The sequence below is a fragment of the Elephantulus edwardii genome, unplaced genomic scaffold (genome assembly GCF_000299155.1).
Source record: "Elephantulus edwardii isolate Elephantulus edwardi_28Jun2011 unplaced genomic scaffold, EleEdw1.0 scaffold00075, whole genome shotgun sequence".
Lineage (NCBI taxonomy): Eukaryota > Metazoa > Chordata > Mammalia > Macroscelidea > Macroscelididae > Elephantulus > Elephantulus edwardii.
The window spans coordinates 15148055-15220143 of NW_006399825.1; the positions used below are offsets into that span (position 1 = coordinate 15148055).

A 72089-nucleotide genomic window follows, 5' to 3' on the forward strand; every position below is an offset into this window, starting at 1 on the left:
CCCTTCAGCAAGCTTGCTTTCTCTCTTACAACTATTGGTGGGTTTGAACTGACAGAGAGGCAGTGTCTCTGAGCTAGCAAAGCAATTCTTTATGGAATTACACCACTTTAAATTATCTAAACCCTCCCCAGACCCCAGGTCAAGGGAGATGGGGGCAGATGGTCTATTTGTATGCCAAGGAATGCATAATATTCAGATTTTGTTACAGTAAGTTTAGCATAATCCATTGTGAGGTAATGACCCAGATGAAGATCATAATAGTGGAGAAACTGGTTTTGATGTTTTTCATTGAAAGATTAAATCGTTGCTCATTGCCACTGTCCACACCCCCCTCATGTTTTAGATGAATGTATTATTGAACAAGTGAAATCCACTGGACTTTTTGTCTTGTAGGAAGTTGGACTATTCTGAGACCACCAAGCTGTGGGGGATATCAGGCTAGTCACTGGCCAGGTGCCTCCTGACATGAGACATTCTGCACTCAGGAATTGTGCTGTGAATAAGAATCATAGAACTCAATTGGCAGCCAGGACAGAGACTTTGGATATATGGCCCCAGATGAGCTGTGTCAGCCACATCCACTTGTTAGAACCTCGCCAGCTGAGGCCCTGTTACCATGAAGTAGAGATGAGCAGCCCCCACTGACTTGGCCAATTGCATGACCTACAAAATCGTGAGCACTGCAGATAAGGTTGTTCTTTGTAAAAATGCTATCGGGAAACAAAAAGTCAAAAACAAACTAGATGATAATGAAAATGAATCAATAGTTATAACAGTTCTCAAATTATGATTGTTGGTACTCTTAATTCAACTTTTTCATTTACTTATCCATGTATTCAGAAAAAATGCATTGAGATTACAGTATACCAAATTACTGAAGAGCAATGACATCAGTTTGAGGGCTAAGCTACATCTGCTTCAGGCCATGGTCTTTCCAATAACTTGCTATGCATCTGAGAGCTGGACAATGAATAAGGATGACGGGGATAGGAAATCGATGCCTTTGAACTGTGGTGTTGTAGAAGAGTACTGAACATTCATTCCATGGAAGGCCAAGAGAACAAACAGAAATGTCTCAGAGAAAGTGCAGCCAGAGTGCTTCTTGAAAGCAAAGATGATAAAGCTTCGCCTCACATGTTTCAGGCATGTGGCCAGGAGGGCCTATTCCTTGGATAGGGACATGATTCTCAGATGGGTTGGAGGGTCAGCGAAGGAGACGCTCGACCAGAAGGTAAGACTTCAACCACCGTGACTGCTGTGATGGGCTCTAGTGTGTCAGGAAGTGTGAGGATGGAACAGGACAGGACAGGGCTCAGATCTGTTGTTCATAGGTTTGCTGTGGGTCGTTCTTAACTCAGCGGCACCTGAAAACAACACCACACACTATATTTGTTGTTGTTGTTGTTGTTGTTGTTAGGTGCTGTCGAGTCACTAGACTTCATAGTGACCCTGAGAACAATAGATCTGGACCTTGCCTGATCCTGCACTATCCGTACCGTCTCTGATATGCTTAAGCCCCCTACTGTAGTCGCTGAGTCAGTCTGTCTTTATTAGAGACTTTCTTTCTCTGATCTGCCATCATGATCTTCCGAGCATGATGTCTTTTTCTAAGGAGTCTGCCTCTCCTGACCACATGCCCCACATATGTGAGTTTCACCATCCTTTTCCTCTAAGGAACAGCACCCTGGTTGCACTTTTTCCAAGACAGACTAGAAAGAACTGGGTAAATCAGGTTTGAGACTTTGACTTCAACTATTTGTGGTCTCAGAGTTTTTCTTTTCCTTTTCCTCTTCTAGGTGATTCATTCCATCACCAAAAATATTTTCAGAAGAATATTTTATTTCATCTGTGTTTGAGTATGAGTGAGAGAGAAACAGCTTATCTTTGTTATTTAGTGCTGCCAAAGAGACGAATTGCATTGGGAAAGTCAGCTGTGAGGGACCTCTCAAGAGTACTGAAGAGCTGCGATGTCAGGCTGGAGACTAAGGTGCACCTGATCCAGGCTATAGTCTTTACAATTATGTGCTATGCATCGGAGAGTTGGACAGTGAATAGAGATGATAGAAAGAGAATTGATGCCTTGAGCTGTGGTGCTGGAGAAGAGTGTTGAATATACCACGGACTGCTAGGAGAACAAACAGGTTTGTTCTGGAGAGGGTAAATCTGGAATCCTCCTTGGAGTCAAGGATTCTGAAGCTTTGTCTGACATACTTTGGGCATGTTGCGAGGAGGGACTGGTCCCTGGAGAGGGACATCATGTTTGGGAGAGTGGAGGGACGGTTCAGGAGAGGAAGACCCTCTATGAGATGGACAGATTCTGTGATTGGAGTGGTGGGAGTGAGTATGTTTGAGATGGCGAGGTTGCCACAGAACAGAGCTGCGTTTAGGGCTCTTGTACATAGGGTCGATATGAGTCACTATGAGTGACTCGATGGCACATAACAACAACAACATCACAAAAATATCCCAAGTGGGGGACTTTAACCAATAGAAATTCATTTTCTCGTGATTTAGGAGGATAAAAGTCCAAATTCAGGACGCTGAGTCTAGGGAAAGGCGTGTGTGTGTGTGTGTGTGTGTGTGTGTGTGTGTGTGTGTCTCTTCAGTTTCCGTCTCTGGGTTCCTGTCAATCTTCATGCATCTAGCTTCCCTCTTTTCTGCTTGCTATTCTGTGTCGAATCTCCTTTTCTATCTGGAAGCTGATTCGTTTAAGACACAACCTATATGGACATTGCCTCAGTTGGGGCTACACCCACAGGTTTGTTGTGAGGTGCAGTCAGACTGATTCAGATTCACAGTGACTCTATTTACAAGAGATTGAAGAAAGTGTGCTCAGTCCTGAGCCTTCTTCACAATCTCTGCTGTGCTGAAACCCACCACTGCAGCCACTGTACCAACTCACCACTTGATCAGCTTCTCTTTCTCTGATTCCCCACCTTTACAAGCATGATGTCCTTCTACAAGAACTGGCCCCTCCTGAAACATGTCCAAAGTAGGTGAGTTGAAGTCTCATAGTCTTTGCTTCTGAAGGGCGCTCTGGCTGCACTTCTCGCAAGATGAACGGGTTCTGATTTGAGGAGGGGGGCCACAGTTCAAACCATAACCTAGTTCATGGGGAGTGAGGCTCACCAAATAAGAGCCAAGGTCCTAACTCCCATTGATTACCATCTGGATTTGTTTTTGAAGTTTACTTTCTTTACAAGCATGTCTTTTCAGACACGTTACCTGGGCTCTGTCTCCATCCGGTTTTCTGTCTCAATCCCTTATGATAGAAAAATTCTGCTGACAGTTCAGGGCGGACTCTATGCTCTGCAGACAAAAATGGATTTGCCTCAACAATATTGTGATAGAGCCATCACGAGAAAAACACCATGTCCTAAAATCTGTAAAGAGAGCTGTTTCTAGAGAAGAAAATTGGCTTAAAAGGATCCTTCAAACTTTCTCCTGCTGTCAGGTTTAATGAAATTACTCTTCCTCCAGTCTTGCCTTCCAACATCACTTTGATTTGAGGAGGCTGCTGTCACAAAACGCTACTTGAACTGGAGGAACATGTTAAAGAATTGGCATAAAGAAGGACTGTACTCTCAGTAAGGGAGCTTTGGCAGGAATGGGGTTCAAGGAAAGGAGCTGATGCATCTTAAAAAGACAAAGGTGCCACACAAGCGAGCAACACAAGTGGAAATGGTGAAATGCGTCAATACTTGGGGGGATCATTAGTATCACTGTGGAGGAAACTCTGGTAGCCTTGTGCTGTCAATTCAAAGTCACGCAGTTCAAATACACCAGCTGCTCTGTGGAAGACAGACAGTCTCAGCCTGTGTGATTTGCTGCCTATGAAAACCCAGCTGTGAGTCAGTTTTGACTCACTGATAACTCAACAACAATGACAGCAAAGATTGTTGGTTGGTTGGTTGGTTGGTTGGTTGGTTGGTTGATTGGTTGGTTGGTTGGTTGGTTGGTTGGTTTTATTAATACTTTGCCTTGCTCCCCAATGGACTTAGTAATGAGTTTATTTCTAGGGCAGATGTAGAAGGCACTCTTTGATGAACCTGGTTAGGGAGATAACCACATGCTTTTATAATCATTGGAGCAGGAGAAAGAGTTAGCTTTAGAACCAACTCTGTGCAGGAGGTTTAGTTTTGGTTTAGAACAAGGTTCTTCCAGAAGAGCCCACTGGAGGTTCAGCTATGGGTCGGTTCCGACTTGACAGCACGCAGCAACAACAACAAAAGAACAGTCACCATACTCAAGATGGAATCTTTCTTTACAGGTTGGGACATGGAGTGCTAGTTGCCTTTCAAAATGCAATTACCTCTTCTGAATCTGCCACTCAGCTAACTGATTTTCCTTTTTTTCAAGCCACTCCTGAAGGTAGGTATGACCATGTGACTGACTATTAGCTAATGTTATGTAAGCACTGTTTTTCTCGAATCTTCTAAAAAATCCTCCTTCTTCCCTGCTATCTGGAATGAAGACATGTTAGCTAAAAACAACAGCCATCCTGGGTTATGAGGGTGAGGGTGATAGAAACACTATTTGTTGATTCTTTGAATAGAAGGTACATTCTAGGAGAGTAGGAATTTTGTTTATCATGCTCAAAGAAACATCCCCAGCATCTTAAAAATGCTTGGTATGTGTTAAGGGCTAAGGTGTGAATGGGTATTGAGTTGTTGAATGAATAAATGAGTTTACTTCAATCAAAATCCAACCTACAACCCTGAACCCTGACTTCAGTTCCACAGTGACAGCAACTCCATGTGGGTGAGTGTGGAGCTGAGCTCCACGGGCCTTTCAGAAACTATAATCTTGTAGAAGTAGGTGGCTGCCAAGCCTTTATTGTATAAAGCCTCTGCCTAGATCTGAATCACCAAATTTCCCATTTGTCGTGTATCGTTACATTGGAACAAACTCAGAGTTAACCTACTGACAGGTTTTCAAAAGCAATGAAACACATAGGAGGGGATTGCCCATCTTTCTTCCTCAGAGCAGCTTGTGGATTAGAACCATGTGATTTGCGGTTGGCATCCCAACTCTTTACCATTAAGCCACCAGAGCCTCCCATTGGCTGTTATTGTTAGGTGCTGTTGACTCAAGTATGACTCACTCATAGTGACCCTCTGAACAACAGATCTGAACCTTGTCCTATCCTGTGCTGTCCTCATCCTTGTTTACACGCTGGAGTCCTTTGCAGAAGTTTCTCTGTCAAGTCATTTAGTTGAGAAACTTCTTCTCTTTTGCCAATTCTCCACCTTCTAAGTATAACATTCCTTTCCAAGGAATTGTTGTTGTGTTAGAACCGATTCATAGTGGACCTTCAGCAGGTTTTCAGAGGCAGTAAATCACATGAGAGCAGACTGCCCATCCTTCTTATGTGGAGCAGCAGGTGGATTCAAACCATGTGCCTTTGGATTGCAGCACAGCTTCTTACCACTTGGCTAACAGAGCTCCCTCTCTAAGGAGTAGCCTCTCCTCACAACATGTTTAAAGTATGTGTGATGAAGTTTCGCCATCATTGCTTGAAAAGAGCACTCTGGCTTCATCTTCTCCTTCTGTTTGTTCTTTCCAGATAGCTCAAAGGCATCAGTTCTTCTATTATCCTTATTCATTGTCTAGCTCTCAGATGCATAGCAAGTTATTGAAAAGATCATGGCCTGAGTTAGGCATACTTCTATCCTTAAAGTGACATCACTTATCCTCAATAATTTGGAGACGTCTTTGATGACAGACTTTCCCAATGCAATACGTCTCCTGATCTTCTGACTGCTGGTGTTGATTGTGGATCCAAGTAAGATGAAATTGTTGACCGTTTCTATCTATCTATCTATCTATCTATCTATCTATCTATCTATCTATCTATCTATCTATCTATCTATCCATCCTGATGTTGCCAACTGGCCCAGTGGTGATAATTTTTGTTTTCTTGGTGCTGAGATTTAACCCATTTTGAATAGCACAATGTTTGATCTTCTGCCGCAAGCATTTCAAGTCCTCCTCACTTCCAGAAAGCAAGTTATGTCATCTGCATAGCACAGGTTGTTGATGAGTTTTCTTCCCATCCTGGTGCCACATTCTTCCTCATGGAGTCCAGTTTCTTGAATGATTTGCTTAATATATAGATTGAATAAGCAGAGAGAGAGGAAACAACACTGATGCCCACCTTTCCTGATTTTAGACCATGTAGTATTCCTTTACTTTTTTCACAGAGAACACCCTCTTAATCTAGCTATAGAGTTTGCACAATTAAATATTCTTGGGTTCCTACTTCTCTTAATGTTAGTAATAATTTGTTATTATCCACACAGTCAAATGCCTTTTCATAGTCAATACAACACAAATAGACATTACTCTGGTATTGTCTGCGTTTAGACATGACCCATCTGACATCAGCAATGATACACCTGGTGCCATGGCCACCTCTAAGCACATCTTGAACTTCGGGCAGTTCTGTATGTACTGTTCTAACCATTTCTGGATTACCTTCAGTAATATTTTGCTTGGATGTTATATTACTGATACTGTTCAGTGATTTCTGCACACTACTGATCACCTTCTTGGGAATGAGAATATGTATCTTTTCCAGTCAGTTGACCAGGTAGCTGTCTTCCAAATTTCCTGGCACAAACTGGTGAGCATGGCCAGAGCTGCATCATGTAGGTGAAACATGTAACTGGTATCTCATAAATTCCTTTATACAGATTCCTGGGACCTTATTTATTGCCAGTGCCTTCAGTTCAGCTTGAACACCTTCCTTCATTACCATAGGCTCATGATCAGATGACATTTCCTGAAATACTTCAGTGTTGGCAAATTCTTTTTTTGTACGGTGACTCTGTGTATTCCTTGCATCTTCTTTTAATGCTTCCTGGATCATTCAATATTTTGCCAATTGCATCCTTCAGTGTTGCAACACAAGACTGGAATTTGTTTTTCAGTTCTTTTAGCAGGTGGCCCTCAGGTATTGTATGGATGTGGTGTTAAGGGTTTATTGTTCAAAATGGCTTATCTTAGTCATTGACTGGCTTTGCCATGTGGGTGGGTGGGAATATGGCATGTTACAAGGGAATTGGCTAGTCTCCCCAGTAAATTGACTGGCTCCAGCAGTGGGATTGAAGTACCATCAGCAAAGAAGAAGTGAGGATGCAGTATGCCCTTGGGGGCCAGGATGCTTATGCCAACAGACCAGGGCTGCAGGAGCAGCAGCCAGGGCAGAGAACCAGAGACCTGACCTGAGAGGACGTGGGCCTCGGAATTGCAGTAGAACCAGAGCTAAGAGCCTTTTGCCTACATTTGTTGGAGAATTGGGGAGCACGGGGGAAAGCCGTAATTGGCAGGATTTTGTGACAATGATCTAAGGCTGTGAGGCTCAATGCGGAGGTGCTTGTGAGCACATTACAGAAGCTGTCCTGCTTGGATGATTGTACTTTCCTATTAAGCTGAAGTATATAGTATTTTGACTTCCCTTATAAGATTCTGTGTGATCCATGAGCTATTGCAATGGATTTTGGACCCTGTAAAGCAAAAAGATTGGTGCTGAGATGAATAGAAAGAGGTATGGGAGTGTGGGAGACATGTCTGATGTCATGGGAGTTAGTTTTGTGTTGTTGATGTGGACAATTCCCCTTTGTGGAGTTGGAATAGGTCAGATATGGCTGTCCCTCCATGGCCCTTACTCTGTTTACAGTGGAGCCCATGCCCTTACTCAGGATGTTATACTGCTGTGCCAGCTGTAGGTCTCAGTTGGAAGGCTTCAGCACCCACCCAGGGTCCTATCTTGCTCTATGGCCACTGGCCTTAGATGGGCAACCAAGTGCAAACCATTTATTTGTGCCTCTCAGATACTCCTGCATTCATGCCAGAGCCAGGTTTTAAAATCCTCACAGAGGTCTCAGAGCCATCAGTCCGTGCTTTCAAGGTCTCAGTTTCTCTCACAGAATAATGCCCTTAACTTAATTCACATCACAGCACACCTCCTTTCTTCTCTCCTTTCTCTCTGAATTATTACTGCCATGCAAGTATGTAGTTTGCGGATGACACAACCCTGCTTGCTGAAACCGAAGAAGACCTGAAGCGCCTGCTGCAGAGTGTCAAGGACTGCAGCCTACAACATGGATTGAGGCTCAATGTCAAGAAGACAAAGATTCTCACCACTGGACCAATTGGCAGCATCAGGATGGATGGTGAAGAGATTGAGATTGTACACAGCTTTAGTTTGCTTGGCTCCATAGTCAACAGCCTTGGCACCAGCAGCCAGGAAATTAAAAGGCGCATTGCTATGGGAAAGTCTGCTGTTAGGGACCTCTCCAAAGTACTGAAGAGCAATGGTGTCTCTCTGGAGACTAAGGTGCATCTGATACAGGCCATGGTCTTCGCAATCACTTGTTATGCATCAGAGAGTTGGACAATGACCAAGGAGGATATAAGGAGAATTGATGCCTTTGAGCTGTGGTGCTGGAGAAGAGTGTTGAGAATACCATGAACTGCTAGGAAAACAAACAGATTTGTCCTGGAAAGGGTTAAACTGGGTGGCTCCCTGGAGGCAAGGATTCTGAGGCTCCGTCTAACATACTTTGGACATGTTGTGAGGAGAGACAGGTCCTTGGAGAAGGACATCATGCTTGGGAGGGTGGAGGGACAGCGCAGGAGAAGAAGGCCCTCTATGAAGTGGATTGATTCAGTGACTGGGATAATTGGGATGGGAGTGTCAGAGACAGTGCGATTGGCACAGGAGAGAGCGGAGTTTAGGGCTGTTGTACATAGGGTCGCTATGAGTCGCAAGCGACTCGACGGCACGTAACAACAACAATGTTTTCTTCATGCTAAAGGCATTCAGGTCTTTTTTCATATTACTTCTTCTCAATATCTTTCTGCTTAGCAAGCTTAAAATTCCTTCATTTCCGAGATCAAGCATCTCTACGGTTGTGTGTCTGTTTTAAATATAGATATGAGGTTTTTGTAACTTCATCTTAAGTGTTGTACCTAGTCTGTGAAAAATTAGGGAAAAAATGGTAGCTAATGCCATTCCTAGGACTTCGGATGATTATTACTAGGTACCATGGACCAGGTATCAGTCCCCAGACCCGGAAGGTTTAACTGGATGCTGTTTTCCGAAATGTCATCAAACTCTTCCCATCCTGTGTAGTTTCCTGCAGTTCAACTTATTGCCTGTTTCTGTCTCCAAATCTTACATAAATCTTTTAGAAAAAAGGAGATTAAATATTAACCACTCTTGCTTCCGTGCTTTTTGAAGAAACTCATCCCTCCTGTTGAACTAAGAGAATCATCTCTTCTCTGACACTTTTCTTGGTCTCCTATATGGTTAAAGGGTTTGTAAGCAGTTATTGCAATTATGTGTTATATTCTTCTTAATATTTTTATTCATTTCCAAAATTTGTTGCTATTTCTTTTAATTATTTGGGAGGGGTGGTATAAGAAACCCCGTCTTGAACTTTGGTAGTGTACTTACTTTGAGTTCCTTGTCTTCTCCTTAAAATATTTACCACCACTCCCAGAAAGAAGACATATTTTATTTTCATTAGACATACTGAACTTGTCAGGCCTTTTCTACACAATTAGCCCCTTTTTCTCAGAGTAACTTTCCAAATAGAGGCCTATTGACAGAGAAAAACTAGAAGTCATCAGGTGAGCTGTTGCTAAGAGTCTTTTCAACTAGAAACTTCGTTATAGTCACATAGGTCTTCTACCCCTCCTGCCTTCCTTATCAGCCTGATGCTAATCTATTCCTGCTCTCGACACCATCCATTTCCAGTTTCTTGGAGACCTTGCTCTGTTAACGCTCCTTTTCTAACTTCAAAGTTGTTGTTGTTGTATCACTACACAAAAGCTTTCAACTTTTGTTAATTACTTAATTGTGCTCTTCAAAACTATGCATTAAGGAGCTCTGGTGGCCTAGTGGGTAAGGAGATGTGTTGACAACCCAAAGGCAGGAGGTTCAAATCTACCAGTTGATTTCCAAAGGGAAAAAGCCTGCTCCAGTGCAATTTACAGCCTCTGAAAACTCACTAGAGAGCTAGATTTTAATTGATTGCAACTCAGAGCTAACCCTTCAGTGGTCGTGCATGGAATTCAACAGGAGGGACAGGTTGCTTCAGAAAAGCAGTAAAGCAAAAGTAGAATTTTAGTACGTTAGATCTGGATAAGATAATAAGTTAGATCTAGAGAATAAGTTCATAAGATTAATAAGTTAATAATTATTAATTAGTAAGTTAATAATTATTATTAATAATAAGCTTACTAAGTTAGATCTAGATAAGAAGTTTAATAAGTTAGATCTGGAGACAGAAATGGGCAATAAGTTGAAATGTAGGATACTAGTTGGACAATGACTAAGGATGACAGAGGAAGAATTGATGCCTTTGAGTTGTGGTGCTGGAGAAGAGCCTTGAACATACACCATGGACTACCAAGAAAACAAATAGGTCTGTCTTGGAGAGGGTGAAACCAAGTTCTCCTTGGAGGCTAAGATTTTGAAGCTCTGTCTCACATACTTTGGGCACATAGCCAGGAGGAACCAGTCCTTGGAGAAGGATATCATGCTTGGAAGGGTGGAGAGACAGATCAGGAGAGGAAGGCCCTGAATGAGATGGATTGACAGAGTGACTGGGGCAATGGAAGCTGGTGTTTCAGAGTCAGTGAGACTGGTTCAGGATAGAGCAGGCTTCAGAGCTGTTGTACATAGAGTCACTATGTGTCTCAATGACATATAACAACAACACTGGAATAGGAAGGGTTTGATGATGTTTCAGCAAATAGCATCCAGTTAAATCCTTTAAGGCCTGTAATCGTTAATGCCCAATAATGTCATCTGGGGAATACCTAACAATGACAACATGTATGGAATCCTTAGCTCTATACCTGCAGACAGCGATCCCTTTCAGGAAGAGTTTTCTTTGTCATGTTAATGAGACTATGTCAGTGTAGGATGTGTTCTGAACCTACTCACTTTGGGATCATCAAAAGAGCAGATTCCACCCAGAAGCCAGTACAGCCAGGGAGAGGGGAGGGGCGGGGATGATGGACGGATACTGTGAGACTAGATGAGAACAAGGAAGGCCCAGACTATACCAGCAACGGAGTCTGCATCGCTATGACCCTGACTGTTTTTGACCACCAAAACAGTGAGAAAATAAATTCTATTCTTCAAAACTACCCCTTTGTGGTTTTTCTGCTACAGCAGCCCTAGGATACTCATCAACATTTTTTCTTTTACAAATTAAAGAAAGAAAAAAACCTTAAACTGTATATCCTACTCTAGTTGCTGCTGTGTACTATGGAGTTGTAACCAATCCATAACTCCCTCTCCAGAGGGTTTCCATTACTACTACACCTACTATTCTCAGACAAACATTTGGGAAGAACAGCCCTCATTTCCTGTCTTTGTATTTTCATTTGTCCTCTTGGAAGGGAACTCTGTTGGCCTCATGGTTAAGGAGTTGTACTGTCAATCCAAAGACAGGCAGTTTGAACCCAGTGTGATGGACAGTCTAAAAACATGCTGGAGAGTCAGCTATAAGAGTGTTCAGTCTCCACAGCAATGAGAGTTCTGAGGGGAGCTCTCTGAGGGATGGTTTAGTCTGGTGGTTTAGTGCATGTTGCCCGTGCACTGCTGACCACGAGGTTGCACATCTCTTGAGGTTTAAATCCACCAATGATTCTGTCTGGAAAAGATGGGTGGTCTTCCTCTGTTAAGATTTACAGCCTGAGAAATGAGAGAGAAGTTGCTAGGAGCCAGAACTCCGTTGTTGGTGGTGAGCTTCAGTTTTGTATTCACTTGGAATACTGAAGGGTAGGACAGTATTTCAATCTGTTGAAAAAGGGTTACTGCGTACAACATCATCATTCACTTCTAGATCCACTTCTGCTGCCTGGCTTACATACATCTCCAGACACTAAATCGCCATAGCCAATGGCAACAAACCTTGCCTGCTTCCCTAAAGGTGCTTGTCTGTGCTTATTCGGGAATTAGGACCAGGCACTATGCTGAGTGGTGTGCTTACAAAAATGAGGCTGGTGTCTAACCTGCCCTCATGGGACTCTGCTGATCAGTCATTCCTAATAGTCAGGTCCCCTGATTTCTACTACAAATTGCCTAACCTCATCTAGTCTCCTTTGCAGGTTTCTCTTAAATGCCATATACTGTTGTTATGTGCTATTGACTCAGAACTGACTCCTAGCTGACCACCCAATCCCAGTGGGTTTTCAGACAGGAGAAGATTGCCCATCTTTTTCCCATGGAGCAGCTGATGGTTTCGAGCCAGGAACCTTTGTGTTGGTGAGGCAACTCCTTACCATAAGCCACCACGAATATGAAGTCATGACAACCTCATGAATGTCAGAGTAAGGTTATCAATGGCTGATTCTTTTTGGAAGTAGATTTTCAACTTTTAGCCAGTGAACTCCACTGATGTTCCACATAACAGAGCCAAAAGGAATCTTCCTCAACCCTGTTCTTCCTAAGAGGGAGGACGCTGCTTCACATTGAGTCTCCAGTCAGAAGAACCCTGGAAGCCGTTTTTGCCTTTTTTCTTCCTTCTTCACGTCCAATCACCGAGCACTTCCTATTCTACCTTCCAAAATATCTCAAATGTTTCCTCTTCCTTCAGTCATTAGCACTGTCTTTGCTCTTTTTTTTCTCCTAGACACATATTTCTTCTCTCATTGGGTCAAGTTGGAACCAACTCCAGACTGATCCTCCATTGCGTTTCCAAGGCTGTAAATAGCACAGAGGAGATTGTCTGTCTGCCTCCCACAGAATCACTGGTGGATTCAACCTCAGAGAAACACAGCCTTTAGGATAGCAGTGTAGCTCCCTAAAGACTACATGAAGCCAAACAAAAACCAAATGCACTGTAACCTCACAAGGACCCTCCCTGGTTTGTTGTGTTCTTATGTACCTTTGCATCAGAACTGACCATAGCTGACCCTCCAAGGAGACTTCAGTGGCAATAAATCACTTGGGAGGAGATAGACCTTTTTTCTTCCTTGAACCAGCTAGTGGATTCGAACCATGTACCTTTGGGTTGGCAGCACAGGAGACTGTCTTTCCCTGAAGGAGTGACTGATGAATTATAAGGAAGGACCTCTCATCTAGCAGTTGAGTGTGTTATGCACTGTGCCACCAAAGCTCCTGTTGTAGTAATGTGCTATCAAGTTGCCTGTAACTCATAGCAACCCTATGTACAATAGCTCTGAATCCTGCCCTATCCTGAGCCAATCTCATTGTCTCTGATGTACCTAATTCCATTTCTCCTGTCACTAAGTCAATCCATCTCATCTTGGGTTTTCTTTTTCTGTGCTGTCCCTCCTCCCATACAAGCATAATGTCCTTCTCCAAGGACTGGGCCCTCCTGGCCACATGCCCAAAGTAGAGCTTAAAAATCCTTGCCTCCAGGGAGCAGCTTGGTTTCACCCTAGCCAGGATAGACCTGTTTTTTCTCCTGGTAGCCCACGTTATGCTTAAGACTCTTCTTCAGTACCACACCTCAAAGGCATGGATTCTTCGTCAAAGCTCCTAGGTAGAGATAAAGTTTCTTACTTGGTCTTGTTAATACCTTTTTATTGTCCAGAATTGATGCCTTTGAGTTGTGGTGGTAGAGAAGAATGTTGAATAGGGCATTGACTGCTAAGAGAACAAATCAGAAGGTCTTAGAGAAAATGTGACCAGGGTGCTCCTTGGAAGCAAGGATGGTGAAGTTTCTCACATACTTGGGGTATCTTGTTAGGAAGGGCCAGTCCTTGAAGAAGGAGATCAAGCTTGGAAATGTGGAGGGTTCAACATAGAAGAGGATCTTTAACAAAATGAATTGACACTGGCTGTAACAATGGGCTCAGGTATATCAGAGATAGTGAGGATGACACAAGATACGGCAGGGTTCAGATCCTTTGTTCATAGGGTCACTGTGAGTCACAGTTGACTCAATGGCACATACTAGCAACAATATAGTATCCAGAATGACCTCACCACATATATGATAGGTACTCAAATTCAAATCTGTCAAAGACTCTCATGTCAACAGTGTAAAAGTCAAACTCTTTACCACTGCACTAGGTGCTCTAGGATCTAGGTTTGCATCCCAAATTCAACCACTCCCAGCAGTGTGACCTAGGGCTTACATAGCCTTTGTTTGCTCATTCCTGTGAACTCAGTGAGGGCAGATTTACCTCATACAAACAGTGCCCCACAAGTTTGTTGTTAGTAGCTTTTTAGTAGATTCAGACTTGTGGTCCTATCTGTGTGTGAACCTATCTATGCCTGGTAGGCTCCATTGGGTTTTCAAGTCCGTGACCTTTCCACAACAATCAAACATAGCCTATCTTCTGAGTTACCTCTGGGTGAATTTTGGAACTAACTCTGGATGGGTTCAAATGACAACTGTTCTATTTATAGTAGATCACCTACTTGTTGAGTGAAAACATTTTCAAATTCACATAAAAATTATTCTTCTTTTATAAACAAATGCACACACACAAAACAAACCAAAACCCAAACACACCCACCCTGCTATGCAATGGCACTTTCCTACAAGTTTGACTCTTTATTTTCTGCCAACCAGAATAAGATACTTGTGGGAATCCAGAGTACTTGGGATAAAATTTTACACACCACCCTCGCCTGCATTGTGCAGTCATGTGATCTTGGATCTTAGCTTCGGTACCTCAGTTTCTTCTGGAAAAAAACCGTGATCTATACTGTGTAAAATGTAGCTTATTTTTCAGAGTTAAATGAGTACAGTTCTTAGCAAATATTAACTATTATCATCCTCATCAGTCAAAGATTATACAATTTTGTGGTTTTCAGTTTTGTATAACAGTCTTTTATGCGTTGCGTGTTTTTCCTGGAAAGGGTGAAACCAGGGGCACTGCCTACTTTTTCGGATGAAGCAGTTGAGACACGCGTTCTCCCTTAAAAAGAGTAGGATCAGACTCTGGGAATTGTTAAGGTCAAGTTTCAGGCAAAAACTAATAGTCCTTGCAAAGCAGGAAGGAGGAGCATTTAGTGACAAAAACATTCACAAATTGGACTGTAACTAAAGTTCAGTGAACAATGCATCATACGAAAGCCAGTAGTGAGAGCTGGAGAAGCCGATATGTTAACGGAGCCGGCTCTTTGCTCGGAGGGACGTGGGACGGAGGCCCCCGCCCCCCGCTCCGGCACCCGGGCAGCTGCCCTTAGCACCGGAAAGCCGGGAGCAGCCGGCAATGAATGGAAATCAGAGCCCGGACACGCCGCGCGGGGGGCGGAGCTGTCACCGGGCGGGTGAGCCGCAGGGCGGAGGCGGGGCAATGGGAGTCACGTGCCGGGGCAGCGAGGCGGGCACGTGATTGGTTGCTCGTAACCAGGTGACTTCAGAGCGCGTTCCGGTTGGCCGGCACCGGTCTAGGCGACCGGCGTTCAGTCAAGAGGCGGCGGCGGAAGGAGGAGGGGCTCGGGCCGCGCTCTCTGCCGGCAGTGGCTGCGCCGCTCCGCGCTTGTTGGGTCCCCACCCCTTTTAAATAAGCCGGGCTGGTCGCCGCCCTCGCAGACTAGTCAGCTCGGGGGAGGCGGTGTCTGCGCGGCGGCTGGTGCACGGCCGGGGCCGGAGCCCTGCCGGGGCCGGGCGGAGAGCGGCGAGGCCGCTGCTGCGAGTGCGGCACAGCCCCGGCGTAGCCCGGGGCTGCCCGTGCCGGCCGCGCCATTGTTGGGGGAGGGGGCGCCTGCTGAGCCGGGCCGAGTCGGGGGGCGAGCTGCGGCGGCCGCGAGAACTGGAGGCGCCCCATGGGGAACACGCTGACCTGTTGCGTGTCCCCCAATGCCAGCCCCAAGCTGGGCCGGCGCGCGGGGCCGGCCGAGCCGGACTACGAGTCGGAAGTGTGTGAGGCGGCGGCCGGCGACGCGGTGGCGGTAGCCGCGGCGCCGGGACCGGCTGCCGTGGAGTCCAGCGAGTTGGATCTGGGAGCGGGCGAGGGTCACCACCTGCAGCATATCAGTGACCGGGAGATGCCCGAAGGTAAGGCGGCGGCCGGCGCCCAGAGCTCTGGGCGGGGGGCTGACGCCGTCGGATCCCGGGGCGCGCGGCTGGTCCCCCGGGACCTTGCGCTCTTTTCTGCCGGGAGCCGGCTTTCCCAGGGCCCGGCCCCGGGGGACGCTGCCCAGCTCTGCCGGGTCCCTCCACCCTCGTTTTGTCCCTGCCGCGTCCGGTCCGTGACTCTTGTCCCTGATCACACCCGGAGGGTCTGCGCCGACCGGGACCCCTGGTCCCTTTCCCCAGTCCAGCCTGGAACCCGGGCCCTGCCTGTTGGCGGCTCTGCCCCTGGGATCGCGTCGTGGTCTGGCCCCCTTGTTGGCACGGGAAACCCTGATCCCGCAGCTCGAACGAGGTCTCCTCCTCCTGCCTTGCCTTATCCAGATGGTACCTAAGTGGAGGAAGCAGGAAAGGAACGCCTTCCCTTCGCCCCTCCTGTTAGGGTAGCTGCCCCTCGGGAGATCCAGAATCCTCCGAGCTAGGCATTTTTACTTAGATTCCAACTGGAGGTGGGCGTGGGAAACTCCAAGCGGGACCTACGTGTGGCCTTAAGTAGACTGATGTTTGGAGTCAACTCGGTAGAAACCTCCCGAGAGGAAAGAAACTTGGGAGGCTGGGTTGCTTTAACATAACGGGGCTAGCTTTGAGACGTTACCGCCAGCGGTCCCCGGGATAGTTTTTTACCCTGCAGGGAAGGAGAGCGCTTGGAGTTCAGGGTGTTTGGCACACATCCCTTCCCAGCTGACTCCCGTGACTCCCAGACTTCACTTACGTTGCCTGTCGCGGGTGTAAGGGAGGCGTGGCTCATGCAATTTGTTGGTCTGAAGTTTCTGGAGACAAACCTGCGTTCAGCCGTTTATTTGTAATGCGAAGATTTAGGGGTGGGGGCTAGGATTCCAGCTGGGGTCTCTGGTGTGCCTCTGCCTCTCCCTCTCCTGGGCTCTCTTTACCCTTTATCCTCCCCTCAATAGAATCCTGTTCTAGATGGAATGTTGAGGTTAAAATTCCTTGCGCTGAACTGCTGGTGGAGAGAGGCGGAGGGAGAGGACATAATTTGATGTTTGCCTCTGGAACTTTGGAAAGGGGTGAATCTACGTAAAAGTAATTCTAGGCAACAATAGTGACTCTTTATGAAGATTGCCCTTTGGAGGTGTCTTTGAAGTGAAGAAACTGTTTCATTAGAGATTTTAAATCTTCTGCCCTTGTATTTTAAATGCCAGACATCAGTCATGCCTTCACTGTAGAGAAAATGCACCGCTGTTTAAATGCACTTGGGATCTAGGTTTTGTGAAAGTTAGGGAAGTGAAGTCTCTGAATGTGACTTTTCAGAATATTTAAAAAAATATTAAAAGAATGAACAAAGAGGTTATGGGACTTAATGCCACTTTAAAAACAGCATGGAGTTTCCATGTGAAAACTTAAAAGCTCCGTGCTTTGAGACAAGCATCTTAGTAATTACTACTAATATTACTAGATGGTTAGTGTTGGATGAGAGATCAAAATTTATGTCTCATTTTTATGTCCATCTGATTTGGCCATTTCAGCTACAATTAAAACAGACATGGGGGGGGGCGGAAGAAGAACGAACTGGGGAGGAGGGTAGAGAAAACAGTGCAACAATGAATGAATGAAAACCCAAAATCTCTGTAAATGTTCATTAAAAGTAATAAAATTTAATAATAATTAAAATTATGTTTCATTTTTATGTCCATCTGATTTAGCTGTTTCAGCTAGTTACTAAGATTTGCATTTAGGCTTCCTTAACTGCTGATGAAAATGAGATGGAAATGGCTGGGTTCTAGATACTGAACCCCAAAACCAAGGTGCCAGACTTACACCTCGCTGTCTGCTGTGGACTTGGGATCGACCCATGGCAGGTTTTCAGAGGCAAAGACAAGATCCATCTCTGGCGGAGCAGCTGGTGGATTTAAGCTATGTGACTTTGGTATTGCAGCACTGCTTCTTAACACTAGGCCACCAGAGCTCCCAATGCCACTTTGTGAGGATTAAAAATTCAGAATACAGCTTGCATTTTATGTTTTATCTATAAGGTGGTTGTAGACTCCTAGAACTTACTTTAGACTGTTATATTTGATGAGTAGGCACTCTTGTGTAGTTATATTTTACAAAAGTACCAAAGTTACAATCTGTCAAACTCCATTCTGTGTCTATTCACTACATTGGATAAGAGTTAACCGTGATGGTGACAGAAGTCACACATAAATTAAGACTTCAGTAACTGTCACATTAGTGGACTGATAGCATTTAAAGTTAGTTCTGGGAACTGAATTGAAGCTCAGGATGTTGGCAGGAGGGCAGGTGAGATACCAGGTACAGGTGAGAGGGCAGGTAATGCACCAAGCATTAAGTATAGGACTATTTTATAAGGTGTGTTAAGTCAGAGGAGTTGAGAAAAGAGATGCATGTACTTTAATAATGTTATTAACGTGATGATAGTTAAATTTTAATTTCCATTTATCTTACATTTTTTGGCATTTGAAAAAGTGATAAGAGAAACCTCAATTTTAATTGCAAATATTTCTTCTTCTTAAGTTTCCATAGCAACAAGGTCAGAACACCAAATATAATGTACATACACATTGAAAGTTTGCTTTTAATCACTTTATTTCCGTCAGTTTTACATCAGTTTCCCGGGAAACTGAGAAATACCTAGTTAGATAGAAAAATAATTTTGCTTTGCTACCATAAAAAATTATTTTGGTTACTTACATGGAATTGTACATAAATCATGTTCTGCTCATGTGATCCATTCTCTCGTCTTGAGGGGTGAGTAAAAGGAAGGAATTGGCAATATGACACAGAAAACCCTCTGAGCCATAGCTTTTTCCTCTTTCCAGTAGCTATTTTAAATCATTCTTCCATGTTTTTTCTTTTTATTAATGACTATAATAAGTATAAATTAAGATTCAGAAAATACAGAAAGTCTATCTTTCATAGACAGGCTACCTAAAATTAACTGTTTTTACAGAACTTTTTGTATGCATGTAAACATTTTTTAATTGATTTTATAAAAATGTGATCACTTAAAATGTATTACATCATATTTTGAGAACTTTTTTAGTAATGACAAAGTTCCTGGGACAGGGCTTGACACACATCAGCAATTATTTGATGCTGGCTTTCTGTGCCCGTGCACACTGCTCTTCTGCCTAGTGTACCAACAGATGGTTGTCAGTTGACTCTTTAATGATAAAGTAGTCTGTCATTTCTCTATAAAGCATCCCAAATAAAAATTTATTTTGATGATTAATATGTCGTACTTTCCTAGACTTTACATGGTATATTTTGTCTTAACAACTTAATTAAATCCGCACAATAAGGTATTTTGTAGTTAAGGCATTTTAGTATTATATATTTTTATATCAAATTGATGTTATTCTTTATCTTTTTACTGTACATCAAAATTTCTGTTATAGTGATTTTGTTGTTGATAGCCTGGTTCTTGTCTTTAGTTCGGTATAACCTTTTTTTAAGAGATTGTATTGTTGTTGTTCGAGTAGTAGACAACTCATAGCAACCCTATGAGTTAAAGACCTAAACACTTGTATAACTTTCATCGTTTCTCCAAGTTCATAGAGTTTCCAGAGGCCAGCTATTTCCGAAGTGGAAGCCACTCCTGCTTCCAGGCTTGTTGTAATCAAGGTTCTCCACCAAACACTGTCCACCATGGGTAACCATTATTGCATTTGACACATCAGTGTCACAGTGTTTAGCATCACAGCAACCATGAGTTACCTCTGTACAGCAAATGGACAGACCAGTGCTATACCACTTAGAAGAATGTTTGACCAAAACCAATTAAAACCAGGCCTGAGGGTTGCAGATTAAAATCACCCACCTTTGGCTTGGTAGCATCACTTTCTGTCCACTAGGCCAACAGAGCTCTCTCTATGTTGTTGTTGTTGTTAAGTGTCGTTGAGTCATAGACGACTCATAGTGACCCTATGAACGTTTCTCCAAGTTCCTAGAGTTATGGAGGTAAGCTATTTTGGAAGTGGATGCCACTCCTGCTTAATAACTAATATTTATCGAACACTTGTTATATGCTATGTAATTGGTTTAAAAGTCCAGTTGCCATGGAATTAATGGACTCAAGTATTTCATGTGTGTCAGAGGAAAACAGTGTCCATAAAGTTTTTCATGGATGGTTTGCTTTGGAATTAGATCACCAGGCCTTTCTTCAGAGCTGCCTCAGAGTGGGTTTGTACCCCCAACCTTACAGATAGCAGCTGTCTGACCTAGTCATTTGTACCATAAATGGCTTTACTAAATTTTAAGTTACTCAAATAATTAGTTTTCAAAAAATTATCCTGCTTCTCCTTCTTTAGTATAGAATTGATACTTGGATCAAACACTGTCAGGGATACAGTGACAGAGCTTGCCTTCCCCGTAGTTCCCATTCTCTACTGCACTACAGAGTGCAGTCTCTCTCTGCTCCGGAAAGGACTGACCTTGCTTGTGGACACTGCTCCACTAGTATACGGTCGAGACAGGTGGTAGTTCACAAGGCTTACTGCTTTGTTGTCATATTGGTCTTCAGTGACCAAATCATAAGAAATTATAAGAAATCTCAGAAGATGTGGAATAACTAAAGAAACTTAATTAGTTTTGAGTGCATTGTAATATGTTTATTAATGTTTTTTTCTGGTTTCGATTTAAGGAAGATGGTGGGATTTCAGAACAGAAAGCCTCTGCCCTAACTCACCTCTTCACATTATAAAGGAGACTGGAGGTTGCCAACATATGGGATGATCAAGAAGTTTAGTTAACTATGGGAAGGATCTAGAGTTGTGAGTTGGGGAGGGAGGAGAGGTTTTTTTTTTTTTTTTTATGGAGCCCTAGTGGAGTGTTGGACTGCTCACCAGAATGTCAGCAGTTCAAATCTATAGCCACTTTGAGGGAGAAAGATGAGCAGTCTCTTCCTGTAAAGATTAACAGGCACAGGAACCCAAGTAAGGGTTGCTGTGAGTTAGCATTAGCTTGATAGCAGTGACTTTAGTCCTTAAGTGACACATGAATAGTCCTAAAAGTGAGAGGAAACTGAGGGGGTGGAGGGGGGGAGGTGGGTGGAGGGGGAAAACTCTTCCATGCAGAAGGGAACAAACTTAGTGTGGACAGGGGACAGAAAGATGGAGGCTGGCTGCAGCAAGTGAAAAGGATGTCAGAAGAGATATGGGCAGTTCTGAGAGTAGACTAGCACACACAACAGACTGTTGGTGGAAATAAGACGAGCTAGCAGGTTGGCTGTGATGATGGAGTGGACAGAAACCCTGACTTGGTTCTGATTCTCTCTATACACACTAGAACCAAATACTGCCTGGTTCTTTGCCATCCCCACAATTCTTGCTGCATTTGAGGCCATTGTTGAAACGACTTTGCTATCTCTTTTGTTGAGGGTCTTCCTCTTTGTCGCTGGCCCTCAGTTGTAATAGCGTGATGTCCTTCTCCAGGGACTGGTGCCTCTTCCTAACATATCCAAAGTAAGCGAAACAAAGTTTTCACCATCCTCACTTCTCAGCAACATTCTTGCTGTACTTTTCCCAAGAAAGATTCCTTCTGGCAGTCTATGGGATAGTCATCATTATTCACCCACGTCACCACTCCTGGATATCACTTCTTGGTTGCTGTTTTGAGGTGTCTTCTAGTCTTCTCTGTCTACAACAATCTAAACCTTGCCCAATCTTGCATTTTCCTCACTGTCTCTAGCCTGCTCTAGCCCATTGTCGTCATTTCATCTCATTGAAGGTCTTCCTCTCCTCTTTTTTGACTCACACTCCACCTTCCAAGCCTGTTGGAACTGCTTAGGCTGCCCCCTCCTGACAACATGACCAAAGTATGTGAGGTGAAGTCTTCACTGTGCTTCCTTCTTAAGGAACATTCTGGTTGTACTTCCTTAAAGACACATTTGTTTGGTATTTTGGTAGATCATGGTATATTGGGTACGCGTCACCATCACTACAGTTCATAAGCATCTTGAATTAAGTAACCTTCTGCATTCATCGTCCAACTTTGACATACATATGAAGTAATTGAAAATACAAGGGCTTGGATCTGGTGGGTGTACCTTTGTCTTTAAACTAACATCCCTGCTCTTTTAATACTTTAAAGAAGCCTTGGCAACAGATTTGCCTGATATAAGTGGTGCTTCCATGGATATTAAATGTGGATCCAAGAAAAACAAAATCCTGGACGTCACTCTTTTCTTCATCTATCATGGTGTTGCCTGTTGGCCCAATTGTAAAGATTTCTTTTTTTAAGTTAGTCAAATTTAAAAGTGTTTGTGTGTGGGGGGGTGTGTTTATAACAACTTGAGTGACACTAATGTTAATAGTTTCTGATTACCCATTACCATTGGATCAAAATCCAATTTGTTGTTGATAGCCTGGTTCTTGTCTTTAGTTCAGTATAACCTTTTTTTAAGAGATTGTATTGTTGTTGTTCGAGTAGTAGACAACTCATAGCGACCCTATGAGTTAAAGACCTAAACACTTGTATAACTTTGTATAACAGCCTAATTGTGAAGATTTTGTTTTCTTCATGTTGAGGTATAATCAATGCTAAAGGCTGTAGTCTTTGACCTTTTTTCTATAAGTACTTTAAGTCCCTTTAACTTCTCACTCTCATGCTGTCGAGTTAGAACTGACTTTTAACTGAAACCCCTATCTGCTTTTCAAGACTGTAAATAACACAGTCCCGTTTCACTCCCATGGAGCCACTGGTGGAATCAGACTGCTGGAGTGGAGTGGCCTTTGGGTTGGTGGTGCAACTCCTGTCATCTTCCTTACTCATTTTCTTAATGTTTGAATGCATAAAAGATGACTGAAAAGACTTTGGTTTGGGTCAGTTGTATCATAGACCTGAGAGTAGTGATATCTTTGTTTTACCATTTTTGCTTTTTAATACCTCAAGAGAGGTATTTTGCAGAAGATTTTCCCAGTGAAATGTGAGTTGTTTTATTTGTTGGTTGCTGCTACTATGGGCATTGATTGTGGATCAAGTATAATGAAATCTTTGCTACCAGTCTTTTCTTCCTTTATCATATGTTGCTTGTTGGGCTAGTGAGAGATTTTGTTCCACCCAAAGGTGTAATTCGTACTGAAAGCTATATTTGATCTTCATCAGTAAATACTCTAAGCCTTCTTTTCTTTCAGCAAGCAAGGCTGTTAATTGAGTCTTCCTCCAATCATGCTGCTTTCTTTGTCTGATCCAGCACCTCCTGTTATGTGCTTAACATGCGGATTGAGTAAGTACTGTGAAAGGGTACAAACCTAATGCATACCTTGATTTTAAAACCATGCAGGCTCCCCTTGTTCCGTTCTAATGATTACCTCTTGGTCTATATACAGGTTCTGCATGAACAACTAACTGTTCTGGAGTATTCGTTGAGATATTGTCCATAGTTTATTATGATTCATCACAATGCATTAATTCACTATGAATGCCTTTGCATAGTCAAAAAAACATAGGTAAACATCTGATGTTCTCTGCTTTTAGCCACTGCTCGTCTGCCATCAGCAATGATTAAATCTCATTTTTGTTTCTGAATTCAGGATCATTTCTGGTCGTTCCCTTTCAGTGTACTGCTACAATCATTTTAAAGTTCTTCAGCTAAATATTGCTTGTGTGTGATATTAATGACACTACTTTATATTTTCAGCAATGTAATGCTGAAATGTTAACTTTTATATGCCAGGAAATTGAGGAGATAGCTTTCTGGTTAACCAACTAAAAGAGATTCATATTTGTGCCTATTCGCTTTGTTTCAATGCTCTTGGGTTGCACATTTCATTATAATGCTTTCTTTTCTTTCTCTGATTGTCCTTTGAAATCATCTCTTCACGTCTTTTATATTATTACATTCTTTTCCTTTAGCTACTCTACTTTAAAAAGCAACTTTCAGAGTCTCTTCAGACATTTATGTTGATCTTTTTTCTCTCTCTTTTAATGACCTTTTTATTCCTTCATGTATTACAATCTTGATGCCATTCCACAGTCCATCTGGCTACTGTTGTTCAGTGCATCAGATCTGTTCTGGAGGTCTCAAGATCAAGGTGGAATAGACTCAAGGTAGTACTTAAGGTCTCATGGACTTGTTTTCATTTCTTCAGCTTCAGCTTGAATTTGCATATGAGCAGTTGATGGTCTGTTCCACAGTTAGCATTTGAATGTAGTCTGACCAGTGATGATGAGTTTCTTTATAATCTCTCTGCACAAATATGGTTGATTTCATCCCTTTGGGTCCCTCCCAGGATGAATTCACAGTTTATATATGTCATTGAAAAAGAAGTATTTCAGAGAGGAAGTTTTGATCCTGTAAAATTCTGTTACATTGTCTCCTGTGTCATTTCTATCAGTATTTTCCAAGTATTGAATCTGCTTAGTTGCTAATCCATAATTAAGGATGCATCTTGATAGTAGTTACGTCAATTTCAGGCTGTAGAGGTTGGTAAAAATCTTCAGTTTCTTCATTTTTGCATAATAGTCTTTGAACACTAGTTTAAATTGATCTTCCTTGTAGGTGTATTACCCTTTCACTGCCACTTTTGTACTTCAGGAAATGCTCTTTGAGGAAGCAGCTCTTCCCCATGTTTATTCTGAGTACCTTTCAACCTGGGTGCTGATCTTCCAGCACTGTCGCAGACAGTGTTCTGACAAGGTTTCTTGAAATAGATTGCTAGGTTCTTCTTTTCAGTCTCTCTTAGTTGTCTGGAAGCTTTATTGAAACTTGTCTATCAAGGTTGGTCCACCATGGCATTTAAAATATAGGTGGCCATAGCTTCTAGAATCACAGCCAAATATAAGCTACCAAAGTGTGACAAACTGCTTTTTTAATAAACTGTGTTTAATGAAGGCCTAAAATATGCAAGACTTGAAATGAAAGTTAATCTAAAAGTAGATAACAAAGATATGAATAGACAAATCACAGAAAAAGAAATGCAGATGGCCCTTTAAACATATCTTCACACATAAGAAATGCAAATTAAAAGTCTACTGCAGTTTGTCTCCTGTTGGGAGGCAATCCAAAAAACTTGACAGCATTCTTTGGAGAGGCCAGGAAGGAGCAGTCACATTGCTGGTTGAAGTTTAAAATGGTATGACCCCCATGAAGGGGAATTTGGTGCAGTCTCATGCAATGACTATAGAACCCCTTGATCCAAAAATCCTACTTTAAAAAATTTATCCTGAAGCTACATCCCACAGATATAACACAATACATGTACAGGTTTGTTTCATTATTTTGGTAGCATAATTGATTGAGTGACTGGGGTAGTTGGGGTGGGTGTGTCGGAGACAGTGGCATAGGACAGAGCAGGGTTTAAGGTTTTTGTACATAGGATCGCTATGAGTCTCAAGCTACTCCACAGCACATAACAACAAAAACTACAATACTGGGAGGAACTCAAATGTCCCTCAGTAAGACACAGGTGAGATGAGCTGGTACATACATATAGTAGAGAATCAGGGAGGTCAAAACAGAATGAGACCATCTCTTTGTACCTGAATAGAGTCATCTTCAAGTTATGTTAATGACAGTGGCCAAGACAGATGATAATGCAGTAATATGTGCAAAAGAAAAATTCCTGTGTAAGAAAAAAGCGAATATATGTATTTGCTTATTTAAAGCAAAACACTGGAGTGGAGAGGGAGGATTCATGGTGACTGCATAACTCATTCCTTTCATGAACAGTCAAAGCATAATGCTTATCCATTTTATTTGCTACTTGGATGTGGGCAGTGAGTCAGCATTTTATGTTCACAGTTTTCATTTTTTATTTAGTATGGAGGTTTTGTTGGTGAAGTAACATGTACATCTAGATATAGATTCGTCTTCTGTTTCTTCTGATCCCCATAATGTTTGGTGTCAGGTGGTATATAGGTTTTAACATCAGTTTCACATATGAGAAGACAGGTTCTGAGAAGTACAGATTAAATTGTCTAAAGTTTTTAAAAACAAGGCTCAGTAGCAGTCATTCAGGAAAGTAAATTCCAGATAAGTATAGGGAAGGTTTTATAGAAGGTTTTTACAGGCTCCTTTGAGTATCACTTTTCGTTCTTCGTTATTGTATTAAAGCAGTTCATTCTATTTAATAGTGTGAAGAAAGTGGAGATAGCATGTAAAAGAAATTGTTTAAAAGTTCACATGCTGAGTAAAGTGCTATTATTTAGAATTTTTTTTTTAAAGGACATGTGTTTGTTGTTAGGTGGAGCTGAGTCAACTTCAACTCAAGAATAACAGTGCGCTGTTTCTTCAGTGAAATGCGCCGGCGCTTGTGCTGCAGGATGCGTGGAGTAACAAGACACTGAATCTTGGGTGCTTTGGTCCTAGGTTTCTTGCCTCCTTTGTTCAACTCCCCCTCTTTTAAAAAATCATTAATCTTGGTAGCGCTCCTGATACAAAATTGGTTCTGTTGACTCAAAAATCATTGAGAATCAGTCACTGATAAAGAAGTAGAGCAGGAGGAGAACAATTCAACTATCTTTACCTAAAAATCTTGGTCTTCAGAAACATTTAGGCTGTTTTGTACGTAACCTGTGTATGTGCTAATGCAGATGGATATTACCTTTATAATAAAGCATATTAGCTGGTAAAACATCCTAACAGGATTATTGTGTCCAGTAGGTGGTACAATTGATGTGCCCCCTTAAGGAGCTATAATGCCAGCAACATTGGACTTAAAACTAAAGACCACTGACCAGAGGATGAGCTGATAGTAAAGCTGCAAGAGGTTGACAGTGCACAGATAGCAAATTGAGAGGGAAGTAAGCAGGCTTTGGAAACTGGCCTTTCCTCTGGGAAAATAGGTCCAGAGCTCATGTGAGTGAAAGGTGGGTCTTCGGATTATTTGTTTGGATTCAACACTCACCTCATACCTCATGATGACCTAGTGGTAACTGCCTCTAGGAAGAAAATAAATTGCTCATCCTGTTTGTTTACATGGTGAAAGTTAGACTCTTCTTATAAAACAATAAACTTACTGGTTTAAAAAAAAAAAGAATAACACTATGAACAGAAACCTGAACCTTGCACTGTTTTGCGCCATCCTCACAATCTGATCTGCTCGAGATGATTGTTATTAGTCCATCTTGTTGAAACTGCTCTTCTCCTTCTCTAATCCTTACCCTTTCCCAGCATGATGTCTTTTTCCAGGAACTGACTCCTCTTGACAGCATGCCCAGAGTATGTAAGACTCAGTTTCCCCATCCTCGCCTCTACTGAACATTTTGGTTGCAGTTCTTCCAAGATAGACTTATTTGTTCTCTTGGCAGTCCATGTGATTATTCGGTACTCTTCTCCTGATGCCATAATTTAAAGGCATCAATGCTCTCATCCCTATTCATTGTTCACCTTTCAGATGGATAGGAAACAATTGAAGAGACCATGACTTGGATCAGGTGGTACACCTTAGTCTTTTAACTGGTATCAGTCCTCTTTAACACTTTGGTGTGGTCCTTAAATGCAGATTTTCTGAGTGTAACATGTCTTTTGACTCTTGTTGCCATGGAGGATGTTGATTGTGGCTCTCAGTAAAGTCAACTTTTTGTCAACTTCAATCTTTTCTCCATCGGTCTTGTGGCCTATTGGTTCAGAGGTGAGTATTTTTTCCTCTTGATAAGATGTAATTTGTATTGGATCTTCTGCAGCAAATGCTGCAAGTCCTTTTCACTTTATGGAAGCAAAGTTATGTCATTTGTAATAATGTGGCAACAGGATTTGAGGAAGACTCATCAACAACTTGCCTCAACCTATTGATCATTTCTGATATTCCATATTCTTCCTCATAGAGTTCAGCTTCTTGAATTATTCAGCATACAAATTGGATAGGTATGGAGAAAGAATGCACATCTTACCTTTCTTAATTTTAAACCATGTTCTGTTGGAACAAATGCTTCTTGATCTGTGTTCTAGGAAGTGCATAGTTTATCAGCTGTCATTCTATCAGCTAGGAGAGCAGATTCAAAGCATGGGAGTACCAGGGTTCTGCTGGGAGCTGTGTGCTTTGGGGCAAGGGCAACTGAAGATTCTCACATAGGAATTAATTGGGGTAGAGAATGGACTAAAATAAGATATTGTGTACCTTCCAGTTGGAACGAACTGATAGTTGATCCTCCAGCAGTTTTCAGAGGCAGTAAATCACTCAGGAGATTGCCTTTCTTTGTCCTGAAGAGTAAATGGTAGATTTGAACCATGTATACTTGTACCAAGAGACAGTCGTCAGAACAGAACAAGGAAACACTGCATGGTTCAAAATTGAAAAGGGTGTATGCCAGGGATGTGTCTTATCTCCATACCTTTTCAATCTATATGCAGGACATATTGTCCGGGAGGCTGGGCTCTGTAAGGAGAAATGTGGGAAAGTCAGCAGTTAGGGATTTCTTAAAATTATTGAGGCATAATGATGTCAGTTTGAGAACTAAGGTGTGTATGATTTAGGCCATGGTCTTTCTGATCACTTGCTGTGCTTCTGAGAGCTGGACAATGAATAAGGATAACACAAGAATTGATGCCTTTGAGTTGTTGTGTTGGAGAAGAGTGATGAACAAACATTCCATGGAATGCCAAAAGAACAAATAAATATGTCTTGGAGAAAGGGCACCTAGAGTTCTCTTTAGAGGCAAGATGATAAAACTTCACCTCACGTACATCAGGCATATTGGTAGGAGGGGGGTATTCCTTGGAGAGGGACATGGTATTTGGAGAGGCAGAGGGTTGGCGAAGGTGAGGAAGACCCTCGAACAGGTGAATTGAGGCTGTGCACTCTAATGCATTAGGAAATGTGATGATGGCATAGGATAGGACAGGGTTCAGGAAATGTGAGGATGGCGTAGGATAGGACAGGGTTCACATCTGTTGTTCATAGGATTGCTGTGAGTCACATGTGACTCTGTGGTGCCTAACAACAGCAAGCTGCTAGAGCTCCCTGTATTCAAAAATAAGAGAGAAAATAATCAGAGTGAACATGATAATCCTAAAACATGTTTGTGATATGGGCCATGAATCTTCTGTAACGTAGAGTATAGGGGTGACAGAGCAGATAATGCAGTCAGCCTTTAAGCAGATGGATGTCGAAGCCAGGAACCGCTGACATCGTCTGTTTAATTGGAGTATATCTAAATCAATATACAGCTTCTAACTCAGATAATTTTTGATGATTGTTCTCTAATATTTTGAAAAAAAATCATTGAGTATTTGAGGTTGTATAGTTTTAAGATATTTTGCCTTTAACACATTTTATTGATTCTAAGTTGAATTTTTTCTTTTATACTTATTTCTCTACATTGATTTTTACACTGAATCTTCCCATTTCTTTCACCCACCTCCCATCAAGTTGTGCGACACTGTGATTAACCCCTCCACCCCTGCCCATCCTCACCTTTCTACTCCTCCCTAACCCCCATGAATCCTCACTCCTCCCTGCTCCCCCCATAAATCCTCGTACGTGTTCTACGATAATGGTCTTATACAGTATTTGTCCTTATGGGACTGAGTTAGTTCACTTAGCATAATGCTCTGTAGTCCCTCCCTAGTTAGGTAGTAATTTACAAAATCATTGCTCCTGCTTAGTATTCCATCCTGTGAGTGTACCATAATTTCTCAATCCATTTGATTGTGCTTGGACATTTAGGCTGTTTCCATGTTCTTTTGATGGTGAATAACACTGCTTTGAACTTTGGTGTACAAGTCTCTGTGCCTCAGTTCTCATTCTGTTGGAGTTGAAAGTATTTTTAAATCTCTGCAATTGAAAAGACCATGGCGAGCTCTGGTGGCCTCGTGACAAGAAGCTACACTGCAATCCCAGAGGTGTGCGGTTCAAATCCACCAGATGCTTTGCTGGAGAAGGAGGAATAATCTCCTCCTGTACCAGTCAAATATGATTTGACGGTACACACACACACACACACACACACACACACACACACGAATTAAAATAAAATAAAAAAAGAAAAAAACCTGACAATTGTCTGAATCCTAGAGGAAAAACAGTATTCTATGTCTGTTTCATAGATTCATTCTGATTTTGAGGACTGTTTACCTTAAAACATGAGTTAATTTTGTTGAAGTCTTACTTTCCCTACATTAAAAATCATAAGCCCAAATACGTCTTGGAGTAGCCAGTGTTAGGAGGGCCAGTCTTTGGCAGAAGACAGCATGCTTGGAATCTCACCATCTCTGACATACCTTCCCCCAATGCCCCAGTTACTTTTCCAATCCATCTCGTTCAGGGTCTTCCTCTTCTGCACTGTCCCCCTACCCTTTCAAGCATGTCGTCCTTCTCTGAGGACTGGTCCCTCCTGATAGCTTGCCCAAAGTATGTAATACAGAGCTTCCTTGCCTCTAAGGAGCAGCTTGGTTTCATCCTATTCAGAAAAGACTTGTTTTCTTGGTGGACCATAGTATGTTTCGTACTCTTCTCCAGCACAACTCAGACATTCTTCTTTTGTCATCTTTAGTCGTTGTCCAGTTTTCTGATGCATAGCAAATAATTGCAAAGACCATGGTCCTGGATCAGGCACACCTTAGTTTTAGACTGACCAGACAGCAGATTTTTCTAATGGAATTCATCTTTTGATTTCCTGATTACTATGCCAAGAGTGTTGATTGTGGCCTACTTTTATCCCATAAAAAGAGAAATCCTGTGTAACTTTGCAATTTCCCATTGTCGTTGTTGTTGTTATGTGCCGTCAAGTTGTTTGCTACTCAGAGTGTCCCTGTGTACAAGAGCCCTAAACACTGCTGTATCCTGTGCCAACCTGTCTCTGACAAACCTTCTCCCAATACCGCATTTACTGAATCGATCCATCTCATTGAGGGTCTTCCTCTCTTACGCTGTTCCTTTACCCTCCCAAGCATGATGTCCCTCTCCAAGAACTGGTCCCTCCTTGCAGCATGCCCAGAGTATGTCAGATGAAGCTTCAGAATCCTTGCTTCCAAGGAGCAGCCAGTTTCACCCTTTCCAGGACAAACCTGTTTGTTCTCCTAGCAGTTCATGGTATATTCAACACTCTTCTCCAGCACCACAGCTCAAAGGCATCAATTCTCCTGTCATCCCTAGTCATTGTCCAGCTCTCTGATGCATAGCATGCAATTGTGAAGATTATTGCCTGCACCTGCCACACCTTAGTCTCCAACCTGACGTCTTTTCTCTTCAGTACTCTGGAGAGGTCCCTGTCAGCTGACTTCCCCAATGCAATTCGTCTCTTGATTTCCTGGCTGCTGGTATCAAGAGTGTTGAGTGTGGAACCAAGCAAACTAAAACTGTTAACAGTCTCTTAACCATTCATTATGATGCTGCCAATGAGCCCAGTGGTGAGAATCTTTGTTTTATTTATGTTGAGCTTCAATCCATATTTAAGGCTGCAGTCTTTGACCTTCTGCAGCAAGCACTTCAGGCTCGCCTCAGTTTCAGCAAACTTATATGTCATCTGCATAATACAGGTTGTTGATGAATCTTCCTGATCCTACATTCCTCTTCATACAGCCCAGCATCCCGGCTGAGCTGTTCTGCTTACAGATTGAAAAGGTATGGAGACAAAATATATCCCTGGAGGACACCCTTCCCGATTTTGAACCACGCAGTGTCTCCTTTCTCTGTTCTGACGACTGCCTCTTGTTCAAGTATAGGTTTTGTGTAAGCACAATCATATGTTCTGGGATTCCCACTCTTCTCAGAGTCAGCCACAGTTTGTTGTGATTTCTGATTAGACATTTTAAATTGTCTTTTTTTCCCTTATTCATTACTAAAATCTTCTGAGACCATTAAAATGAATTGATATGTAGCTGTTTTAAAATTATTTTTGTACTCAACTGAATTCTCATACCTTTTGTCTCTTCTTGTTACACAGATTTAGCTTTTGAGTCAAATCCTTCTGACCATCCAAGGGCAAGCACAATTTTCCTGAGCAAATCCCAGACAGATGGTAAGACAGTGTTTTCATTTTGTTTCTTAAGGAGGAAGAGTGAAAACTCAGTTTTTATTTTGTGAGATGGGTTACAGAGAACATTTATTTAGGTGTACTTATATCTTGGTTCAATTTTCACATTTATTTGCCTCATTTTAACATGTGATGTTATAATTGCATTGGTGAACAGAACATAGACTTTATATTCACGTACATTTTGCCATACTTCTTTATACAGACACGTAATTGGCCACATGATTTAGAACATGGTTATGGGTTTATACTTGCCCATTTTCCCCTTGCTCCAGAAAGCAGGTGTTTTAAAGAGAAGTGACTAGGATTTAGTTTTCAGTTATGTTTTTATATGCACCAAAAAAAAAAAAAAGAAAACGAAGGATTGAATCTGTGTGTTTGACCTCATTTTATATATTAACCAAATGAGCCTATCTCACACCCATATTTATGCCACTGAAATATTTTCTACTCTTCACACACTCAAGCGCCAGATTAAAAGGATCCAGGCTACATCACCTTAAACATTCTTTCTGATGTGTTTTCCAGAAGCTTTGCCTCATTTTGAACCTGGTGTAAATATCCTGTTCAAACACTCAGAACTGCAGGATTTTCAGGACTTCTGTTTGCCTGCTTATTTTAACATTAAATCCTAGCAAATAAGCTAAGGAGCTAAACATGACCAGTCTTTCCAGGTGATTATTTTATGACAGCAGAATATGGAAAGTGAGGTTTCCAAAGTATTACAGGACCAATTAAAGGGGGGAAGAGTACATTTCGAATCTGGATTTTGATGGTGTGTATTTACTCTGCCTGGTTTGAACAGAGCATTTCTCATTAGGTTTGTTTTCTTCTCCATGTTCCTCAGTCTTCAGGGAGTGCAAATGAGTTCATTTGCATACTTAAGATAGATTGGGTTACTTTCTGGTAGTATGAAGACCCACATATCTGTTTAGTTAAAAAAAAATTTAGTGGATATCCACCAGTATTTGGGCATGCTGGAATCTAAAAATGCAGTAGGGCCAGTCGCCAAATGTCAGTTGATTTTTGGGATGACCATTCTTTTAAGTGATACAGCAGTGATCTGTCTATTTGCTCTACTGAAGTGACTTGGAGTTGCTGTGATGATGAACAACTATGCCATAGAAGTATCAGACACCATACTTGGCTACCCGTCATGGGCAGTGTTTGGTGGATGGAGCTCCAAGATTGATTCAGATTTGAGAGCAGGAGTGGCATCCACTTCCTAAACCACATTCCTCCGGAAACTATGAACTTGGAGAAACAGCCATACTTATAGAAAGGCTTCAGGCCTTTTGTTCATAGGGTTGCTATGAGTTGTGCAATCAACAACAAAACCAACATCAGATAAGTGGTTCAGGATGCTTACAGGGAGTCTGATTTACCTAGAGATTTGTACCTGGCCAGATAATGATTTTTTATGTAAATAAACTGGATCTGAACTGGAAATGGTTCTGTTAGGCAGTAGGTAAACATCTAATTAACTAATATCCCACCTGTACTAATTTGTTTTGCCTTTTCTCTTTATGGAGTTTCCCTCATATATACCAAATATAGAATATCTGGTAGGTCAGAAGTAAAAAAGCATGTTTAGATTTTAGTTTATGTGTCTCATCCTGTGAGGTGATTTAAGTTACAAATTTTATGATGTTTTAAATAAACAGTAGCAGTGCTGCCTGCTTTCCAGAAGCAACATTGGAAGAGTGAGTAAATTTCACCTTAATGGTTTGTTATAATTGCTAATTTATCAGATCAGTAGACACTACTATAATTTTTATGGCAATTTGCATCAGAATTGATAAGTTAATGTTTTTTATTTTTAGTACGAGAAAAGAGGAAGAGCAACCACTTAAACCATGTAAGTAAACATGAAAAGTAAGAAATTAAGGGTTTGAGTTCTAAGTATGTCTATGTGATTCATAATTCTTATGGTCCACATGGGATCCTATATGTGGATTTTCTAAATCTCTTCTGTTTTCCCAAGTGTCAAATTTATTCATAAGTATCTTTGGCTTAGTTGTGCCAGTTTTTAAGATTTCTGACATTTACATTTCAGTAATAACATTTTGATAATAAAGATCTGCCTTAATAATTTTTAAACAGAGGTTCAAAAGTATGGTAACAGCTAAGTCAATTTAATTGCACAAGCTATTGACTTTCTCTCACATAGGTATAAACATAACTTTTTTATTCACCATCACCTTATTTTTCTCATTCCATTCCCTGGAGATACATCACATTTTTTATTAAATCAGTATTTGTGTTATCAGGACTATGCAAATAACAGTAACTGCTGAGTCAGACAGTAGTCTTGCCTTCTTATTCAATCCTCTCCATACACACCCCTCCCCTCCCAAGTCCTGCCAACTCTTCTTCTGTCTCAAATATTCCTCTGTTCTTCTTCAGAAGAACCCCCTTTTCCTCAGAAAGCATTCTCAGCTTACATATAAAAGTCCTTAATATGTGTGTGTGATATTTTCTGAATTTATTCTTCACTCGTTTTATATCAGTTACTCCTTTCACTATCACCTAAATGTAGCATTTGTCAAATGCCTATCAAAAATGTTTTCTGTTCCATTTGTTACTTGGTGAAAGCCTTCTCTAGCCTTTTGACATTCTGCCCCAGTATAGACTAGATTTTCCCTCAGCTTGCTATTTTCCTGGGATGGCCTTTGAAGTTCATACAACTGCCCTCTTGTGTTGAATCCTGTATGTCCTAGGTCCCATGTTTTTTCTGTTGTCTTGTGATTCCTCATTTCACTGGAGCACATTTTCCCTAGAAAGTGCATATGGGTAGACATTTCTGGAGATCTGGTTGTTCTGAAAATCCTCCTGTTTGACTTATAGAATTCTTGGGTGTAATGAACTTAAACAATTTTGAAGATATTTCTCTATTTTCTTTTATACCTTCAGTTAGGAACCATTGTTTTCTGACATTTCATATTTACAGCAATAATAATTCTGTCCCCATACACAAAAATGCTTTTGCATATAATGTGCATAGCTTGAGGAGGAAGGTAACACTTTATGTTCTGTATAGGTGCGCATTATTTGTGTAAAAATAAGTAATAGGAAAACACCACCTGTGAACAGAGTGTTTAACTGACAGGATTCGGGAGGACGGGACAAACCAGCTTTTCATTTGGAAATGTCAGTGTCTAGGGGCTTTCCTCTAAGCCAGTTCACTTCCTTCAGAGAATAATCTTCAGTTTTCTGTGTGGAAAGTAAAAGCAGTGCTGCCTGCTTTCCAGAAGCAACATTGGAAGAGTGAGTAAATTTCACCTTACCTTGCAGGGTACGTTATATTCTCTGATTTTTGAGCTTGCCTTGGGTTCTATAAAACAGCCTAGCTTGTTTCTTCCTGTTGGGAGCCCATGTAGGCACACGGTGGTGCTGCTTCTGTTACATTAGGTCTCTTACCACACTCGTATTTGGTCTTCGTCCTTCACATACTTGTTAAAAATCATCTGCTATCTTTACTCTTAATCTTTATTTAATATTCTATACTTGATCTTAGCCAAAAGGACAAGAAGAGATTATTTAATTCTGTATTATGTTTTTTGTTTTGTTTGAAGTACCTTTAATTCTCATGAGATTTTGAGAGGAGAGGAAATAGATCTGTGTTTAATGCAAGTGCAGAATAAAGGACCTAGATTCAGGGTGTAAATCTGAGTTTAAAGTTTTTATATGCAGAGTTTTTTTTTTGGTTTTGTTATATCAGTACGTCTGCCATATAATTTGCATATTGCGCTTTCCTACAAAGGCCTTGATAGAGAATTTTGTTCAAACCAGGCATCTTTCCATTTTGGCCAACTGATGCACAGTGTAGGTGGGATAATTAGTTTTCATTAATATATAAAGTATTAAGTGATTAAGTTTTAAAGTTCATTAAAAGTAATTCATTCTTTTTTTTAATTTTTTTATTTTTTTAAAGTAATTCATTCTTAATATGCATATCTAAAATGTGTCTTATAAAGAAAAATATTTTTATTGTTTTGCTAAACTAAAACAAGTGACATTAAACACAATGGGAAAAGTCAGTGGGTGAGGCAAGATTTCAACAAATACTTGATCTTAGCTAGTAAGATCATATTAATTCAATATAATTTTTTTGCCTACTTTTGGCATTTAGCCTATGCCTCCTATTGAGGTGCCCCCTTGTCCTTTCTCTCTTGGGTAGATTGTAAAATTCTGCTGCTTTTACTTGTACTGAGTGAATAATTAATACTGGTTTTTGCCCCATGTGCCAATAACCACCCGAAATAATGAAAATGAGCACTAAATTGATAGTCGTGTTTTACAGCTCAGGTTATTCTGTCCTTGTCAGTATAGTTCAGTGAAGTTGTGAGCCAGCAGAATTAAAGCACAGAAGAGCGCAGTCTAAACATTCTTAAGCAAGATGGTGGGGGAATGTAGTCTGATTGTGATCCACAATAACATCCAGGCTGTTCTCTGAGGCTTAACTTTGCCATCTTCTAGTCTGTGTCGTGTGGGTACTTTTGAGATGGAGAAGTTGGAGTGGTTAAGAGTGACTAGAGTATATTCCTTACTTATATATTTAGCAGCAAGAGGATTTCTGCATGCATCCTTCTGGTCACCACATTTGAGAATAGCTAGCTTTTAAAAAAGCCATTCCCTGGAAAATATAGTCTTTAATCTATTTTTAAGCAGTAGGACGCCAAGAATAATTTTTTTAAAGTGTTTAGTGTTTTTCTGACTCTGTCTAGATAGTAGTAGACCAGAAGTTGGTCTGATTTATTTATTTCATGATTTATTAAATCATGAAAGTCTACAAATTCCTTAAAGCTGTAAGACCACAATCTAAAAACTTTAAATGTTTAGACTTACATATTCAAAGACAAATAAATAATACATTCATAATAGGGGGTGAAGGTTTATGTAAGAGAAAATACTAAAACTCTCCAATCTATTCTGCATTTTGTTATGCTGCTTCTATTCCCCCTCCTCCTTTCTGTGGCTTTTTGGTTGGAGTTTTTTTAGGTTCAGATAATGTATGCCATACAAAGCCCTAACAGTGGTGACCTTAACAGAGATCTCCTTCCACTAAGAGCTGAATGAATGAATTTTCACTTTTCATTTTGTAGATATATTTTTGAGAATAGGAACGTACATAATATATTGACTGAGCAGGGTAAGAAACATCAGAGTTTAGATACCATTTAGAAATTTGTGGCTTGAGGGAGTAGTTAGTCCCCATATTAATTCCTTTCAAAAATACAACATCTGAGACTTTTTATTAATAAGAAATGTGGATTACAGTAAAATGATAGAAGGAAAATGACATTTTATATACTATACAAATATTTCTGATTATTGTTACTGGCAATTTTAAAATGCTTTGAAAGACATCAACTAGATTTCTATTTTTCATTTTGTCATGATTCATAGTGAATCCTGATGGGGAGTGTAATAGCATGTTAAAGGATTTTGTATTGAGAGAAAGGAAGGTTCATCTGAATGAGCAAACATGTAAAAATTTTTTTAAATTATAATAGTAAAATTGTTGATAATCTGAGGTTTAAAGAATGCTGTTATGTTCAACTGTTTAAAGTGACCAAGATTGGCATTGTTTTTAAAGATGATTATTGTTTTAACTTAGTTTAGACTGTTTTAGAATTTGTTGCTAAGTTCTTGAACTCTTTGCAAGTAAATGGCTAGAGTGTGTTGAAACTAATTTCTCTAGAGGGTTCCTCATGTTCATTGGCACTTCTGTATCAATGAGGATAAATTCTTATTAATACTTGTTTGTAGTAAGATTGACCTTCTAAATTGTAAATGGTAATTGATTTTTCAAGTAGCTTGTGAAGTACTTGTTAAACATAGCATTTGCCCCAAACAAAGTAACCTCCTGCCTTCCTGACAGAAGACCTTTTTATGACAGTGGCCATCCTGCAGGCAGTTGGCCCCTTATGACAAATGTTAAATTAGATGCATGGGTGTGGAAAAACAATTTATGATGTGGTTCTTGGAACGTGAGGAATAAAGCAGGCAGACAAAATAGCATGAGTGCAAAGTGTATTGACTTGTGACAACTCAGAATAAAGCTAATAAAGTATTCAGATGAGCAGGAACTGTTCTTGGAGTTTTCCATTTGAATAATATAATGGCAGTTTTCTTAAGCATGACATAAAAGTCACATTGAGAGGAAGGTTGCTTTGTTGTTTGGGTTTTGGGTATGAGGGTATCTTAGAGCAGTGTCCTTTTCCTCCTTTAGATCAAGAAACACAGGCCCAGAGAAACCTCTGGTTCACTAGCATGTTGGTGGCAGAGCAGCCCTGCCCAAAGCAGCCACTGGCTCTCTGACGTCACCTGCTCAGCACAGTCTTAGGAACTAATGTACTTACTACTTTTATTAGCTTTTGGCTCTTGTTTATGGCAGTAGAATTCTATTACTGTCACTTGAGGCATTGCATTTTATTGCAGTAAATCAATAGTATAGAAATTTAAGGGGGAAAATCAGTGAAACCTTATCTTTTTTTATTTTAAGAATTTTAATGAACATTTACAGAGATTTTGGATTTCATTCTGCTGTAAACTTTTGATATTTTCATTTTTCATGCTATATTTTTTAAATCGTGAAAAGAAATTATATATTAGCTAAATAGCTTAAACCATAGGAGATAGATATAAATTTTATTCCTCCAAATAATAGTTGCCGAAAGTCATAGGAATAGTATTTGTCATAGATGCTCATCAGATTTGATTTATAGATATCATAGTAAGGACAGTACTTGATAACTCATTCCTCCACCGTTTTCTGTCAAGGTTTCTTGGTCCAGTGAGTTTCCCATAGAGCTAGCCACATGATATCACATTTAGGCAGTTAATAAAGTGCAAAAAAAAATTTAATGTTTTATCATTTGACATTTTAACTAAGGAAGGAACAACACAACTTTATAGGTTTAACTTACTGTGACATTTTCTTCTATTTCCCTTCCCCTTCAGGTATCTCCAGGGCAGCTTACTAAAAAGTATAGCTCATGCTCCACAATATTTCTAGATGACAGCACAGTCAGCCAGCCCAATCTTAGAACGACAATAAAATGGTGAGTATAACTAGGTTCCCAAAGTTGAGTAACAGACTCCCCTCTGGTGCTAAAATTTGGCAAGCGCTATACTTAATTGGTGTAGGCATTTGCGTGTCCTTTGTAGTGTTCCATTTCAAGAAACTGGTGTCAAGTATATGTTGATTTCAAGGATGTAAATAGGAATTTTAATTTACATTTTAGTTTTATAATATATAGTAGAAGGGAAGGCAATTTAGCAAATGAAGAATCTCAGGAAATCCCTTTTTAGTTGATGGATTTATGTCATCAGGAATTGTTGACTATACTGAGGAGGTGCTTTCTGTTGGCTGTTTTTAGGTTTTTGGGTGGTGAGGAGCCCCAAAACAGCAACCTACCCCATTCTTTATGAATGACAAGCCTGAAACAGTATCTACTACCGCAGAAGCTGCTCTTGGAAGGACAGCTTGTCCCCTGCTGGCACCAGAGTGTATCTGCATTTACATTTCACTGACTTGTTTTTCGCCCCATTAAGCTTTTTCCTTCTGCAGTGTTCCTCTGTGAAATCTCAGTTTAATTTCTTTACGGTGGAATTTGTGTCACCCAGAACAGTGAAAGGAACAAAGTGTTGGAAACACCTTATTGTCAGTTTTATCCTTAACCAAATACAAACAGTGTCATGCTGATGAAAGAAACTGTTCATTTCTGGGGCTATCTCACAGTCTACAATTAGAGATCCATTTTCAGAACATTTCAAGGTTAGCAAGAAATGTTTAAAAATCCCATTCTTTTTTATAAGAACTCCCTGACTCCATTGGGGTTGTCTAGGAAACATTAGCATCTCTGTGGCTCCCTGGTGGCATTGGCGGTGGGGAGTTTTGGTGCTAACCCACAGGCTGCATGTACATTTCCGAGTTGAACAGCAGCTCTTCAAGGGGAAGGTGGGCAGTCTCCTCCTCCGTGATTACGGCCTTGGCTCCCAGTGGAGGGTCACTATATGTTGGAATCAATTGGTTACAAGGGCTGATTTGCAGAACACAGTTTGGGAAATGTATTGATATCCCAAATTTTATTTTTCACCCTTATAAACTTACTTTTGTTTCTAATGTACTGACTTTTCAAAAACAGCAGGTTCAGAAGTTTTGTGTCTCAGTTGTACCAGTAAAAATGAAATTGTGTTACAGTAAAATCCGAACCCAGAGCTTTGGCACCTAATGAGTAATCACAGAATGTTCTTATTCATCCAAGGTACTAAATCCATGTGTGGAAAAAAAAGACTTGATTTCTCCAGCTTTTTTTTAAAAAAAACACAAGAAGCTGCTGATGTTTCAGTGTGTAATTCAATAGTGGCTTGTTTTGTTAAAGATTATTCTCACATAGATGGCATTTTTAAGCTGCTTTCTGACTTAAATGGGCTGCATTTTAGAAATTTGCTTTTGGAAGTAGATGGAGTTTGAGTTTGCGGTGGTTAAGTTTTTTAGAGGGTGTGTGGGGGTTTGTGTGTTTATGTTTTAAAGATAATCATTGAAAAGATTGTTTAGTATAAGGCAGAAGAAATTTAATAGTGCATTGGGTTTAAGGAAGGTTAGTGAGCTATTCTGTAATCATTTATGTAACTTTTCCCAAAATATATGTCTGCATACAACTTGAAGCTCCTGCTCCATACCTATATGCTCATAAATATTTTCATAAATTGGAAAAGGTTATGAAGCATAATATATCCACAAAAGCATCCCCTATGACTCTGGCCTGAGCCCTAACTCATTAGTTTCTAAACTTTACTGCACGTTATAATCGCCTAGGAAGATATAAAAAGCAATTCTGGCGCTCTCGGCGCCAGTAAATCAGAATGCCAGGGATCAGCTGTTAAAGATCCTCCAGTGACTCTCATTCAGTAGAAAGGTGCTTCTGATGATGATTTTAAGCCTTGATTCCCTTACCTATAAAACGGGTTGTTGGGTTAAGTGGCATCTAAGGTTTGGCGGTCCTTTTCAGCATACAACTTCAGATTCTCTACTGTTAAAATTGTTTTAGAGGCGAACGTATTAGAAATGCTATAGAAGTATCCATCCTTGATCCTAATACTATTATTTGTTAATTTAAAAGTTACTTTATACTCAACACACATTTTCAGAGAAGTTGCGAGTCTTTTTAAAGTGCTAAACTAAAAAGTGTAGATAAACTTTTTTTGTTGTTGTGCATTTGTTTTTTTGTGTTTTGATAAACTTTTAAGATTGATATTTGCCTGCTTTCAATTCTTTTGAGCTGCATTTTAAACTGAGGGCAAATGGAAGCATAAAACAAATCCCAGAGAAATTCTCTGTTCTCTCATATACAACAGCTGTGAGTAATTTAGTAGTGCCGTGACTTAGAGTATTTGAGGAATCGTATCTGTTCATTAATAATTCATTAAAAGTGGTTTGGGAATGCGTGCCGTTATTATACTGTATAGTAGTAAATTTCATTGCTAGCACTGTTTATATAAGACTAGCTTAGACCCATCATCAATTTTATGGGTACTTGGATTTGCTAATAAACTTTCTACTAATAGATCTGCAAGTTGGCTTTAAATGATACTATCTGACATAAAGTACCTTTGTTACTTCCTTTTAGGAAATGATGAAAAATGGGTAAAGTAGGAAGATGATAAACTAGAAATAAACTGAAATTACAGTGTCTCAAGTTTTTCAAAAAGCATAGAAAATAAAAATTATATGGATCGAGCTTAAGCAGGTATATAAATATTGTAATTTCTACTAAATCAGAGGTTCTATGAGTAGAAGGACAAATGACAGAGGAGAACTATGTAATCATATATCATAATATTCAGTAGACACATGTCTTTTAATGGAATACTGCCTAGCATTTTAATTGTTTTTGCCAAAAGCTAAAGAGCTAAAAAAGGCCCATGAGGAGGTGTTCTGAACTTTAGGATGAGGAAACCTTTTCCCCTTTCCTTAGTTAAAACAAACAAAAAGAGAAAATAATTTGTTACAAATTCTTTTCTTTTCCTTCTACAGTGTGACCTTAGCAATATACTACCACATAAAGAACAGGTGAGTTCTTTTAAAACCAGTCATGTTATTTCAGCTAGTTACTTTACATGATAACAAGTTTAGTGTTAGGTAATATCTGTGGACATTATTGGAGTAAGCTATAGAGTGCTCTGTTACAATACTAAAGTAAGTAATTTGGTTTTTGTCTCAGTATTTTTTCCCTCTCAAATTATAGACAATTATATTGCTTGTCAGTATTTACTGTTTGGGAAATTAAAATTCAGAATTAAAAAAATAAATTCATTGTATGTTAACACAGGGTTTATCACTGTTGCTCCATGGATGTAGATGCTTTGGGAGGCTGGGTATTGCAGGATATTTATCAGCTTCCCTGGCCTCTAAGAAGCCCTGGTGGTGTAATGGTTAAGCATTTGACTACTAACTGTTGGTTAAACACCCCCCAAGCCTGTCTGGAGACCTGGCAGCCTCCTCCTATGAAGGTTACCTTCAGCCCAAGAAACCCTATGGGATAATTCTGTTCTGGCCCATGGGGTTTACTCAGTGACACAAACCAGCAAACCTCTGTCTTCTAGATGCCGGTATTACCTCCAAACCTTGTGTCTCCAGGCATGTACAGATACCCTCTGAGGAACAGAATTGTGTCTTGTGAACCATTGTGTTAAAAAGAATATCTCTTAGGGAACTTTGCTGCCCTAGTGGCATGAAGCTGCACTGCAATCCCAGAGGTGTGCGGTTCGAATCCACCAGATGCTTTCTTGGAGAAGGAGGGACAATCTCCTCCTGTACCGGTCAGATCCAATTTGACAGTACATGCACACAAATTTTTTATTTTTATTTTTTAAAATAACTCTTATGAAAAATGAATGATAACTATGACATTGATTTATGCATTTTCAAATAATTTTAAATGTCTGGCTGTATCTACTTGCTCCTATAGTCTTTTGCAGTTTGTTGTATTAAAGAAACAAAATAATAAAACGCTGCTTATTGCCTATTTACAGTTGGAAGAAGGTTTGTTTTAAAAGATTTTTGCCACTAGGCAACCAAAGGAGAAGAATTTGTTAAACTGCTTTGTTGAAGATTAAATTCCTGCCAGCCTCCTCTAGTCCTTGCTTGTATTTTACTAAGATACTAACAGATTCAATTTTTTAAAATGTATATTCTTATTTTATAGAGATGCAAATAGGTCCTTGGATATTTTTGATGAGAGATCACATCCACTCACAGTAAGTATCATTATTATTGTGGTTGTGATTTTCTTTCATAAAGTTATTTATTTTATGCTGATTTGCTGTGAAACTGCTAGAAGGAAAATACTCTTCCAGCTAAAATAAAAATCATCTTCCAGTGTGACCTCCTTACCCTCCCCTGTGGAGTGTTGTTGGAGAAATAGCAGCATTGAGTGTGTGCTTAAAGTCACCTATGAGCCAAGGTGAGCTGGTGAGCCGGCAAGCTGGCATGCCAAATAGCAGAAGACTGACCTTTTTGGAAGATCTTTTTTACTCCCCAATATCCATAGTACTTTATTGTAGATCTAGGAGAAAGCAGTGAGATCCTTCTTAAAGACTGCCTCTCTAAAAGATAATTTTTAATAGTATATAGAAAACCTAACAACTATGTAAGATGTCTATGAAGAAAATTAGAACACTTTATATTTAAATTGATTCAAATGACAAAAAATAACTTATACAATTGAATTGGGGAACATAAAAGTCTGACATAGCCACTGATGGCTACTGTGCTAGACTGCCTTCAAGTTACAGAGAGCGAAAAGAGTTAATTCTTCAAAGTTGAGCAGAGAAATATGGTAGCTGGTTCCTAAGACTTCCAAACCTAATAATATTTTTTATTTTAATAGGACTCTTACAGGTTGAGGTGTGGAAAAGAACAACATAAATTTTCTCAGTGCATACTTTAGGTGGTGGTGGGTACTGAAATATGTAATCTTAAGATTCCTTTGTTTACTTTTAAAGGATTCAAAGACTTAGTAGCTAATTGAAAGTATTTTAAGAGCATGTGGACACAAATTTGAACACAGATATTTTAAGATTAGTATTTTTCTTCAGAGGACATTTATATTTAATCTTTTTTCTTTTCTTTCAGCGAGAAAAGGTTCCAGAAGAATACTTTAAGCATGATCCTGAACACAAATTTATTTACAGATTTGTTCGTACTCTTTTCAGTGCTGCACAGCTAACAGCTGAATGTGCAATAGTAACTTTGGTGAGTTGTTTCTTTTTTCACACATCTGTAGAAGTTTCTGTCTTATACAACATGATACAGTCTTGTAAAGTAAATGAAAGTAGGTTTCTGAAATTTTCATCATAACTTTATAATATAGAGAAATCTGTCAAAGGAAAGTGCATTCACTCAAGCTTTATAGTCATAGTTAAAATGTTGCTATTGCTTTTCCCATCACAAAACAACTGCTCTTAAAGGCAGTAGGAGAGAATACATTGTCTCCACGTGCACACACATGTGGCCTGTGTGGAAATGGGAACAAAAACAAGACTCCCTGGTTCACAGGTGAGATTGAAGTCAGTGGAGGTCGTAGATGAGTCTTAAACTATAGTGTCCAGGCAGTTCTGATGTGTGAGAACAACCACCTCAATTCCTTGGATGATGGGTGTTAGCCCATCCCTGTTCCCCTCCTGTGTCTGCTCTTAAAGTTACCTAGGACGGCAGTGCTTGGGAAAACTATGCCACTTAGCCTGCTGACTGCCTTTGTGTATCATCCTTATAGAATTACTCTGGTAAGATTTTTGTTATTTTGAATAATAAATTCCATTCAAATGAGAAGTAGTTACATGATTTTATTCTTTTTCTATAGTAAACCTATAGAGGAACTTCAACTGCCTGGTTTTGGGGTGGGGCTTAGGGGGGAGAATATTAGGTCAGTACCTAACTTGGGAATAGAGACCTGTTAGTGGGCCTTAGATCAGACACAGGTGTTTCAAGAGGTGCATGTAACAAGAGCTAGAGTGGTACTTCATACCTAGAAAGAGGGGACACAAAAGAAATCGGCCTTGGTTGAGAGAAGCATGCAAGTTCAGACATGTTATGACTTGATGGCCCTGTGAGGGAGCAAAGTCTAAGCTAGAATTTGCTCATTCCTACGTGCTCCCTGGGTGCCTAATCCCGACCACTGCTTTAAATACTGAGATGGCAGAGGGAGTTGAACGAAGTTCTCATTTTAATGTCAGTATATTCTAGTAAGGAAGACCACCATTACTTCTTTTTTAATCATTTTAATAAGATGAGTATATCAGATAATGATACCAAGAAGATAAAGCAAAGGAGAAAGATAAAAGACGGATTATAGATTTTCAGTGTATTAGCACAGTCCAGAAGAGCTTTTGTAGTGAAGTAATGTTGCGATAATGACCAGAATGAAATGAGAACACAAATCATGAAAAGACAAGACCAGGGGAGGAAGTGCAGACACAGATGGTACATGGGTACGGGTACCCGGTGAAGGAATGGCAAGGCCAGATGATCCAAGTGAGAAATGGAATAATGTGGGAGAAAGATCCACCTTCTCAGGCCTTCTGGCTTTTAGGCCATGGAAAAAAGGTAATGCTTGGAAGGAATGAAGTTGAGAAATAGAACTGACAGAGATATAGGTGAGAAGTGAAGGCTCAATAAAAAGTCACATCCCTAACAGTTTGGAGAGTGGTGACTCGTACATAGATTTTTGTCCACAGCAACTGGGCTGCGGCTGATGGGGGAAGATGAGGCAGCGGCAGGGGGAGCAGTGGAATTCCAGAGTGGTGTTCTTCTGCCTCGTACGTGTGGAGGTGTTGATGGCCTTGGCAGAGTAGTTTCAGTGGAGTGACAGCGGCAGTGGACTGAAGTAAATTGAGATAGTGGGAGAAGAACAGTTAGCATCAAGAGAGGGTACTGGGAATGAGAGAAGAACATTCTAGGGGCTATACATTCCTAGTTCACATCAGGGAGAAACTCAACAAAGATTCAAAAGGAGGTGTGATAATGCTGCAGAAGTGGTCCTGAGTGGATCTGCTAGGAAGGAAGATAAGACTTTGACACAGAAGAGCCAATGGTATAGATAAATAACCAGCATATAACTGGTTTGCCAGTAAAGAGGCAGGAAGTAGAGTGAGTACCAATTTTAAGTGCCTTTGGGGGATAATTCTGAGCACTGAGTTTTAGGGATTGAGAGCAAGAATCTGAGTTGATGACATAATTCAGTATTTGTCAGCCTGGCAATCATTAGAGAGTGGACATACTCTGAAAATTAACTTTCTGTCTTTATTGTAAAGTTAAAATAGTAAATGTACTCTTCTGCAGAGCACTCTTTGAGGTTAACAAATCAGTGTTTATCTCTGCCTCCTTTGATTGACTTAATCTTGTCGTGTTCTCTGTAGAATAGATGTTTGATGACAATAAAGTCATGAAACCACCTCACAAACTAAGAGGCAGATTTAGAGAAATTGGAGGGACAGAGAAATTAGTAGGTCTCTCGGTCTGTACCCTTTTTCAATCAACAGAAAAGGAGTATCATGGATGATAGTGGAGATATGTCAGTGTAGGTCCAAGATGCTTTTGCATCCAGGTCTTCCCTGCAAAAGCCCTGAGCACTGGAGTATGCGAAAGCCACCCAGGGTGCTGCACTGCATAGCGGCCACTGGGAGGCGCTCTTGACTGCTAGTTTGTATCCTCAAGTTAGTGCCACCAAAGGATTGGTTATCATAAAAAGTAGCGGATGAAGCTGTGCTCAGAATTACATATTTAAACAGTGCATACCTATAAAGTCGTTATCCACCCCAGCATAGTAGATTGCATGTGGCTGACTCTCTATTGGCCTTGTTAATCCCCTGAGTCTGCACGTCCTCAGAGTGCCTCCCTTCAGGGCGTCCTCTGCAGAGATGTCCAGTTATTCATGTGATCAAAGCTGGGCCAGACAGTTGCATGGACAGACAGGTATCTTAACTTCCTCCTGGATAAGATCTCTTACTTTAGCTGACTAAGCAAAGTCTCTGCAGAATTTTAAGAATAAAAGGCATTTTTTCCCTAGTAAAAAACAGATGCAGAATATCATTATCATTCTTATCACAGCACTTAAATTGAACTAAAATCAAAGACCAGTGCTCTACTTTTGCAGGTTTACTTAGAAAGGCTTTTAACTTATGCTGAGATCGACATTTGTCCCACTAACTGGAAAAGAATTGTTTTGGGAGCCATTCTTCTTGCCTCCAAGGTGTGGGACGATCAGGCTGTATGGAATGTGGACTACTGCCAGATCCTCAAGGACATTACAGTAGAGGACATGTGAGTTTGGAAGGTTTTGGTGAACTTTCTAACCATTTTCAAATACCTCATTTGCTCCCATAGAGTATACATTTTAATAAATATTTTTAAAGATAACATTATGCTGAAAACAGAAATAGGCATAAAATGACATGTTCTTTTTCTCCAGCTGTAGTGCATTTATTCATCTTTTCCATTATTAATTAATAGTTTGTGATATGCTATTATAATAATCTTCTTGTAATAAAGTATTTTTCTGGTGGTTTTTGGCAAACAGTTTTTTAAGCTTCCTATCATAATAGTGTTGTTTTTACTATCCTTTAAGGCATTTTGAAAGCAGACTGCCAGTTCTAGCTCCCTTTTAAGGAGCATACCTCTGGCCTCTGAAATAAGTTTTTTCCCATGTTAGCAGATTAGATTGCCTCTGGGCTATTACAGGGTTATGGCTCCAGCCTGAATCACACATACCACCCATTGTATATTTGCCTTTGCTAATCCCCTCTCTTCCCTTCTTTTTCCATAATCAAACCATATTGTTGCAGAAACTGTAAGATAAGCAGACGGGCACTTGTTGGTGTAAGACAAAAATGAATGTTTCAAATCCTTCCAGTTTCTGTCTTTTCCCCTATTGTATTTGTTTAGAAATGTGTCTGATGGGTTTGGTAGTTCTCTTTCTTGGTTTGTCTGGAACACTCAGCCTGGTGAGGTCTTAAGCTGACTGAGAGTGGAAGGAACCTTGTTTAGTAATGAGGCTACTCTAACACTGCCTGCTAAGTCCAAATGCCACACTAAATGAGGGCCTCTGATCTTGGCACTCTGGTGACTCTGAGGTCCCAGGGAGTAGTGGGCAGGAGGAGCTAGAGCAGACTCAGTTACCCCTTTGACTGAAAATATCTTTGTGGGTGACAGTTAAGTATATATATGAAAGGACTTCTTTGATTATATTGAGCAGCGTAAGAGATTTTTGTCCTTGTTACCTTTGACTACTACTCCTCTAGCTGAGACATTATTCGCAGTTACCAAACTATGCATGGTCTTCTGATTAAAAGGAGACCTGTGAGGTGTGGTAGCTGTTGAAGTGGCTTTAGTAGAAATGACCACTTTGATAATGGTGTAAACCAAATGATCATGCTTGATGTTGCTGGCAGCCTTCTTAGATAAGGGTGTGGCAGCAAAGATCTCCAAATGAATTGCAACTAATTGAAGTAGTTTTGGGAATTGTAGGAGCTGAGCCATCATGGGAGCTGCTGTCTCCTCTAACCTGCAGCTGTCTCCTCTAACCTGCAGCTGCCCTGGGTGGGACCCTAGCAGTAGTTACAGCAGCAGAGGACAAGAGAAATGCATAGGTTTTCACAGATTTTCATTACAGAAACCAAAGGATCAGGGCCTTGCCACAAGAATAGTAATTGCAACCAGTGCTTTTTGTTTATGAACCATCAGGAGCTATACTTATAAACAGGTTGCTCTTGTTTATGGTCTTAAAAATTAGCATTACAACAAAGTTTCATATCCTTTTGTTTCCTCCAGATGCTGTTGACTACAGTTAGTAATGGTCTCACTGTGAGTGTAAACTTAGAGATCAAGGTTGATTTGCTAGTTTCTGTATGTCCTGGGATAATATATTGCCCTTCAAAAGAATAAGTCCCCCTGAGCAGCTGCTGCTCAGGAAATCTGCTATGCTTGTAAATGGCATGCTATTCAGCCATCTAGTAATTTTAAAAAAGAAAAACACAACAAAACCAGATGCATATTCTGTTTGCATAATGCTTTCCTTCAGTGATTAAACCTCTATTAATAGACATGTTAATCCTGTGAAGTACTGTATTTCTACACAATTAAAATGTATTAGTGTAGAAGCTATAAAAGGGGTAGTGAAGTGCATTTATGCCTTAGTAAATTAGGTCCTGATTAGCTGGTTATCAAAACATTATCTGATTTACATTTCTATAGACTTAAGGCTATAGGAAGTAGGGTTAGTCGGATTTTTAAGTTCAGTAAATGAAATAACCACATTTCTGCTCATGTTCTAACTACACTTCCATATGGGAGAATGCGAAGCATTTGTTAGCCTTTTCAGTGGCTCATAGTTTAAAATTTTAAGGAAAGAAACTAAAAGATATTCGCTGTGAAATTGGTAACAGGCACTCTAGTTTTATTTAATTACTTGTATTCTCCTTTTCCATTTTATTAAACTGGCCCTTTGAAAGTGTGTGTGTGTGTGTGTGTGTGTTTGTTTGTATGTATGTGTCCCCGTTTCCACGTGTCCACCCCTGTTTAAGGAGGATGGATGAGTTCAGAGCATCTCCTGGCTTCAGTGTCTACACAGGTGAAATGGCACCTGAGTTACAGTCCAGTGCCCTGTGAGAGGTCCTCTTGTGTAGCCAGGACATCTGTCTTTAATCTCTCTGTCTTCCAAAGCTTAAAAAAGAGTAGATCTTGTTTTGTCATGTTGACTGTTTCTCACCTTCGTAAAATGAAGGTGAGCAGAAACTTGCCGCAGCCCCCTCTTGGACTAGGGAAGAGGAGGAGGAGGGGCTTCCTCCTGAGCAAATGTAGCTTGCTTATTTATTTATATATTTATTTGAGACAAATCCTTGTTGCCTCAAGAGTTTTCCCCTCAGAGATAATAGCAGTGGCTCTCGATGGATCCATTTGTTGCCGTGGTGATGTGCCCACTGCTTTTGTTGGTGTGTCTCTACTTCAATAAGCCCCTTCCTGTTATCAGCCTGGTGAAAATGTCTGCAAGTTCTTCAGAGCTAATAAACCGCATACATCACTCCTTTCATCTGCTCACTATAGTGGGGCAGTGAGTGAGCCTGGAGTATGAATCTTACAGCTGCACTAATGGAACTCTGAAGAATGAGTCCCCGAGTCAGAAGCACACACACAGGAGAGGGCCCTCACCTTTCTCCTCCTCCGAGACTCTCCGTGCTGGGGCACAGAAAGGACCACAAATAGCTGGACCTTGTTTGAGCGTTAGTGGATTAATCTAGTGAGGTAGCCTTATTTGTTTCAAAATAGAATTTAGAACCATCCCACTAGCTCAGAACGGTGTTGTTGATGATAGTCCAGTTGACTAAAATTGTCCTATGTTGGTTTTGTTCTGTTCTTTTCCAGGAATGAGATGGAAAGGCATTTTTTGGAGCTACTTCAGTTTAATATTAATGTTCCTACTAGTGTTTATGCCAAATACTACTTTGACCTTCGATCCTTAGCAGATGACAACAACCTGAATTTTCTGTTTTCTCCTCTTAGCAAAGAAAGGGCACAGAACTTAGAGGTGAGCCTGTGAAATCATTGACTGGAGATTTCTGTCTGCCGCCAAATCCACCACCATCTATGGCTAAGTCATATAAATAGTGATTAGATAAACAGAAAGCTTTTAAAGTAACACCTTATGGAAGAACAGCTATGTAACACACTGTAACATGTAGAATTTTGCATCATATTTTCCTGTGTCTTTTATGATAGTCATCTTTTTTTTTTTAAAAAAAAGGTAGTTACTCAGCTATTCCACTACTTGGAATATACCCTGAAAATATGAGAACTGAGGCAAAAACTGAGATTTGTACACCAATGTTCATAGCAGCATTATTCACCATCACAAGAACATGGCAACAGCCTAAATGTCCAACCACAAACAAATGGATTGAGAAATTATGGTACATTCACACAATAGAATACTCTACAGCATGCAGGAGCAATAACTTTGTAAATTATTACCTAACTTGGGAGGGACTGGAGAGCATTATGCTGAGTGAACTAACTTAGTCCCACAAGGATAAATATTGTATAAAGCCATTACTGTAGAATGAGTATAAGGATCCAAGGGGAGTGGGAGAGGCTGGAAGCAGAGGGATGTGGAAGTGCAGGGGAGAAAGGAAATTAATCATCAGGTTGTACAATTTGATGGTTGGAGGGGTGAGGGAAATTGAGAGAATTTGTTTGAATTTATATTCGAATTTTGTAAATAATAAAAAATTTAAAAGGTAGTTACTATTTTGTGACCATAATTTTAGATATTTTAAATGATTTTTTTAATGAGGTTTTTTTTCTTTTTGATCCATCACAGAGAAATATTTAACACGTTGCTGTGCAAATGATGGTAATATATATATATAAAAAATATTTCTAAGCATGTTTCTAAGTCAATTTAAAAGTGTGTATCAACATGTTAAATAATTTCTTAAGGTTGTATTTCTGATTATAACTACATACCTAATTTACTTACTACTTTTGACTGTCCCGAATTCATTTTGCAAATTCATGTCACAGTTTGCTATATGTAATAACATAGTCCAGGCCGGTGAGGTTTTTTGACACTGCAGTCATGGCAAAGAAATGTGTGAGTGCTTCAAGTACTGGATATAGGAAGTATGTGCCTTTTAATCAAACTGTAATATACACATATATGGCTTCCAAGTTTTGGTGAGTATATACAATGTTATCCACAAATGAAATTGGCATATGGTTAAGCTTGACATTTTTTGCTGGTGCTGGGGCGCTGGTGGTTTAATCTGTTAACCTAGGGCAGCACCTCTCTGGTGGATCGAGTCCACTAGTGGCTCCTTAGGAGAAAAATGGGCAGTCCCCTCCCCTGTGATTTTCAGCCTCAGATAACTACCTGCTGGAGGGCCAGTTCAGCATCGGATTGGACTCGGTGGCAGTCAAAGCCGACTCTGGTGGTCCTGGAGGTTAGGTTTCTGTGCCGTAATGAGTGTGAATTTAATAGCACGTTGTGGTGCCTTGGCCAGTAGACCTTTCATGCTCTCTGGCAGAGCTTAAAGGAGCCCTAGTGGTGCAGTGGTTGCAGTGCTTGGCTGCTGATAAAATTGTTGGCTCAAATCCATCAGCCCCTTCACAGGATGAAAATGGGTTAGCTTTGCTTCTCTGAGGAGTAGCACCTTGAAAACCTGACAGGGATGGGAGTGGTTGTCTGTCCTGTCAGTCACTGTGAGTTGGGATACATTTGACAGCAAATGATTTAAGCACAGTCCAGCAAGCCTGTCTCATTTCATTTGCTTCATAACTCTTTGCACCTTAGTCAGTGGACAGGAAGTAGCATCCCCCACCATCTCAGCTATCCAAAATTACTGCTATTTTAAGGACGAACTGTCTGCAAGGAGTCAGGATAAGTGGCTTATTGTCAGTGATCATTTTTTCAGATTGGACTCTCCTCTTTTAAATTCTTAAGTCTGTTTTCTATTTTACTGCCTTTCCCAGGCCATTTCTAGATTGTGTGAAGACAAATACAAAGACTTGTGCAGAGCTGCTATGAGAAGATCTTTCAGCGCTGATAATTTTATTGGTATTCAGCGCTCTAATGCCATCATCTCTTAGAGGGAGACACGAGGCGTTGTCACATCATGAACTCCTCATCTGCAAAGACTGGAGAAATAGCACCTCTTCTGCTCAAAAACCAGCAAACTTAGTATTTTCATTTAAAGGAAAGACCGCAAATTCAGGAGACTCAGCAGACTGCAAGAATGATGCCATAGGAAAGAATGGGATCTTGTCAGTTAACACGGTCTTCTGTCCTTTTTAACGTAAACAGAGTTAAAAAAACCACTCCACAAAGTGAAAGCTCCCGACCCAGACACAGACATTCGCTTACTGTGTAGGCAGATAGCTGTGAACTGTGAGGTTTTTAATAGTTGACATTTTTAGACTTTAAAGACACTAATGATATAACACGTAAAGGGGTTTGGTTTTTTTTCATATTTTTGTTGTCCCCCTCTTAAACATTGCTGCATATACCTTTAGACTCATTGCAGTATTAACTACGAAAAAAGGGGTCTCTTAGCAACTCAAAAAGCCACTTCAAAAGCAGAGACCATAGCATCATTATTCGGTATTGAAGGGTTCTTCCTCCCCACTATATCATTGACGCTGCTAGGCATTATTGGCAATCAAGTTAAACCAAAAACTGCTGGATAACATTGTCATCCATTTCCTTGGCAAGTACTACTTAACATTTCAGCATGTTTGGATCATAAACATGGAAAGTATTAATGACTCACTTACCTACTTCTGTTGGGTCCATGCTGCATTTCTTGTGAACTATAAATGGTGCTTCTTATATTCTGATAATTTTACTCTTGTATAAACATATTTTAAAATATTTTAATAATTCCATTCAGTATGGTGGTCTAGTGATAACGAGCAGGTAATATAAGAGGAATCCAGAATTTCTTAGTGCAATTTTAAGCTTTAATGAAAAGACTGAGGACACTACAGCAGAAGTACTGTATTTTCACACAGATAACACTGGCCTGCTATGTTTGTTTCCCCACTGCTCCCATCCCCTCCCCCCAGGTATTTTTTAAATGCCATGTTAACTTTTCTTAACAGTAATATATGGAGAAAATTGCATACTAGGCACTTTTGAAACTCTCTTTTGGAGGCAGGGAGCAGGGTTTAAACATGTAGAATGTGCATGTTATTTGTGTGAAAATGCAGTGCAGATGCCATCACCATTGTTTGAAACCGTTTGAAAGTTTCTTTTACTGTGAAGTTTATATATACTTTTTATATATAATTTTTTTTTTGTTTCAATGCCTCTTTGAGATGGCAGACATTGACTAGAGCTAAGCTTTCAAAAGTTCAAAAGAACCCTAAAGAATTAAACTTTAAAATTACTGTCTGTAAGTTAGTGGCATTTATACTTGCACAGATATAAACCAAAGCTGAAAATTGCACTAAGACCTTTGGAAGCCCTGCTGTCTCCATGGAAGTCCCTGTTCCTCTTTATTTTTTGAAAGTAGTTTTTTGCAGGACTGTGCACTATCTGATTTGTTCACCTACTTTTATGTAGTTTTACTAAAGGAAGATTTTGAAGAGTCATATCATTCACACATATTAAAAATGTGGACCCTAATATTAGATGATACAAAACAACTTGTTTTGTGTCCTTTTTTTAAAATCCCTATTTTGAGTCCTGTTATTTAAAGAAAGAACTTGCCAAGCCTTAAGAACTCAAACTTCAGGCTTTAAAGGATAAGGGAGTAAGTAATTTTAGGAGATTGATAACAATGTCACCTAAATTTGAAATATTAAGAAATAAAATGTATTTTTAACTCTGTAATTTTGCCTGCACACACAGCATTTATGGGCCAGGACTAATTTCATAATAAAACTTCACATTATATTAAGTGCTGCAAGTTCCATCCTGTTAAAGGACAGAGACTTAAATGATAAGTACTGGTATATAAAATATTACAATCTACCACCTCAAAAAAACCCAACATTATTTATGGATTTGGAGCTTGGCAATTCAAGTATTGATTGCAGTTTTATTTTGAAAAGAATGCTACAACTTAATGTGGTTTTTCTCATGTTTATATTAAAAGAAAAGCTAATAAAACTCTATTTTAATTAAAATATGGCTAGTGTGTTTTTAACACTTGTCTGTGTCACACAGCATTACATTTATCCCAGTTCAGTTGTTTTAAATGAGTCCTAACAGGGATCGTATTTTCAGGCTCTGACCATTTCTATGTTGGTTTGACTCCTTCCTCCAGTTGAGGTGTTTATTTCTTTTGTTCTCCCCAACTTGGTGGTAATTTATAGCAGTCACTGGCTATTGTAACAGAGTAATGTAAGTAATAAGAAATGCTCTTTGCAAGTAAGCTAAAGCCTTTTCAATAGTGGTGGCTTTTCATGGACTTTCAAAAATACCAATATTTCAGCATCCTTAGATAGAACTTTGGAATTGTGCTTGAAAGGCAAAAGCACATGGGAAGAGAATTGGGCAACATGTACCAACCAAAGCCATTCCACGCCCACTGCCATCTACTTACTGTTCCTACTCAGTCACTTGGAGGGATGGTGCCAGGGCTGCCCCGTAGGGTTTCTGAGGTGGTAAACTCTTCAAAAAACTGACCGCCACAGGCTTAGGGAGCAGCTGGTGGCTTCCAGCTACCCACCTTTCAGTTGTGGAGTGATGGAACCAGTGAACTATCAGGCTTCCTAAAATGTACCCATTTAGGCTATTGTTAGGTGCCCCCAAGTTTCTCTCCAACTCATAGCAGCCCTATGTACAGTAGCTCTGATCTTGCGAAGAAAGGCCACTAGAGAAATGGAATCAGAACATTAAGTATTCAGGTTTTCATAGTTTAAATATTTAGAGCATGTTAGGAATGGGCTTATGTGTGTGTCAGGATGGTGCAGGATAGAATGGGGTTCAGATCTTTTGTTCACAGGGTAGCTATGAATCATACTTGATTTGGCAGCACCTAACAACAAGAGGTGAGGCTTCAAGCCTAACCAGTGTACTTAGCAGTGGAGGGAGCCTCAAATCAACCCACTGCTGGCCAGTCATCATTAGGCTTCGGGGCCTGTGACTGCTTATCTTTCTCCTACAGGAAGACTGGTGGATTTGAACTGTTGACCTTCAGTGGTTAAAGCCTGGTGACAGTGCTATATTTTCATCCACCTTAATTTTTCAGTGTGTAAGCTCAAATCTTCTAATACCATCTGTTCTTGGTAAATTGCTGATAAAGATAAAAGACCAGATTTAGTTGAGAAAAGGAAAATTCTGAGTCAAATGTGTTCTCGGAAATGCTGACATGAGCAATCAGAGACAGATCTTGGGAATAGGAAGGATGACATTGTACATGAATCTGACTTAACGGACAAACAATAAACTATCCTTCAAACAATTTGCTCAATTTGCTTTTCCTCTTCGACTTTAATTTAGGCCAGCCATTTAGCTATTACGAAAAATGGAAAAACTGGGTATAATCTGAGTAATATAAACCACTGAAAGGGTAAGTTCTCTTGAGAAAGGCTGTGGAGCCCAGAAACTAGTTACTGGTAAGGGAGAAATTAGTAGTTTCCTTGGGGCTTCATACCTTAGATGTGGTCCCTACACTATAAAAATTATATATATATGACTGATCAGATTTGGGTTTTGTCCCATCTCTGCTCCCCCCCCCAATTGTTAACATCAACTTTGATTAATTGCTCTAATTTGGATTATTGTGACCTTTAAACTATAAACCAAATGAAGTAATTTTCATAACTCAAACATGATTGCCTGACAGTAATTTCTTGTATTTCATCCTAAGATAATTAAGGACCCAGTGTTTTCTGGTAAAAGGGAAAATAAGTTCTTGCTGTATCAGATTCCCTCATACCTACCCTGAGACATTTATTCAAGTCCCTAGATGATCCTACAGTATAGAAACTTAACTGCTCCAAGTCTGGTTTTATAACTGTTGTTATGTGCTATCCAGTCACTCGCGACTCATAGCGACCCTGTGTACAACAGCTCTGAATCCTGCTCTTTCCTGAGCCAACCTGATTGTCTTTGACACACCTACTCCCATAACCCCAGTCACTGAGTCAGTCCACCTCAAGCACCACAGCTCAAAGGCATCAATTCCTCTTCTGAGTCATTTTCCAACTTTCTAATACACAACATGTAATTATGAAGACCAGAGTCTGGATCAGGCACACCTTTGTCTCCGGACATCGTTGCTCTTCAGTGCTCTGCAGGGGTCCCGTAAGTTTCCCATTGCAATTCATCTTTTGATTTTCCTGACCACTGGTACCAAGAGTGTTGATTGTGGAGCTGAGCAAACTAAAGCTGTTAACAGTCTGAATATCTTCACTGAAGTTTTATAACTTGTTATGTTCCGTCAAGTAGCTTGTGACTCATAGCGACCCTATGTACAACAGCCCTAAACTCTGCTCTGTCTTGTGCCAGTCACACTGTCTCTGACACTACCATCCCGACTACCCCAGACACTGAATCAATCCACCTCAGAGGGCCTTCCTCTCCTGCGCTGTCCCTCCACCCTCCCAAGCATGATGTCCTTCTCCAAGGGCCGGTCTCTTCTTACAACATGTCCAAAGTATGTTAGACGGAGCCTCAGAATCCTTGCCTCCAAGGAGCCACCCGGTTTAACCCTTTCCAGGATGAATCTGTTTGTTTTCCTAGCAGTCCATGGTATTCTCAATACTGTTCTCCAGCACCACAGCTCAAAGGCATCAATTCTCTTTCTGTCCTCCTTGGTCATTGTCAAACTCTCTGATGCATAACAAGTGATTGCAAAGACCATGGCCTGTATCAAATGTCTCCAGAGAGACACCATTGCTCTTCAGTACTTTGGAGAGGTCCCTAACGGCAGACTTTCCCATGACAATGCGCCTTTTAATTTCCTGGCTACTCTCTTCGTTTAGCTTTCTTTAATCTCTGAACACTATTCTTCAGTTTTAAAAATAATGCTTAAAAAATGCTTAAGCCATTATTACATAACAATTCAATCTTTACCCAGTTGTTGTTGATTGCCATCAGATGTGAAGCCTTTCTGTAATAAATCATTTCGCAAAGTTCATGGAGTTTCCAGAGGCATGTTGTTTAGGAAGTGGATGCCACTCTTCCAAACCTGTCTTCAACTCAGAGTTCTACCAAATGCTGTCCACCATAGATAATCATTATGGCATTTAACACCCTAGTGGCACCAGGTTCAGCATCACAGCAACTCCAGGTTACCGCAGTAGAATAAAGGCCCTCCACAAGGTCTTCTTGACTCTAAGCAAGAAGCTTAAATAAAAAACAACGAATGTAATATGTTGTTGTTATGTCCTGTCAAGTTGCCTATGACCTATAGTGTGATCCTGTGTACAGCAGCTCTGAACCCTTCTCTGTCCTGAGCCAGTCTCACTAATTCCAACACACCATCCCCCATTGCCTATTCAAGTCATATCCGTCTCGGGTACTAAGTCAGTGACAACATATGTTGTGAAGTGCCTTCCAGTAGAGTCAGCAACCTTATTAAGCTTATGACCGACAGACCTTGCCCAGTCCTGCCATCCTCACAATCTCCATTATGCTTAAGCCCATTTTTGCAGTCACTGCATTAGTTAAAGGCCTTCCTGTTCTCTGACCTTTACAAGCATGAGTCCATTTCTAGGGACTAGCCCTCCTGAAAACATGGCCAAAGTAGCTGAGACAACATCATCTCTCTGTTGCTGCCCTTCTTCCAGTGCCAATGTTTGTTCTTTTGGCAGTCCATGGTATGTATGGTCAATACTCTGATAATATCACAATTCAAAGGCATCAGTTCTTCGGTCTTCCCCATCCATTGCCCAACTCACAGGCATATGAAGCAATTGAATAAACACTATAGCTTGGATCAGGTGCATTTAGTCTTTAAACTGACATCCTTACTCTTTGTCTAGAGGTCCTTGACAGCAGATTTCCCCAGTGTAGTATGTATTGATTTCTTGACTTTTGCCTCCACAGATACTGATTGGGCATCCGCATACGATGAAATAATTGACAGCTCCCAATATTTTGTCCACTTATCATGATTTTGCTTATTGGCCCAGTTGTGAAGATTTTTGTTTTCTTGATGTTAATGTGTGATTCCTACTGAAAGCTATAGTTTTTAATCTTTAGTAAGTGTCTCAAGTTACCTTCACTTTGAGCAAGGAGCCTGTGGCATCTGCTTAACACAGGTTGTTGATGAGCCTTCTTTCAATCTCAGTGCCATAATCCTTATATAATGCAGCTTTCTGGATTATTTGACATACAAACATTGTTGTGTGTTAGATCCCTTCAAGCCAAATACAATTCATAGTGGCCAATTTAACAATAGATAAAAGGTTGGCCTATCCTGTGCCATCTTCATGATCCCAGTGCTCAAGCCCTTGTTACAGTCTGTCCATCTTGTTAGGTCTTCCCCTCTTTCCGTGATGTGACCCTCTACTTTTCCAAGTATGATGTCTTTTTCCAAGGATCGGCTCCCTCTGACAACATGCCCAAAGTATGTGAGCTAATGTGTCACTATCCCTGCCTCTGGAGCACACTGGTTACATTCCACCAAGACACAAACATATAGGTTAGGTATGGGCCTGTATTTCATCACCCAACCCCCTAAGCACATGTACAATGACAACCTGGTCCAACGGCTGCATTCTTGAGTACAGAGCTACTTGGAAGAGCAGTTGGCAGCCAGCAGAACATTCTCCTAGGTAAATACTCATTCTTATGCAGAATCTGTAGATGACACCTACATCTATCAAGTTAAGGATCACATTACCAGAGTCTAACATACCTGTTTACTGACCTGGTTGGCCTGACACCACCTGCAAGCAGTACGAGGGAGTGAGGAACCCCTCAGAAATGCCTGTTCCTCTCGTTCTGGGGGTGCAGTTTTGGTTTCTCGGGCATTATTCCATTAAACAATTTAAAATGGGCTTGGCAAATGAGAGAACATGTACTTAACTGTTGGAGGGTGTGGAGAGAGAAGATTCTCTGTGGCTCAGGAGCTGTAGGCTGCAGGAAGAACAACTGGGAAAGTGAAATAAAAAGGAAGCCTGGGTCAAGTGCTAAAACTGAAAGGATCAGGGTAGATAATTTCTATAACTACAGTGAAGGGAGTGAGAATTTAAATACAATTAGGGAAATTCAGTGATAACCTCTGAAATCTCAAATAAAATACCAATATGATGTACTGCAAACTACTTCAAAGGATCCCCAAATTAGTCTGCTAGTTATTTTTAAACATATCCCTTCATCTTCCTCTTAATTCCGACCTTCCCCTCCAGCCCCCATTAGCCACCTACAGCAAGGCAGTCTCCTTTCATCATTACCCACTTGAGCCTTCCTGTGTTTCTTGTTTCCAACTTTCTGCGCTTAAAGTCCTTCCCTGCCCTGCCCACAGTCCTAGGTGAATGAACACACAGCTCAGAGTGAGAACTGATTCCTAAGTGTTTTTTCCACTTCTTCCTCTCTCAGCACCATCACCCCCAGCCTTCACCTTTTGACCTGCTATTATTGTCCAATGTGGCAAAGAGTGATGATGCTTTCCGTGACCCACTCCAAAGCATTCACTAGATTTTAGGCAGTATGAGTTTGACATGACTCACAGGGTTAGGCTGGTCATCTGGCCTCTCACAAGCTCCTTTAATTAGCTATTTGGGTGCTTCTGTGTTTCCCAGACGAAGGCCTGGTGGTACAGCGGCTGAGTGTTCTGTTGCTACCGAAAGGTCAGTTGGCAGTTGAAGCCTACCATCTTCACTGAGAGACAGATGTGGTCATCTGCTTGCATGAAGATTACTGCCTTGGAGACCCGTGGAGCAGTTACGCTCTACCCTTGAAGCTGGCCATGCGTCAGAATCAACTTCACATCAACAGATTGGTCTAGTGTTTACCAAAACAGTTGTTTCCAACTTCTTTTTAATTTTCTGTTTGTTTCCAACTTTTTGCTCTTACCAACCTTCCTGTCTTGCTCATAGCCTTAAGTGTATAGACAGTTTAGAATGAAGATTTGTGTCACCCCCACCCCCTCCCATCCAACCCTGTCCTTTCCAAACTTCTTCTTGGTTGGTGCATTTGAATCTAATTCCACTCCTAGTGACGCTATGGAGATCTGAACCCTGTCCTGTCCTGCACCATCCTCACCGTCTCTGACACACTAGAGCCCATCGCTGCAGTCACTGTGTCAGTCCATCTGAAGGTCTTCCTTTCTGTCACTGACCCTCCACCTTTCCATTCATGATGTTCCACTCCAAGAACAGCCTCTCCTAGCAGCATGCCCAAAGTATGTGAGATGAAGCATTGTCATCCTTGCCTCCAAGGGGCACTCTGGTTGCACTTTCTCCAAGACATAGCTCTTTATCCTTTTGGTAGCGCGTAAGATGTTCAGTGCTCTTCTTCAACACCACAGCTGAAAAGCATCATTTCTTCCGTCATCCTTAGTCATTGTCCAGCTCTCAGATACATAGCAAATGATTGAAAAGACCATGGCCTGAATCAGGTGCACCTTAGTCTTCAAACTTCATTGGTCCTTAGTAATTTGAAGAGGTCCCTAACTACAGACTTGCCCAAGGCAATAAGTCTCCTGATCTCCTGAAGGGTACGAAGGGTGGTGATTATGGATCCAAGTAGGTTGGAAGTCATTGGCAACTTCAATCTTTTCTCCATCTATCATGATGTTGTTTATCAGTTCAGTGGCGAGGCTTTTTGACATCTTAACATTTAGATACAAACTTATAATGTAATATTTCACTTGCCATTATAAACAAGTGCCTCCTCTCTTTTCTCCTCTCTTTTTTAGCTCTAGTGGCATACCTAGTGCGTAGGGAGTTGTGCCTAAAGGCCATGCCACTCTGGGGGTTCAAATCCACCAGCCCCTCAATGGGGAGAAAGGTGGGCAATCACCTCTGGTGCGATTTACAGCCTTGGCAAGTCCTATGAGTTGGTACCAAGTCAACAGCAGTGAATTTAAGGTTAGATTTTGTTTTGTTTTTAATTTTTTTTTTTCAAGGGAATTCTGTCTCATTCATTGGATTGGTCATCCTCTAATTCTTAAAATCGACTTTCAAAAGGCACCTGCTCCATCAATTCATTCTTGAAAATTGCATTACTTTCTCCAGAGAAATCGAACTTTGCCCAGTGCTTTATTTGTCCCTGTGTCCTTCAGGATGTGGTCTCCAGTCCGCCTCCCGCCCATTGGCTGAAAATGCCTATGGTAAGCGTAGCTTGTTCAAACACAAGGTTGTATATACTTCACTAGAGCATCAAGGAAAAACCTTGCAGAACTCAGTGATGTCTACGATTTAGTTAATGTCAGCATGTCAGTTTCATTTTGACAATACACTTTGGGAATGTACATTCACATTAGGGGAAAATGGGTAAATGAGTATTAGGAAAGTCTTTGAACTCTTTGCAAAATTTGTAACCCTAAAATTATTCCAAAATAAAAAGCTTATTAAGAAAAACAGCTTCTTGGGGCGTAGACCTACTTAATCTCAATCCCTGGAGCTGAAGCTAGGGATATACATTTTAAATTTGATCTCACATGTTTCAATGCAGACTCAAACTTGAAGGTTCATGCTTTCCATTTCCTTCCATGTCCAAATGGCTGCCCCTTCCTTGCCATAATGGAATTTCATCGTCTTAGCCCCACATCTACTATTATCTCCCTTCCTCAAATGAGAAAATTGAGGATTTGTCCATGGTCACTCAACAGCCCATAAATGACAAGGCTGGGATTTGAACCCCCAGCAGTCCAGCTCTCAAGTCTATACACATAACTGTCCTACTACCCCTCTACCCTGGTTCCAACCTGTGAAAAGGGTGTGGCAAGAAAAAGAGCTCCACTCCTAATCTCTAAGTAAAGCCAGAGTACCCTGGGTGCTGTGAAGGGTTAATGCATTGAGCCACTAACTGAAAGGCTGGAGTTTTGAATCTACCTGGAGGTGCCCCAGAAGAAAGGTCTGGTAATCTACTTCCAAAAAAATCAGCCACTGAAAACTCTACCCTGCCGTGAGTTGACAGCTACTTGATGGCCACTGTTACCAATGTTTAATATTATTATTAACCTGCTTCAACCTGTTTCTCCACCACTGCAAGTCAGCTCCGGCTCTCTGGTTCCAGCTTCCAATCTTACTTTTATACCCAGTGAATCTGTGATCTGTGGAGTACTGATGTGGGAGGATCAGCTCCTCTTCTGTGGGGGATCCAGCTCTGCCACTGTACTTCGTGATCTGCCTTTCCCAGCTGCCCTGACTTCATGTACCAGTGTTGACGTTCATAGCACTCACTTTAACTTTTAATTACATACTCCCTCATATTTTTAGTCACGTCTTAACGAGTTTTACTTATCCCCCACAACACAATTTTAAGTGCCTAATTACCCAAGTTCTCCTACGTACTTCTGCCTCAAAGTATTGCTGGAGAACCTTGAGAAAATGCTAGTCATTAAAATGAAGATTTTGGTAGATTTGTGGGCAATCTGCATTTTGCCAAGGCAGCAGCCATTAGAAAGTTCATTTGGTCCCCAATTTATGACATATTTGGGTTACAAATACCTGCACTTCCATCAACTTTTTTTTTTTGCATCATCATTGTAATATTTAAAAAAAATATTTGGAAACATTGAGGATCAATGAATAAGAGGAAGAGCCTCAAAGAAATGGACTGTCACAGGGACCGCAATGGGCTGTGCTCATAGTGGAGACTGGAAGGACTGTACAGAAAGGGCAAGGTTTTAACCTATTGTTCACAGGGTCACTATGCATTATGGTAGACCTGACACCACCTATCAACAACACAATGTGGCAGCGCATAATTTCCTATTAGAATCTTCAAATGTTCACTGTTAGGATTCATAACTTCTATCAGGTTCTAGCTGACCGTCCACTGGGTCACTATTAGGATTCATAAGCTCTGTCAAGTTCTAGCTGACCATGCACTGGGTTTCCAAAGCAGTAAATTGCAGGAGAGGAGATCGCTCCTCTTTTCTCCTTGGAGACACACGGGAATTTGAATTTACAGAGGTTCCATGGCTTTGGGTTAGCAGGGCCACTCCGTATGGATGACATTACCAGAGCTCCCTTAAGATTCATGAAGATACAGAAAAGGAAAGATGCTAATAATAAAAACTGGGGGGTGGGGCGGGAGATGAGGTGTTCAACTTGCATCATAATTGACTTAAGATGGTCTTCAGAGTGGAACTGAAGTCTTCTTACATTGACCATAATCTCTCAGTATTCCTAAGCATTTGTCCAGATTATCCCACAGGGAAATGGAAACTTTTATCTGGGCTTCTTCACTTATATTGAAAGATTGATATGAAGTTGTAAATCAAATTGCTGTGAAACAGCTTGGGGAGTACCTGCCCCACCCCCCTCCACATCAGGCATGTAACACCATCTCTATTCAACATCATTCCTATTCAAACAGGAACAGATAGATGTATTAAAGACAAAAGAGTTAAAAATGAGAACACACTATCAAGGATGTTCCTCTGTGAACTTTTTTCCTTCATTAAAGCAAATCATGGAACAATCACAGGAAGAGGAGAAACCTATAGAGTATTTGAGCAAAGCACATTTTAATTAGCTCTGCTTATGGTGATTGCAATTTGCTTTATGCGTCTTATTAAGAACATTGCCGTCACTTCTATTTTAAGTACCTCCTCCACCCCTCGAAGAAGCACACAGGGAGCTCCAGTGGTGCAGTGGTAAGGATTTGTGCTACCAACTCAAAGGCACAGGGTTTGAACCCACAGGGGGGGAGAAATGGACAATCTCCTCCCACATGATGTATGGGCCCTGGTAAACCCACTGGAGGGCCAGTTATGATTCAGTTCTGACTCGACAATACATAACAATAGTCTTAAGCACAAGTTCTGGTGGCCTAGAGGGTAAGGAGTTGCGCTGCCAACCCAAAGGCAAGCAGTTGGCCTCACCAGTTGCAGAAGACAGGCCATCTCCTACCCTGTGATTTCAGCGATTTGCTGAAAACCTGTTGGAGGACCAGCAATGGGTCAGTTCCAGTTTGATGCCAACGAGTGTCTGCTGTTGTATTTTAAGTACATCTTGGAAAGCAGATTAGAATTGGAACCCCGTGTCTCCTCAGACCCTCTTAAGAGTGCCCTGTTTCTCCACCCAACCATGAGAAGAAAAAGATGTCTACAGCATTTTCTTTTACCATTGTTTTAATGCATTTTAAAATTTTATCTACATGAATTGAGAACAAAGAAACAAAAATAGACATTTCTTTGTTTTTTTTCATAAATAGCTAATCTCCATATTTGATAAAAATCTCAAACCATTAATTATTTTACCTTTCCACAAATATAATACATACAAAAATGTTTCCAAAGTAATAAGGTCCAGCAAATAAAGTATCTTGAGACGGACATAACCACGTACAACTGCTGTTCTACTGACTTCCAGGAGGAAAACAGAACCAAAAACCTCTTAGCAAGCTGCTCTGAGTTTTCTTCTGTTAATGCCATGGATAGATTCAGGACGGTAAGCACCTGCCAATAAGAATTTTTGGGTTCCAATTGATTGTCTACAAACACAGTATCACCAACTTGGCTTTGTGAACTCTCAATGTGACATGAGGGACTGTATGAAATTTGGAATCGTAAAATGTATTAAATGCCCTGGATTCCAACAATTGACTCGGTATGTGCCCCTTCTGGCTCAGTAATAAATTCACCCGCACCAAACCCGTATCAAAAGTCACTAGATCTCTCATTTATATTTATATATATATATTTATAGAATATATATTATGTATATACACACCCACAAAACATACATACTATACATATAGTTTGTAACAACATGAAGTTAATATTGTCTTAAAATAATGTACCACATATATTATTCCTGGGTAAAATTTCTTAATTGTCATCAAACTGCTAGAAGCTTTTTTGAGATTTTTTTTTCAGATTACTTATTTACTTCCATTCTGCCTTAGCCAGCCATTGTTTCCAGAACTCTCCTCCCTGAGCCAGACAGACTTCCTTCCCAGGGTCACATGACTTGAGTGTGGCAACAAGGCAGGGGAAGGCTGATGGAGCAGAGGATTCCTCGCCACTCTCTGCGCCACCTGACTAGCCGTGATGTTCTCTGTGTTAGAAAGCGTCTCCTCAAAGCTTTGGCCTCCTTACCGTCCTTGGTCTTTCTGTAGAAAGAAGCCTCTCTAGCAGGGGTAGCAGTTCATGAAAATAGACAACTACATTTCCTAGCTATAGGGTTTCCCTTCTCTACTTAGGAGTTCAGGTCACAGATGCTGTTATTAAAGTTCAGCGTGATCGGTGAGGTTTGCTCCTGGAAGCCCCTGTCAGGATGACTGCAGCCCTGGGCTAGGAGGAAATGGCTGAATCAATTCCAACTTTGTACGGTGCTCTGGCACATTATTTAAGCTTGTACAATCAGCATCACACATACACACACACACACACACGCACGCGCGCGCATATACCCTGGTGACTGGAAATGGTCACATGAAAAACCAACCAATAAGGCACCATGAAAAAGGACTTTGAGCCAATTTCGATATTTCAAAATGTAGAGAGAAGTAATGTAAATTAAAAGGGCTTCAAAAAGTCTGGCCAGCTGATTACTCCCTTTGGACAACCTTCCATCCAAATCCTCCAACCTCATCTATGGAGGAGGAGAAGGAGGTGGTGCGCAGAACTGAACTGGGGCATCCACATCCCTCAGTGGGTGCTCAGATGGGCCCTAAGACTTCTCCCACTTTACAGAAACAGCTGAGAAATGGTTGCTAATAGATTTCATGGGTCTGAACTGTTTTCTTCACTAAGCATGCAAATCCAGTGGAAACAATGCATGGGAGGTAGGGGAGTTGGCATTTGAAAGACTTTAGGGAAGCAGGTGGGCTTAGCTTTGTCTCTTTTAGGGGATAAGGAGAGGGAGATAAAGAGCCAGGGTGAGAAGAGAAATGAAAAGCAGGCACCGCTCACAGCTGGTCTGGGGCAAGGACCTGTTCTCAGGCAGTTAGAATTAGGCCCCAGAAGGTGACAGCTTAGAATTCTTTAACTGCCTTCTTGAGGGAGAAGCTTAAGGTAATTAGAGGAGGTCTAGGAAGAAGTTCCAGAAGAGAGTAAGATCTAAGAAAAGTTTGTAGTTCTGCGTACTAAGCTTTTGTCAAATGGCTGAAATATAAATTTTGAATCAGAGGTCATGTGCAGATAAAAGCAATGAATTTCATACATTTTTAACAGCTTGAAGAGTCCTTACAAAGGACGCTACTAGCCTTCTCCCCATCAGAAAAATGTTTCCATTACCATTCGGAGCTGTGCCTTTATCGACTTTACAGCCTTAGAGCAAAACTGGATTTGGACTTAAATAAACGAAGTCCTAGACTCTAGTGGCCTTCCTAGAAAGGCTTTCTCAAATGTGAATTGCTTTAGGCTCCTAATCATTACTTACCCTGAAATGACACTGGAATTCTATAGGCCCACGTATGTCACACCCAGGAATGCTCCTCCCTCCACCCTTCAGTCCCTCATCAATGGCTAAAACACTCTGGGAAGATAGAACTTTCCAACAGCAAAGAAAGCTGTGCGCATCAATATAGAAGCTTCCATACATGAATGCCTGAATGATTTAACAGATTACGAGAGCTAACAATTCTGAGCGCAAAGAAGCGTGTGCGCGTGCGCAGGAAGCAGGCAGGGAAAGAAAACTGTCCTGCGGTGGCAGAGGAACTGGGTGCTGTGTGCTTTTCTCGGGAGCTGTAGTATTGCACTGATCCACAAGGGGAGGGAGGGATTTTTTTTTTTTAAATGCAAGTGTTATGTGCCTCATTTGTCTCCAGATTGCGGAGAGCAATGCTTTTGAAATATCTGGCTATAAACCTGTCCAAAGTCCAGGGACATTTATTTTCCCTACAAGGCTGCCAAAGTTTGCTCACAGGTAGGAGTCCGACTGCCTGCGGGACCCCTCCTTCCAAGGTGGGCGTGGTCTCTAATCACGGCTCGGCAGGAGGGCAGGAGTAAGAAAAGCCCAAAGACTGCTTAACATGATAAAGGAGGTGGGGTGGGGGTGGAGCAGATAAGACAAGGGTTGGAAATTGACTTCCATTACTGGAGTTAGAGCCATTTCAGTCCTTAGATCTAAAAAGAAGCTCTTTAAGCAACTAAAGTACTTCCAGAAGTAGGTTTACTTTTACCAGAAGTCTAACACAAGTTCCTTTAAAAAAAACCCAAACCCCCCAAACATAACAAACCCCACTTCATTTTATTAAGAACCACCCTTTCCCTTTCTAGCCCCAGCCAGCCATTCCCCACACCCCCCGCCTCCCAGGCTAAAATTCCTTCTCAAAAACCTCTTAGGTTTTCCACGGTTCCAAACATTTAGACCGGGCCCCCTAGAATGCTACCTCAGCCTTATTCAAAACACCCCGCCGGCTCTGTTAAAAATGAGAATGATTACAAGAGAAAAGAAATTGTAGCTTGCTAAACAAAGCTAAGGAGGAACCCGCAATCGCGAAGGACTCCCTAACCTTGTGCCTTAAAACATCCCAATCCCCTCTTCGTTATGACTTCTGGCTTCTACTTTCCAAACCCTAATCAGCCAGGCGTCTCCTCTCGAAGCGTCGGGGGGCACTTTGAGCTTCAGAGCTGGCGGAGCACAGCCAACAACAGCTTTCCAAGTCAGAGCAACCCACACCTTCCCTGTTCACATTCTCCTCTAGACACAGAGGAAACCTGTGTTCCCGTGTCAGGTCACAGGAACCCGAACCAAGTGGAACGTCATTATATGTCATCCAACCAATGGACTGGACAGCCGCCCCCCCAACAGGTAAATGTTGTTGCCAAAACCGCAACAAAGTTAAAAATGAAGCAAAACACGTAGAAAAGAACAAGGTTCCCCAATGGAAGGTGGGAAAAAAACAGAACACAGGCGAGCTGAGCCCCTTCTCGAAGACCTGGCACAGGTCCTCTCTGGACACTGGCCCCCGTTTCCACCCCTCCCTCAGTGGCCCCAAGAGGCAGCATCAGCACCAATAACGTAAACGGAAGTGACCTTGGCAGAGCTACCCAACGGAACCATCCCCCTCCGATCCCCGCTCCCAGGACTCCTACACGTGGGACAGGGACACCTGCTTGTGGTAGGCGGCGGGGCCCAGCGGCGCGGTCCTGCTGGTGAGCGCAGCGCTCGCCTCGGCGTAGTCGCCCGCGGCCGTGGCGCCTCCGCTCTTGTGGCCCCGCCGCGGGCGGCAGCAGCAGCGGCTGGTGAAGCGCCGCCACGACTCCACGGTCTTTCCGGACCAGATCCACACGCCTGACGTAATGCCCACCACCAGGCACATGAAGTACTTGAGCATGAGCACCCAGTACTCGGGCTTGGCGCGCTGCTGGCCGGCGTCGGGGCCCGGGCAGGTGAGGGCTGCCTCCCAGCTCTCGCGGTAGTGCTGTTCGTACAGGTAACAGGCCACCACGATGCTAGCCGGTACGGTGTAGAGCAGCGTGAAGATGCCGATGCGGATCATGAGCTTCTCCAGTTTGTCCGTCTTGGTGCCACCCTGCTTGATGACGCTTCGGATGCGGAAGAGCGACACGAAGCCCGCCAGCAGGAAGAGCGTGCCCACCAGCAGGTAGAGCACCAGCGGCCCCAGCACGAAGCCGCGCAGCGAGTTCAGGTTCTGGTTGCCCACGTAGCAGATGCCGGCCACCGGGTCCCCGTCCACCGAGCTCAGCGCCAGGGCCGTGATGGACTTGACGCTGGGGATGAGCCACGCGGCCAGGTGGAAGTACTGCGCGTAGCCTGCGATGGCCTCATTGCCCCACTTCATGCCGGCCGCCAGGAACCAGGTGAGCGACAGGATGACCCACCAGATGGAGCTGGCCATGCCGAAGAAGTAGACGAGCAGGAAGACGACGGTGCAGAGCGCTGGGCCCGTCGTCTCGTAGTGAATGTGGCTGTGCTCGCGGCTGCAGGCCACGCTGGCATGGCCCATGACCAGGCGCACCAAGAAGCCCAGCGACACACACAGGTAGCAGGCGGACAGGAAGATGATGGGGCGCTCGGGGTAGCGGAAGCGCTCCATGTCGATGAGGAAGGTGGCCACGGTGGTGGAGGTGGAGATAAAGCACAGCACTGACCACAGGCCGATCCAGAAGGTGGCGAACGTGCGCTCGTCAGGGCTGAAGGAAGGCTGGTAGCAGGGCACCGCGCAGTTGGACACTTGGCCTGTGCGCACCTTGTCGTACAGCGGGTGCTCCTTCAGGATGCGCACGAAGGGCTCCCGGCACTGGCATTTCTGGCACACCGACGGGCCCCCTTGGACGCACTCGCCCCCGTCGGCCGGCGCCCCGGCTGGACCCGGGAGGGTGGGCTTGGCTGGGAAGGCTCTGGGGGGCGCCGTGGTGGCCTCGCTGTGGTTGTAATCCATGCACAGGACCTCGGCATCGCGGCCCAGCACCGGGAGGCGGTCGCAGCTCATGCGCTCGGGCCAGGCGAAGCCGTACTGGCGCATGAGGGGCGAACATCCAGCCTTGGCGCGCTCGCACACCGAGCGGCAGGGCGGCAGAGGCTTGTGGTAGTCTGGCAGGCAGATGGGCGTGTACATGGAGCACAGGAAGAAGCGAAGGTCCGGCGAGCAGTGGATCTCCACAAGCGGCCAGAACTGGTGCACCTCCAGGCCCGCCTCGTCCTGTGTGTCGTGGTTGAACTGGTTGGGCATGTGCGTCATGTTGTAGCCGATGCCCCGGCACATGGGCACCGTGATCTCCTGGCACACCGGGGCCTTGGAGGCGGCCGCCGCCCGGCCCGCCAGCTGCGCCAGGAGCAGCAGCAGCAGTGGGGGCGGCGCGCACGGGTCAGGCCGAGCCATCGCCCCGTCCCTCCCGCAGCCGGGGCCACGCAGGCCGGAGAGGCGAGCTGCGGCTTCCCGCTCGACTGCCGGGCGGCGCCGGGGCCGCCAACCTGTTGGGCTCTTTTCAAGAAATCTGCCCAAAGAGCAATTGTTTTTGGAAAGGCACTGCCTCTACCGGCAGAGCTCAGCTCCTCGCGATCGGGCTGGGGAGGGAAGATGAGGGTTCAGGCTCCAAAGGAAGAACTCCTTAAAAGAAAACGGGTGGGTGGGGGGAACTGCAATTATCAACTGCTGCAGTAAACAGTTCGGTCCCCCCAAGCGGTCTCCAAATGTCCGCGATAACTTTGCTGTCTTCCCTCTGCAGTTCTGAACCACCTTCCCCCCTCTCCAGGCTGGGCACTCCAGGCAGAATCCCGGGGTCAAAGTGCTCAGCCCCCAGGAAAGGGCAAAGGGACCCTGAGAAGAAAGGGAGAGCGGGCTCTCACCTCCCGAGTCCGGGCGACAGGAGCGCGAAGTCAGCCCTGGGTCCTCCGTCTGCGGGGCACTCGGCTGGGAAACGCGACTCAGAGCCGAGCCGGCGCCGACAAAGTTTGGCAAGAGGCTGGGTCTCCGTGGCGGCACATGGCAGCAGGTGGGGGCGTCTCAGAGCGGGGGGCGCCCCCGGAACGCAGTCGGCGCAGGCCAGTCACTCGCCCTCTCCTCCTCCGGGGCGCCCCGCATGATCCAGGCGGGGAAGGGCAGGGCAGGGCGTGCGTTCCTCCGGGTCCCGGACGCCAAGCGAGCGCGCCGAGCAGCACCTGGGCGGGTGGATGGCGGCGTGCAGCGGCCGGGGGATCCCGCCGCCTCACAGCACCGTGAGCAGCCGGCGCTAGCCCCGCCGGGACTGCATGGTGCGCGCCCGCTCGCCCGCTCCCCTGCAGGGGGCTCTGCGCTCCCGCCGACTCCGGAGAGGGGGGTGGCGGCGGCGCTCCGGGACGCGAGCGCCTCGGCTCCTCCCCCAAGCCCCAACACCCTTGCGCCCACCTCCGGCGGGCACCGCTCAGCACTAGGCGACCGAGGCGGCAGAGGAGTCACGGCCGCGGGCCGACTGGCCTCTCCGACCCCGCCCGGGTCACCTGCTTCTAATGCCCATCCGGGAGGCCCCGCCCTGCCCCCGCCCCCTCGCGCCGGGGCGCGGTTGGTGGCCGCCCCGCCACACTCTCCGCGCGCCCCCGCCCCTGCCCCACGGCCCCGGCTCCACCCCGACGCCCTGAGGCTCAGGCCCCGCCCCCGACGCCCCGCGGCCCCATCCGGAGAGCGCAGTCGAGGAGTGGCCGCCAATCGCAGGCTGGAGGCGGGGCGAATGCTAATTTGGCCGCCGGGGCAACCCGGGCGGGAAAGCCGCGCCAGAATTCCCCCTACAGTCCTCTGCGGCTGTGTTCCTCGCTTTCGGAGTTCTGGCTTCTAGCAGATTACCACCACCACCACCACCACCGTACAGAAAGCGGCGTTGACTTATAGGAACTCTCCAAAGCATCTTCCTTAGCCATGGCACCTGTCTCCTCTCCGTCCTTGTATCAGAGCATCTCACGTCCCGAGAAGAAAGAGCACAGGTGTGCCAGCCGGCGAGATAATAGTTTCCATCTCAATGGAGAAGCTCTCATCCTTACGCAGTCCTATGAGACAGGTACTTGTTACAGGTGAAGCTGAGGCTTAAAAACTTATG

General features: G+C 42.1%; 2 protein-coding genes and 1 pseudogene across 2 annotated transcripts; 2 read left to right on the plus strand and 1 right to left on the minus strand.

The window, feature by feature from the left end:
• Positions 1-15772: 15772 nt before the first annotated feature.
• On the plus strand, positions 15773-52623 carry CCNYL1 (cyclin Y-like 1). The gene is made up of 8 exons (XM_006889128.1): positions 15773-16004; positions 31884-31958; positions 33797-33831; positions 42019-42054; positions 44119-44238; positions 47138-47304; positions 50401-50563; positions 52507-52623. The coding sequence occupies exons 1-8, from the start codon at positions 15773-15775 to the stop codon at positions 52621-52623; spliced, it is 945 nt and encodes a 314-aa protein (XP_006889190.1).
• Positions 52624-68435: 15812 nt separating this feature from the next.
• FZD5 (frizzled class receptor 5) lies at positions 68436-70627 on the minus strand. The gene has a single exon (XM_006889129.1). It carries the CDS (start codon positions 70400-70402, stop codon positions 68648-68650), a length of 1755 nt encoding a protein of 584 aa, XP_006889191.1. The 5' UTR covers positions 70403-70627; the 3' UTR covers positions 68436-68647.
• Positions 70628-71911: 1284 nt separating this feature from the next.
• LOC102870688 overlaps positions 71912-72089 on the plus strand; it is a 15228-nt pseudogene continuing 15050 nt past the window's right edge.

Coding starts and splice junctions, on each gene's coding strand:
- FZD5 (XM_006889129.1), bottom strand. CDS start 70,402: ATGGCTCGGCCTGACCCGTGCGCGCCGCCCCCACTGCTGCTGCTGCTC.
- CCNYL1 (XM_006889128.1), top strand. CDS start 15,773: ATGGGGAACACGCTGACCTGTTGCGTGTCCCCCAATGCCAGCCCCAAG. Junction 33,832..42,018: donor AGAGCAACCACTTAAACCAT/GTAAGTAAACAT, acceptor TTCCTTCTACAG/TGTGACCTTAGCAATATACT. Junction 42,055..44,118: donor TACTACCACATAAAGAACAG/GTGAGTTCTTTT, acceptor CTTTTCTTTCAG/CGAGAAAAGGTTCCAGAAGA.